Source organism: Daucus carota, chromosome 2 (genome assembly GCF_001625215.2).
Source record: "Daucus carota subsp. sativus chromosome 2, DH1 v3.0, whole genome shotgun sequence".
NCBI classification, from domain to species: domain Eukaryota; kingdom Viridiplantae; phylum Streptophyta; class Magnoliopsida; order Apiales; family Apiaceae; genus Daucus; species Daucus carota.
This window is the reverse complement of record NC_030382.2, coordinates 15,912,300-15,984,388: the sequence shown is the minus strand read 5'-3', so window position 1 is coordinate 15,984,388 and position 72,089 is coordinate 15,912,300. Positions and strand designations below refer to the sequence as shown.

At 37.8% G+C, this 72,089-nt stretch overlaps 2 protein-coding genes, 1 long non-coding RNA gene and 1 other non-coding gene across 5 annotated transcripts; 1 reads left to right on the top strand and 3 right to left on the bottom strand.

Annotated features, from left to right (window-relative positions):
• Positions 1–36,871: 36,871 nt before the first annotated feature.
• LOC108192532 (WD repeat-containing protein PCN-like) lies at positions 36,872–40,772 on the bottom strand. Of its 2 annotated transcripts, none has more exons than XM_064086527.1 (8): positions 40,476–40,772; positions 40,262–40,401; positions 39,569–39,720; positions 39,398–39,461; positions 39,093–39,188; positions 38,782–38,945; positions 37,734–37,887; positions 36,872–37,647 (listed from the first exon to the last, which is right to left on the bottom strand). In XM_064086527.1, exons 1-7 carry the CDS (start codon positions 40,680–40,682, stop codon positions 37,874–37,876), a joined length of 837 nt encoding a protein of 278 aa, XP_063942597.1. In that variant the 5' UTR covers positions 40,683–40,772; the 3' UTR covers positions 36,872–37,647; positions 37,734–37,873. The 2 variants fall into 2 exon arrangements, with proteins under 2 accessions (XP_063942597.1, XP_017228801.2); XM_017373312.2 differs by having other exon boundaries at positions 39,075–39,188; positions 40,476–40,764.
• Positions 40,773–42,156: 1,384 nt separating this feature from the next.
• On the top strand, positions 42,157–45,452 carry LOC135150279 (uncharacterized). Its single transcript, XR_010288628.1, has 2 exons — positions 42,157–42,418; positions 45,148–45,452. It is a non-coding gene; the product is annotated as an uncharacterized LOC135150279 (long non-coding RNA).
• Positions 45,453–56,070: 10,618 nt separating this feature from the next.
• Positions 56,071–56,177, bottom strand: LOC135150915 (small nucleolar RNA R71). Its single transcript, XR_010289376.1, has one exon. It is a non-coding gene; the product is annotated as a small nucleolar RNA R71 (small nucleolar RNA).
• Positions 56,178–66,358: 10,181 nt separating this feature from the next.
• Positions 66,359–69,266, bottom strand: LOC135150384 (uncharacterized). The gene is made up of 2 exons (XM_064086667.1): positions 68,110–69,266; positions 66,359–68,024 (listed from the first exon to the last, which is right to left on the bottom strand). The coding sequence occupies exons 1-2, from the start codon at positions 69,264–69,266 to the stop codon at positions 66,359–66,361; spliced, it is 2,823 nt and encodes a 940-aa protein (XP_063942737.1).
• Between the last annotated feature and the right edge of the window lie 2,823 nt (positions 69,267–72,089).

Below are 72,089 nucleotides of genomic sequence, written 5' to 3'. Positions count from 1 at the left end.
ATCATCCATCAATATCATGTCAAGACTATGTTCTTCTCCCGTATTTGGATGTGTCGACTCCTACTATTGATCGCAACAACTTTTGTTTTATTTTTAATACCTTATAAATAACCTACACTTATCGTTGCAGAAGAACGACACCACCGAGTTACAAATCGAGCAAGATAACTATCACCAGAGAGAGGTAGAATTTTGGTATTGAGATAGAGTAAGTTGTGTTTAGATGATCCAAAAGGCTACAACCTATAGGAGTATTTATAGGTGCAGAGAAAGTTGTGTGCTACTCTTTACATAATTAAATAATCTGAAACAAAATCAGATTAAAACTTTCAAGGTACTATATTCCATAAATAATCTGAAGCAAAATCAGATTCTGAAACTTGCTTTTAATATATCCGAAACTAAAAAGGTAGATCTAATTTTTGATTTCATCCGAAAATTCCAGAAAATTAGAAAAATAGAATGGAACGATGTGAGAGGCGCCACCTACACGCCCCTCGCTTCTCCTTTATATAAAAACAAAATCAGATTAAAACTTTCAAGTTACTATATTCCATAAATAATCTGAAACAAAATCAAATTCTGAAACTTGCTTCTAATATATCCGACACTAAAAAAGGTAGTTCTAATTCCAGAAAATTAGAAAAATAAAATGGAGCGATGTAAGAGGCACCACCTACACGCCCCTCGCTTCTCCTTTATATAAGTATATTGATATATTGATATTTCTTAAACTCTGTGCTCAAATTAAATGTAAAGAATTGGCTCAGCCAGAGAGAGTATATGTCTACTTAAATTACCAAAAACTAATTTAACATCTACTTCTATATATTACAAGAGGACCAGGGGCAAAAAGAGTAAAAATAATACCCATGAAATGACAGATATACCCTCAATTTACACAAAATTTTTGTAATACCATCGGCTATTCATTTTCTTCTTTCTCTGCAGCAGTTTCTCCCTGTATGTATTAGCTCAGCTTTTCTCTCCTATGCGATTTGTTTAACGTTGGATTGCCTCTCCTCGTTTGCGGTTTTTGCCTGATTTGGGTTTTAGAGAATAGGCATTCATTTTTTATTTATATATTAATGGGTTTACGCGACACACCTCTCATAATGGATGGCATAGCGGAGCAGGAGGCCAAGGTCTTCGCTGTGCCTGGAGCATACTAAGCAAACAAAGGAGCACCAGTTATAATGTTACATATTTGATGATGTCACAGGTATCTAACTTGTTTAGTGTGCAGAAGCAAATATCAGAGTTTAGCTGGAAATCAGAGTTTAACGACTGACAGCTGGATCAGAGTTTAAGCAATGATCAGAGTTTGCAGGCGGCTGATTTTCAGGAGCATATCTGACTAAGGAAGATAAAGATCAAGAGAGATTGTGCAGATCAGGACAGCAGAAGGATAGCTACTGATTAGATTATTTTAGGAAGCAGATAATTATAAATCAATCAGTAGATATCATGTAACTGTGTATATAAACACAGCTTAGGGTTTACTCTAGATGAGTTATAAATTGAATATCACTCGTGTAACCTAGCAGCTCTTAGTGATAAGATATAAATCACTAAGAGATTATTTGTAAGCTACTGTGATTTGTGAATAAGAGTTTATTGAGTTATTCTCTTATACTTGTGTTTGTCTTGGATTGTGTTCACTATATTATCTTATATAGTGAGTTTATTCGGCCTAACAAGTGGTATCAGAGCCAGCTCTGTTGATATACCTACAGTGAGATCTTAATCACACAATCATGTCTGAGAAATCACAAAACAGTAGATATGAGTCTCTTAGGGTTCCGGTCCTTAGGGCATCTGAATATTCTGTCTGGAAAGTAAGAATGATCATGTTTCTGGAATCTACAGATCCAGAATATCTGGATAGAATTTATGATGGTCCACACATGCCAACGAAGCTCTCTGTTGCAGTGGGAGATGAACCCCAGAAGATGATTCCTAAAGAGAAGAAGGACTATACTCCAGAGGACATCTCATCTATCAGTAAAGATGCAAAGGTGAAGCATCTGTTGCATAGTGCTCTGGACAATGCTATGTCCAATAGAGTAATTGGATGCAAAACTGCAAAGGAGATATGGGATGCTTTGGAAGTCAGATGTCAAGGAACCAAAGCCATCAAAAAGAACAGAAGGACCATACTTACTCAAGAGTATGAACACTTTGATTCAAAATCAGGTGAATCACTGACTGATCTTTATGATAGGTTTGTCAAGCTGCTGAATGACTTGTCTCTCGTGGACAAAGAATATGATTTGGAAGACTCAAATCTCAAATTTCTGCTTGCTCTTCCTGAAAAGTGGGATTTGAAAGTAACCACTATAAGAGACAATCATGATCTTGAAGAGATGTCTCTGGATGAAATCTTTGGAAGGTTGAAAACTCATGAACTTGAGATGGAGCAAAGGAGCAAACGACATGGTGGGAAACCCAAACCAGTTGCTCTAAAAGTTCAAGAAGATTCAACTGTGAAAAGCAAAGGAAAAGCTCATGTCAAAAAGTCTGATACTGAGTCATCAAACTCTGATGTTGACTCAGACTCTGATATCCCTTCAGACTCTGATGACAGTGATACTGAGATGATGCAGCTGACAGCACTAATGGTAAAAAGCTTCAAGAAGATGGCTTACAAGAACTTCAACAAAGGGAAGAAGTTCTCAACCAAAGACAGAAACTCTGACAAAAAGGTCTTCAAAAAGAATGAAGGCAAAGAAGAAAAATCTGGAAAATCTGATAAGTCTAAGTACACCTGCTTCAATTGTGGAGAAAAAGGCCACTTTGCAACTGAGTGCAAGAAAGCTAAGAAAGAAAAGGAACAGGCCTTTATCACAAAGAAAGGAAGCTGGGCAGACACATCAGAATCAGAAGATGAAGTCAACTATGCCTTGATGGCAAACATGGACAACAGCACTGAGACTGTTGAAACAAAGGTACCTCATTCCACTCTTGCTTTTGATACTGAAGATATAACTGAGTTAAGATTGTTTCTTAAAACTCTGCATGTTAGTTATAGAGATCAGACTTTAGAAAATGAAAGACTAAAATCTGAGAACTTAAATGTCAAGAAAAGGAATGATTATCTTGAAAAGGAACTAGTTCTGATGCTAGAAGTTCAGAAGGAAAGGGATGATGCTATCTTTATTAAAAATGAACTCTTAAAGAAAAATGCTTCTCTTGAATCAGAACTTGTTAAGGAAAGAGAGATAATCAGAACTTGGACTAACTCAGGAAAGACTACTCAGAATATCTTAGAAAGTGGAAACTGGAAGAAAGGGTTAGGTTACTCTGATAAAAATGAAGCTGAGTCATATAAACAAGAAACCATTAAAATTGAAAAAACCTAAGGCAGTTCCAGTAAGATTTGTTGCAGAATCAAAAACTGATACTCCTAAACAGGTTAATATTGGTTTAATGACTCAGAAACAGCTTAAGCATAAACTCAAGGAGGTTAAGAAAGAAAACAGGATTAAGGAACCTAGGAAAAATAGGAATGGAAAGGTTGGAATAAACAAAAGCAACAATTACATGCCTGTTCCAAATGCTCCTAGGAAAACTTGTCATAATTGTGGTAATCCTAATCATCTTGCTTTTTTTTGCAGGAAAAATAAGGACATAAATGCTATGTCTCCAAAATCAGAAGTTAAGACTAGGAATACTAGATTTAGACCAGAGAATCCTTGTTTTCATTGTGGTAGTTTATGGCATTCCATTTACACTTGTAAGGAATACCATAGTTTATATTATGATTATTATGAATTAAAACCTTCTTTGAAGAAAAAGATTGATTCTCCTAGTTCAGCATCTGTTAAAAAGTCTGTTAGCACAAACTCTGATATAAACTCTGATAAATCTTCCGCTGCTAGTGTTAACAAACTTAACAAGAACAAAGGATCCAAGCAAGTCTGGGTCCTTAAAACTAATCATTAGTTGTGTATGTGATTGCAGGGCAACATGAAAAACATCCTAGTTCTGGACAGTGGATGCTCAGGACATATGACAGGAAATAAAGCCCTGCTATCAGACTTTGTGGAGAAGGCTGGCCCAAATGTTTCTTATGGAGATGGCAACATAGGGAAAACTTTGGGATATGGCAATATCAATCTTGGAAATGTCATCATTCAATCTGTAGCTCTTGTCTCAGGACTTAAGCACAATCTGCTCAGCATAAGTCAAATCTGTGACAGAGGATATCATGTCAATTTCTTGGAAGAACACTGTGAGGTCATTAGTAAAAGAACTGGAAAAGTTGTTCTGAAAGGATACAGACATGGCAACATCTATGAAGCTAAGCTATCTTTAAACTCTGAAAGCTCTGCAATCTGTCTACTTGGCAGAGCCAGTATTGAAGAAAGCTGGAACTGGCACAAGAAATTATCTCACCTGAACTTCAATAATATAAATGAACTTGTGAATAAAGATCTTGTGAAAGGACTTCCAAAATCAGTTTTTACTCCAGATGGACTCTGTGATTCCTGTCAGAAAGCAAAACAGAGGAAGTCTTCCTTCAAAAGTAAAACTGAGTCCTCAATTCTTGAGCCATATCATCTGCTGCATGTTGATCTTTTTGGACCAGTAAATATAATGTCCATTGCAAAGAAGAGATATACTCTGGTCATTGTTGATGAATTTACCAGATATACATGGGTATATTTTCTTCACAGTAAGGATGAAACACCATCTTTATTGATTGAGCATGTCAGGCAGTTGAACAAAATCTCTAAAGATGCAGTAAAGATCATAAGAAGTGATAATGGCACTGAGTTCAAGAATTTTAAAATGGAGGAGTTCTGTAAAGCAAATGGCATTAAACAGGAATTTTCAGCACCTGGAACACCTCAACAAAATGGTGTTGTAGAAAGGAAGAACAGAACTCTAATTGAAGCTGCTAGAACCATGTTGGAGGAAGCAAAATTGCCAACCTACTTCTGGGCTGAGGCTGTGCAGTCTGCCTGTTTCACACAGAATGCAACTCTGATTAATAAACATGGGAAAACTCCATTTGAAATGGTTAAAGGCAGAAAACCAAATCTCAAATACTTCCATATCTTTGGATGTAAATGTTTTGTTCTGAAAAATCATCCTGAACAGCTAACCAAATTTGATTTAAAAGCTGATGAAGGAATTTTTGTTGGTTATCCTTTATCAACAAAAGCCTTCAGAGTTTACAATCTGAGAACAAGGGTAATCATGGAATCCATTCATGTATCCTTTGATGATAAGAAAATTACTGGAATGGAAGATTTTGAAGATCATGAGCAACTGAGATTTGAAGATGAAGATACATTCTCTGACTCCATAAACTCTGACTCTGAGACAATATCAGAGCATGTCACTTCTACTCACCAACCTCAAGCACATGTTGAGGGGGAGCACTTTCAAGATGAAAATCTGGATGAAAATGTTGCAGACTCGGCAGAAAACACAAACTCTGATTCTGACTCCTCAAACTCTGATCACTCTGCATCAGAGAATCAGGAGAACACATCTTCAGGGGGAGCATCAGAAACTCAGAATGCTCATGGCGATAGCTTGAATAATGGGGGAGAGGGATCAGAGAACCAAAATAATACTGGCATGGATTATGGGGGAGGATCTAGTTCCAGAAACCAACTGCCACATGAAAGAAAATGGACAAAGTCTCATACACCAGATCTGATTATTGGGGATCCAGATGCTGGAGTACAAACCAGAACTGCAACAGCAAATGAGTGTTTATTTCATTCATTTTTATCTCAGACAGAACCAAAGAAAGTGGAAGAAGCCTTAAAGGATGCAGACTGGGTAACAGCAATGCAGGAGGAGTTAAATGAATTTGAGAGAAATAAAGTCTGGACACTTGTACCAAGACCAAAGAACAGATCAATTGTTGGTACCAAGTGGGTTTTTAGGAACAAAACAGACAGTGATGGTGTGATTACAAGGAATAAAGCCAGACTGGTAGCTAAGGGATATTCTCAACAAGAAGGAATTGACTATGATGAGACCTTTGCCCCAGTTGCCAGATTGGAAGCAATCAGAATTTTCTTGGCTTATGCAGCACACAAGAAATTCAAAGTGTTTCAGATGGATGTAAAGAGTGCTTTTCTTAATGGGGAGCTGGAGGAAGAGGTATATGTTGAACAACCTCCAGGGTTTGTGGACACAAAATTTCCAGATCATGTCTACAGATTGGATAAAGCACTGTATGGACTAAAGCAAGCACCAAGAGCATGGTATGAAACTCTGGCTCAATTTCTTTTGGACAGTGGTTTCAACAGAGGTACAATTGATAAAACTCTATTTTATCTCAACCATGGTAATGATCTGCTATTAGTTCAAGTCTATGTAGATGATATTATTTTTGGGTCTACTAATCCTAAACTCTGTGAGAGATTCTCAAAGCTTATGCAGTCTAGATATCAGATGAGCATGATGGGAGAAATGAGCTATTTTTTGGGACTTCAAGTCAAACAGACTGATGAGGGTATTTTCATAAATCAGTCTAAATATACCAGGAACCTGCTAAAGAAATTTGGCATGCAGGATAGCTCAGCTGCTACCACTCCAATGGCAACTGCCACCAAGTTAGATAAAGATACTGGATCACCAGTAGAAATTACTAACTATAGAGGAATGATAGGCTCACTTCTATATCTGACTGCTAGTAGACCTGATATCATGTTTGCAACCTGTCTCTGTGCAAGATTTCAAGCAGATCCAAGAGAACCACACCTTGTAGCAGTCAAAAGGATTTTCAAATATCTCAAAGGAACAGTTGAGATGGGACTCTGGTATCCCAGAGAATCAGACTTTACACTGATTGGTTACTCTGATGCAGATTTTGCAGGATGCAAAATAGACAGAAAAAGTACAAGTGGGAGCTGTCAATTTCTAGGAGGAAGATTAGTTTCTTGGTTCAGTAAGAAACAAAAATCTATTTCCACATCCACTGCAGAAGCAGAGTATATTGCTGCAGGAAGCTGCTGTGCTCAGATTTTATGGATGAAGAATCAACTACTGGATTATGGGTTAACTCTGACTCAAATTCCTATTTATTGTGATAACCAAAGTGCTATTGCTATGACAGGAAATCCAGTACAGCACTCCATGACCAAGCATATCAGCATAAGGTATCATTTTATCAGAGAACATGTGATGGAAGGAACAGTAGAGCTTCACTTTGTTCCAACAGATCAGCAGTTGGCAGATATCTTCACCAAACCTCTGGCTGAAGCAACATTCACAAGGCTTGTAAACGAATTAGGGATGATCTCTGGTCCTCTCTAAACTCTGATACATTGCATCATACTATATCTGTTAGTATTTGATACTATAAATCTGATCTACAACTGCATCTGTTATTCTCTGCTCTAACCTCTGATGATTATACTCTGATTTGATAAACTCTGATATTTAAACTCTGACCCGACAAACTCTGATGACTTGAATTTTTCATGATGAAAGATACTCCTGTGAAGAATATGTTGCACTTAACTGAATTTAGTCATAAGCCTCTCTAAAGTCTGAATTATGTGATATTACAGCTGTGGAAATCCTTAACACACAACACATGAGTTAATTTTGTTATCTAGACTGTCTTACTTCTTAGATATTAGATATGTACTCAGAAAAGAATCTGCTTTCCTCCTCTTATGAGCTAAGAGTTAATATATTTCATTTATGGATCCTCAAGATATTTCTTCTCAGAAAAGAAAATCAAAAGAAAAGAAAAACAAAAGAAATTATCTCAGGTACTCCTTTGAGATCTTAGAAAATTTGTGAAAGGAAAGATCCAAGTGCACTGCTGGTATTAAGCAAATGCATCGAAAATTAAGTTAATTTTTGGGGACTTTTCACATTCTCTGATTACTGGAGAAATACTCTGAGCAAACAAAAGTCTGATAAAGGTTATGACTCACTTATCATGAGAAGTTCCCTTTCAAAAGACAAATGTTGTTCCAAAGAGAAGAAATGATATACTCTGATCCATTTGTGAGAAACTCGGCTTATGAGATGATTAAAACATTTTCTTATTATCTGATTCTTTCTAATATTATTTGAGAAATTTGACAATCTCTGTGACATTAGAATATTCATGTTAACACACACCTCACTCCACTTCTGTGATTAACAATTTTTCTTGGCTTCGAGTAATTTTTGACTAGAGTTCAATAAATATTTGCAAACTCTGAGGAGCAAGTGTCATTTAGACCTTGAATATTTATCTCTCATCATTACAAAATTCTATGATCACTCTTTGATTTGTCATTTTATAAGTCATTTATTTAAACTCTGGTCGTTGGTCAGCTTCTGATCGAAGTCCGAGTTAAAATAAATATTTTGGTCAAGATAATATTAGATTTAATTATCAAACGGTAGAAAATCCTTTTGTATTCCTGAGTGGAGAAAAACACGGTAATTATTTGTGTTTTATTGGTAAATGGTGCACATTGGTTCAGATTCACACGCCACTCATTATTACCTCTCCACTACCATATTTTTTACCGTTCAGAACTTGCCACGTGCCCCACTACCGCGTTGATATCTCACCCGCATGCGTACATACATATATATACTCAGAGATCGAGTATTTTCTCTTATTTCACACATTATCTCTCTCTCTCTCTCTGATAATATTTTCAAAATCTCTTGTGCGCATTTCATCAAACATCTCATCTACACTTCACGATTTTCTTGATTTTTCTCAGAAAATGTCGACCAAAGTCTTTGAATATGCTGGTGCAAAGTTCGTCACCAACAACTATGCTGCAATCCTGTCAAATGCTGAAGCTCCATCCGAGTTTCATCTCATTCAAGACTATCTTGCTCACAGTGAGTTCATGTATGCACTCACACAACCAGAAGTTATTTCTCCGGCACAAGTTTTGACTCTCTGGCGTTCAGCAAGATATAATGATGGTGGTGAAAACGGATCACCATCTTTGACATGCTCCTATGAGGGTCAGGAGTATATTGTAACTCCTGAAACGGTTCGAAAGGCTCTTCACCTTCCAGAGCATTCCAAGTATCACAGCTCTGTCTCTACACAAACACTGAAGGATATGATGCAATTCTTTGGATACTCTGGTAACACTGATAAGATGGGGGAACTTAAGCGCCCTTGTCTCTGCAAAGAATGGAGTTTCTACTATGACTGTATAACAAGAGCTTTTGGGAATAAATGCAGCAATTTTGATGCTATTCCTCTCTTCAGTCAGCAGATTGGGTATGCTCTTATCCATAATCTCAATTTTGATATAGCACCATCTATTTTGAGATTTATTGGTGATAGGAGATTAGAAGATGAAAATACTGTCTACTTTGCTAGATTTTGTCAGCTTATTTTCTCTTACTGTTTTCCTCTGGTCCCTATTCCTGATACTGACACTGAACTACCCTTTAAAATCACAAAACGAGCTTTCACTGATTTAATTAAAAAGGACAGTAAGAAACCTCAACTGCCTGTTTTTGCTATACCAGTAACTGTTCAGGATAAGCTGAAGCTGGCAATGCCAGATAAATATGATTCATTATTCTCTGATGAGAATTTACCATCCTCCATCCACCAGACACAAGATATACCAACCTCTGGTCCTTCCCAAAAAGGGCCAGTTGTAAAATCTGATCTAAACACAACCTCTGGTCCTTCCCAACAAGGACCAGTTGAAAAATCTTCACCAAAAAGGATACTCAGATCCACCACAACCAAATCCCCAACCAAGCCCTCCCCTCCTCCCAGAAAAAGAAGATTTCTACAGAAAATTTCAGATTCTGAATCAGAAGAAGACATTCCTCCTCCTCCACCAGCAAAGAGACTGAGAAAGAAAATAAAGCCAACCTCTATTACTGATCTGACTGTGGAACCACCACAGTCAGAGGATCCTGAACAACCTTTGATTCCATTCTCTGATCCATCTGCAGAGCCACTTTTGATTGAACCTATTTCTGCAATGCCACTTGATACTGCAGCAGCTGACAAACAAATGTCAGAGTCAACCTCTGATCACAATGTTCAGACAGAAGGAACCAAGTCTGAGACAATTGCAGCTGATACTGATATATCAGAAAAACCCTCTGATGCACCTGGTCAATCAGAGGATGCTCAAATAGAAATGGTCCTCCAGCTGATTCAAGATTCTCTGGTTCAACCTGATGATATTGTTGCAGCTCCTGCTCAGGAGATCCAAATGGCAGAAAACTCTGAGGCAGCTACTGAAGCTCTAGAGTCACATACTCTGAGTATTTTTCTTGCAGACATTGATGATGATGAAGGCACAGAAGTCACATCAACCCCCATAATCTCTGAGCCAGTCAGAGAAACTACACCAGAAAGGGTTGATTCCCCAGTTAAGGCACTGTCACCAGTTAGGGAATCCACTCCTTTTATAGCTCCTGCAGTTCCAAGCTCTCCAATTTCATTTTCTGAACCTGCTAGAAGGATAATTTGCCACTTGACCTATAATCACAGGATGTGCAGGACCACATCACCTTCTGTGGAAGATAGGCTTACCTCTATTGAAGCTACTCAGGCTTCAATGCATTATACTCTGGCAGATTTGAGTGCTTCTGTGGCACAGCTGGTACAGGTTCTCACCTCTGCTGATGTCAAAAAGGGGGAGAAAACATCCAAAGACAAATGCAAACCTGATCAGCAATTAAAAAGGAAAAATCCAGATGATGATGAGGAAGAAAAAGGGGAAATGAACAAACAGCAAAAGCTGAAGCTGCTGCAGAGTAAAGAAACAAAGAAGAACAGTAGAGAAGCAGCAAGCTCTGAGAGACCACCCAGAGAATCTCAAAAACACAAATCTATGGGATTGACTGTTGTAACTCAAGCTCAGAGCATAACCAAAGCAGTCAGAGATTCAGATGCTATATCTAAAGAGATAGATCTTGTGAACTCTGAAGTGGAAAAGAAGAAAGAAAAATTGGTTGCTGAAGCTGAGAAGCTGATTGAAGCTGGAGACCCTGAGTCTTAGAAATTTTGTCAAACTCTGAAGTTCAGAGGCAAAGAAACCACTCTCTTCTATAAATCTCCTTCCCTGCAAGCAATTGATGAAGCCATGGCAAGGAAAATCTTTGAAAAAGAAAATCCAGGAGTAGATATTGAGGCCATCAGACTTGAAGAAGAAAGATTGGCTGCTGAGAAGAAGAAGATCAGCAAAACAAAATCTGATGAGCAAAGACAGATTACTGATTCCTCTCAGAAACAGAAAATTCCAAAGCAAAAGGGAATAGTAATCAGTGAAGTGAATTACACTGACATCAATAGACCAAGAACCAGATCTCAAACTCAAACTCTGCCTGAGTCTGACCCAAAAGACAAAGGTAAGAAACCAGTTGATATAGTTCCTTCAATTCCTACTATGCCAAAGAAATCAGTAATTACATTAGCACAAGAGAATCCTACAAAGAGGATGGTCAAACTGAGCAGGAGTGTGAATGTAATGGCAAATGTATCTGAGCAACCAGAAGAAAAGGAAGTTGGCTTGATCAGAAGAAGAAAAGGTGAATCCAAATCAATTCCTGAGATAACTTTAACCTCTGACAATGCTCAAGTTAAAGCTTCAATAACTGAAGAAAAGATTGAAGATACTAAAGCTTCTTGGTTGAAGTTAAACTCTGAGAAGACTCAAGATGATCAGAAGAAAAAGAGTTTATATGGGAGTCTTGGTACAAATTTATACAAGGAAAGCTCAATGCTCACCAGAGTAAGAACTCATGGTACCAGAGGGAAAGAAGCTTATGACACAACTGGTCTTGGTCATAGAAAAGAAAAGATTCAAACAGGCTCAGCAACTACTTTCAGAGATCCTTATCCTCTAACTGAAAAATTAGGAGAAGCTGTTACACAGAAAGATCTTGACAAAGTTGAGTCAGTACAGATTCTGATGGACACTCATGATGGGCAAGAAGATAAAGAAAAGATTGCTATATTTCTAGAATCTGGCAGAGTGTACAGGATATCAGAAGCTGACTTATTGCTGAAATCTCTGAGAGAACTGGAGCATTTTCACTATATGTTGGAGATCAAGAATGAAGCAACTCAGAGGTGGTCAGATCTGATGAAGAAAACAATTAGTGAAAAGAGAAGATTCTATGGAATAAGGTCTGATGATGAATATATTCCACAAATAGCTCAAGATGATGGTTCTGAAATCAGCATGGAAAAGAATAGCTCTGTGATGGAGACTATTGCAAACACCAGAATCTTGGGTTATAATAATGAAGCAGATAGGCCTAGAGTCATTCAGCTTGGAGAAGCAATGAAGAGAAGCAAGGCTAATGCTTTGAGATCAGCTATATACCAGACAGGAGATGAAGATGAAGAGTTAAAGACTGTCAAAGCTCAAATGATACAAACTCTGAAACAAATTGAAGAAGATCTGATTACCAAGTTTGTTAAGGAGAGCTATGGGTATAGACTGATTGGATAATTAGTTCTGCTATGATCTGTAAGTTGTAATTAGTTCTGCCTACTCTGTAAGTGTTAATTTAGTTATGCAGATTAGTTACTTCATGCATTTGTCCTTGATTGTTTTTGACATCATCAGTAAATATATAGAACTTGTTCATTCTGTCTAATGTACAAGTTGGGGGAGATTGTTACATATTTGATGATGTCACAGGTATCTAACTTGTTTAGTGTGCAGAAGCAAATATCAGAGTTTAGCTGGAAATCAGAGTTTAACGACTGACAGCTGGATCAGAGTTTAAGCAATGATCAGAGTTTGCAGGCGGCTGATTTTCAGGAGCATATCTGACTAAGTAAGGAAGATAAAGATCAAGAGAGATTGTGCAGATCAGGACAGCAGAAGGATAGCAACTGATTAGATTATTTTAGGAAGCAGATAATTATAAATCAATCAGTAGATATCATGTAACTGTGTATATAAACACAGCTTAGGGTTTACTCTAGATGAGTTATAAATTGAATATCACTCGTGTAACCTAGCAGCTCTTAGTGATGAGATATAAATCACTAAGAGATTATTTGTAAGCTACTGTGATTTGTGAATAAGAGTTTATTGAGTTATTCTCTTATACTTGTGTTTGTCTTGGATTGTGTTCACTATATTATCTTATATAGTGAGTTTATTCGGCCTAACATATAAACATCAATTTGATTTTATTTGGTTTTCGGCTTTTGTTGGTGAAGGCGATTGGATTGGTTTTCATCAAGAGTAAGATGAACAGTAAATATTATTCGTCACATCAGACATTTACAGAACATCAGTGAAAATGAAAGTACAGCAAACCAAGGAATGAAACTCAGTGTGTCCTGCAACAACTTGCTAGTAAGAGACAATTACTCGACTATCCTGCAACAATCTGCTAGTAAGAGACAATTACTCGCCTGAACAAATTCTAAGGTCTGCACATATGACTTAGATCTTGAGGTTGATTCAGGGTAGAAACTATAGAATAAAGCGTTTCTGATGTATGGTCAGTTATTTGAAAAAAATATTTAATTTGTTTAAATCTTAGCCGTGCATTAATTTTCCAAGGAACCCAACTCAATATATATATATATATATATATATATATATATATATATAGGGTAGCACTCCATAGCATACCCTATATAGGGTAGCACTCCATAGCATACCCTCTTATATGGAGTTACGTAGCACACCATTATAAATATATACATAATATATATTCTATTATATTTTTTATGAAATATAATTGCAAATTTTGATTATTAAACTGAAAACGAAGTTATACAATTTTTTTATTCCAAAGATCATCTAAAATTATGCAATATCTCAACATGATTCTATAACAGAATAATAATCATCCAGAATTATTCTGTTGTAGAATGAGTTTCGAAAATATACTTTTTTAATCAAATTTTAAGTGTTAAATTACTTAAAATAGATTTATTTTATGATAGTATTTTATATTAGAATCACGTTTTATATGTATTCTATAACAGAATTTAAAATACAATTGATGATTTATAGTGGCGCACTATTTTACTCCATATAAGGAGTCCCTCTCTTGAATGTTGGCCTATATATATATATGGGGGTGTTTGTTTAGAGGAAGTGGAAGCCGCTTCTGGCTTCTTTTTTTGACCCGTTTGTGTAAAGAAGTAGAAGCACTTTTAAAAAGCTGAGAATGTTAGCTTCTCTCTAAGAGATTCTACTTCTTTTCCAAACACTTTATTAACTTATTTACTTCTCACTTCTAATCCACTTCTTTACTTTAAACAAAGAATCACTTTTTTTAAGTTTGCCTAAACGGCCCATATATATATATATATATATATATATATATATATATATATATATATAGAGAGAGAGAGAGAGAGAGAGAGAGAGAGAGTTGGGTTTCTTACAAAAAACACCCACTTACAAAAACACCACCTTTCGCTGGCCCGTGTTTGTGGACACCCGTCTTGTTTTCTTTTGATAAATTTCATAGAGTTAATATCCCGCAAAAAGAATGAGAAATATACGAGTCTGATTGAGACACTGAAAGTTATCAGTTATATGTCGTAAAAAAAGCAGAGGTATGTTTAATCTGTTCCAAAATAAGAATACTTTTTATACATAATTTGAGATATAAAAAAGACATACTTCTATATATTATTTTTAAAAACAAATTCTAAATAAAAATACAAATGTTAATTTTTTATTTAGAAAACACAATTTAAAAAATAATAATCAATTAATCATTAACAAACTATAAAGGAAAAAAATAGTAAAAGAAGATTAAAAGTAAGATTACCTTAAAAATTGTTTCAAAAAAAAGATTACCTTAAAAATATGGAATCTCAAATTCAATACAGTTTGGAATGTACAAAATTTTAATTGTTTATTTTAATGAATAGATTAATATTGTATTATTGATGGTAAGCAAAAACACGAGCTAACAATTGAATCCTACATCACAAGAGCATTAACACAAAAAAAAACAAGTAACAAATCAACTTCACTCACAAACTCAACACCAAAAAAAAAAAAAACTACACAGTAGTCCTGATCCATAATGGGCTCCCAGTTGCTACTTGAATCTTGATCTTTGAACTCCAGAAATTCTCAAAAAAGGACATCTTATATTGCCATGCAAGTTCTTGTTTTCCACACCATGCATTTATACAAATGTACTCTTCTCCACTGCAAACAAAGTTTTTCAGATTTCCGTATTGTTTCAACTCAAAAACGTATGATTTATCTAAATGTAGGCCAAGAATCTTGAATCTTGCTGTGTACCCATCCTAAATCAGAACAGCATTAATACCAAAAAAACAAAGTAACAAATCAACTACATTTACAAACTCTTCCTAAAACATTATGCTACCAGCTGCTACTTGAATCTTGATCTTGAATATTTGCATTATGTAAATGTCTTTGTTATGCTAACCAACCAACTATTTCTTCTTACGATCAATAAAGTCTTTCTGTAGAGGTTTGTTAAAGCTTTGATAAATAGATTATTAGTGAGTACAGCTTAAATAGAATACACCACAAGAGTCCTAACTGAGAGTCTGAGACATATCTCTAAGCTACCTGATAAGCTTGACAACACGGGCATAGGAGTATTTGGTCTGTGCTTAGGTTTTGATTTTGATTGCATCATCATGGCAGTGACAGGAGCTGCTACAGGAGAAGACGCACCTTCATTTTTTAATTGGAGTTCCTTGTTGATCAATTTCTCATGAAGCTCCGCAAATGAGATCATACTTTCACGATTTTGAACTGCGTCAACTACAGCTTGAAAGGTTGAATCCAACCCTCTTAAAACATAATCGATGATATCCTCGGGATCTTGAGGCTTGCCAAGAGATGCAAGAATGTCTAAACAGCCCTTGACTTGTTGCATAAAGTCAGTAATCGACTGATTACCCTTCTTTAAATTTTTCAATTTATCTTTGAGTTGATTGATATGCCCCCTGGATGGTTTGGCATATGTTTCTTCAAGAATCTTCCATGCCTCTTGGGTGGTTTCCGTTTGAGTTATCAGTGGCGCCACATTTGATGCCAAAGTTGAAACAAGCGCGCCATAGAGAAGTTGATCTTGCCGCATCCATGTGGTATATGCAGGATTTGATTTTGTTACTGAGTTGATGGTTATGGTCTTTGTCGGGGCTGAATGAGTGCCGTCGACGAATTTGAACAAATCATAACCAATCAAAATGGACTTAATTTGAGCTTTCCACGTAATGTAATTAGTGGAAGTAAGCTTGATTGCATTTGTAAATTGAACTATTGTAAATGGTCGAGAAGGTTCAGAATCATTTGGTATCTGATTGTTTGTGGAAGTCATTGAAATTGGATTGTCGAGCAGGAAGTAATATTCTTAAAAAAATGGATCAAGCTCTGATACCATGTAGAGGTTTGTTAAAGCTTTGATAAATATATTATTAGTGAGTACAGCTTAAATAGAATACACCACAAGAGTCCTAACTGAGAGTCTGAGACATATCTCTAAGCTACCTGATAAGCTTGACAACTTAGTATACTAATCTCCTAAGTAGATAAGTTAAACAAATCACTTATCACTAACACTTTCTTCAACGACTTAACCTCTTCTTCCAACCTGTGTAGGCTCTATTCGACACTAGACTTGTAAATTTTGTCGAAATATTTTTTTCAGCTACTTCTTGTTGTTTCGCCTCCAGATTCCTTTTATGCTCAAACCCTATCCAAAAGATAGATCCCAAGCTAGAAAGTGATCCTGCCACTGCTAATGCAGTGAATCGACTAGGCTGCAAAAGCAAGAAATACGGTTGTAAGCAAAAAGTCATGAAGAACGATAGTCTAGTTCAAGAACTGATAAAAACCAAGAACCAATTCAAACCTCATAAACGTAGATCGTGGTGATAACGGGGGGCGTTGAATGTCTTCCAGAGAAATGCGGGGGTACGCCCGCAAAGAACCGCGATGTTTTGAACTGGGCAGCCACCGGCCCCCATACTGGGTGAAGGGGGTGCGCCTTACAAACGCCTCTGCTCTGAGTGTTAATTGAAGCGTAATACTCTGGAACATTTTTGTTAACAGAGAAAACTGGTAGGTTAACAAAGATGAGGTTCGCGGCGTGGATCAAGATTCTTGTTGGCGAGAATGTAGGAAGCGGTTGGTTGTTTGTTATGGTGGTGGCTGCAATTGAAAGCAAAGGGTTCTAGATTGCTAACTGGAATAGCTCTCAAGAATGATCGATGCCTACAATCTGCCTACGTACCCCTATTTATAGGGGATCAAGCCGGCACGTAGTTCTTTCTCCTAAAGGACCCATGTGGGCTGGGCCTCCCCTCCTAGAATCTTCCTCCTGAAAGGGGCCCAATACGATGAGGCATAGCTCTAAAGCTTACCCCAAATGCATGGGCACTACCCTCCTCCCCGACAGGGACAACCCGCCAGACTACAGAGATAGGACCCTTCAGGGTGTGTCTTCTCTTTATCCTCTACCTCCCAAGGAGGACAACCCCTTAGACTACAAGGTAGGGCCTTCATCATTTTAACAGTAGGACCTACTTATGCTTAAGGGCGTCCCCCTAAACAAAAAGTACCTCCTTCTACCCTTTTAATTCTCCGCGTACGAAACTATCCTCAGCAAGTGGGCGCGCCTAAAGATAGGGCGCGCCCTATCTTTGGACAGGGTTATCTTGAAGTTGTCTCAGTCTGGTTCCTTGTAGCCCAAATACGTCTCTTTTGGTGGGCCTGACCCATTTAGCGATATCTCATAATTTTGCATACAACAACTACCCCCAGATCTTGGTGATATTGAAAATGTTGGCGAGATCTAATAATCTTTCCTCCTTTGACTTCTTCTTCGTCCAACTGTTCATGACCTAAGTGGGCGCGCCCTGAAATGCGGACTGTTGAAACCCTTATCGTCAACAGCTGTACTCCATTTATCTTTAATTTTTTATTTACTTTAATCCGACCTTTTTATCCGAGTATAAATACGCACGTTCTTTCAGTTTCACTTCATTTCTTCTACAATACGGCAACGCTTACTTTATTTTACTTGGTTATGCTTGTTTGTTTCGACGTTTTTCAGTGCTTGTCATTTTTATAACGGCCTTGGGTTTAGCTACATTTTAGTCGACTCCTTTCTATTCTTGTCACGGCATCTAGATTCGCAATGAAGGGTGCTTGAATGCTTAGTAATTGTTGAATAACTACGTTTCGACTTGGATAGATATTGTTAAGCTAATTATGTTAGTTTCACTTATAAGCCTGTGGTTCTAGCTTTATGTTATAAGAGCAACTCCAGCAGCTTCCCTATCTGGAGTCTTAAACCAAAATATGAGGAATATGGGAAAATAATCCACTCCAACAGTATCTTAGTGATTCCCTAAATCACTAAGATTCACTAGCCATGCCTTATTTTTAGGTAACCTCTCTCCTCTTCTAAATCTTATTTTATAATAAATTTTGAATACAAACATGTTCTCTCTCTTCACCTATTGCAATAATGGTAACTTTTAATAATAAAATTGTATATAAGGAATGAATATAAGGAATATTGTTGGAGGTGAGAATAGCTATTATTATCTTAAGTCACTAGGATCCAATATTTTATATTATATTTAAGGAATGGGCTAAGATGCTGCTGGAGATGCTCTAAGCCTGTGGTTCTAGCTTTATGGCATAATTTCCTCACACTTAAAGCCTCGGGGTTAGCTCCTAGTTCAGTATCATATTATTTCTGTGTAGATGCAAGCCTTGCCAACTTGGTCGATAAGAAACTGTTGGTGGTGTTGTTTGGTGGAGCTTGCTAGTGACACGGTTCTCGCCTTCTCGGTCGTCGTGTTGCCCTGCTAAACATCTTGTCTGCTTGGTTAGGTTTCTCCTCTGCATTCTTTCGATCAACTTAGTTCAAGCCTTGTAAGTTGTCACCTTGTTTAAGTTGTGCAAAGCATAAGGGGTTTATGCCTATACTGGAGAGTGGAGGGCCTTGTTATGATCTTGGCCAATTTGTTTTTGTTCTCGGCTGGTCCTCATTAAAAAGTTCCTGGATACTTGGTAGATGTTGATTTGCTGGGTCTTAGGTAAGGATTGCTTGGGTTGGTTGTTTCATGACTGCAGATTGGTTAATTGCTAATTCTTTATTGAAGAACAATGTGGTCCTACATGAAAATTTGGCACCTCTGCCCAAGTCTCTGACCTTGTTTGATTTGATCAGCTCTTAGTCTTTGTTGCTTAAAATTTGAAGCCAGCATGAATGAGCTTGCATGCCAAGGAGATGCCTTAGCCTACATCAAACTATAAGCTCTATATTAACTCAAATTTTAGCTCTAACAAGGATGCATTATAGAAAATTAGTATGCTAAGGAAATGCCTTGACCTCTGATTAATTGCTAGTTTGCTCAGATCACTTAATTGGAGAGGTTTTGCAAAGGTGCCATCAAAGTTATTTTCTTTCATTGTTTAGATAGCGAGGGACTGATTGCTTCTACATTACTTGCACCCGTGTGGGTTTTGTCATAATTAGTCTTCACCTTGGCTTGCTAAGGTGCCAAGGGTGAATCCCTCACTTGTACTCTCTAAAATCCAAAATTATATACAAACTTAAGAAAAAATTTTGCAAATACATGCAAACAAGGGGTTGAAAGTAAATACAGAATAATTTATAAGAATTATACTTTAACAAATAAACAAAATCATCATTCGAATAGCCCCTCAGAATATCATATTGACTTCAACATCTGAACGCCCACCTTCGCCATTCAAAATTCTCCTTCAAAAACATTATGGAGTTATGTACCATAGATATGTCTGTGCACAGGCGGGGCATCAAATTTTGTAATCACTCGACTCCATGGTTTTTCCATGACAAAGAGAGAACCTTTGGAAAGAAGTCCAGCAAACAATACAGGTTCATCAAAAGGGGTAATTTCAAAATCCTCCTTACCATTGTTTTTGGTTTTCTTTTCAACTTTCTTTTCAAAGTCACAGCCCTTTAACTTTCTTTTCAGTTCTTTTTTCGAAGGTGAACTTGGTAATTTCCTCACAGGAGCATCGAGATCTTTTACAATAACTGGCGTTTCAAAGTTATCTCACACATCGCCCTGCAACAGAGACATTACAAACATCAAAATTTATTTCAATGATAGTATTCATCGACATTACAAACATCAAAATCAATTACAATGATACTATCTATTTGGTAGAAATGTTATGATACAATATTTTCTTGATCACTATTGTAGGGGTGTGGCGTACAGATCATAATTTTTTCTAATAATTAACAGTGGTAGGGCCAATATTTTCACTACAATGAAAATATGCATTAAATAAAAGTAAAATTTTGAACCAATCATGCAATATGACTAAACAAAATGCTCAAAACCAGCCAAGACATATTCACCTTTCAGGTCTTGGTTACTCCTAACAAATACTACAAGTAAAGAAACTAAGATAAAGGTTCAATTAAACTCAAATTATCCACATACATAAAGGCATAAGAACATGCTTTTTTCTTGATTACATCCCACTAAGTTTACACCAGAAACTATAGTCCAATATATATAGGCTATATAAAGGGAACGAGAGAACCCTTTTTTAAAAATAAATTTTAAAATTGAAAAAAGGTGTAAATGATTTTTAATTTTCATGGTGATTCAATAAAGTTAATTACAAACAACAATTTGTTTGAAAATTTTAAAAAAATCATGAAAAAAGTTTAGAATCTGCTTTTGAATCTCATGAATTTTAAGAATTTGTTTTTGAATTTTATAAATATTGACTAAAATTTTAATTTTAAAAATCATGTAATAAATATATAATGTTAATAAATATTTAAAAAATTATAATGTTAGATAAGATAAAAAGTATTTCGGATCTCATTTTAAAGCTAAGGCTCTCTTGTTCACTTTTTACGAGGGTTTTCTCTAGAAACTTACTATGTGTGTGTGTGATGAGGATTTGGTTTTTGTCTTCTTATATTCACACATTTTAATTAGCGCTCCCAGTCAATTTATAGCAGCATAGTTTCTCCAACTCTAGTCAATGTCACAATAAAGATAATCACAAAACAGAATCTACCATTTTACCTTGATTTGACCACTTCCAAACAAATATCTCTACACCGCTCAAATATGCAAATCATACTACAAATTACGAAAGATAACGGCGCAAAATAAAATGCAAAAAACATATAACCACTCGAATTCCATTTCACTCTTATCTCCACACACACAATAAAGACACATGGGTCAACAGCATCAATAATAGCAGGGGGTAAAATGACAAACCTGGGACTATAGACAATTACAGAAGAAGCATTTAGGGATGGCGGAAATGTAAGTCCTATAACCTCTCCACAAAATTTTGGGCAACTTCTGGGAAGAGTAAATTTGTGCCGAGTAGACCATTCACCCAACTGTTTAGCATCCACATCAATTGCATATACCTGATTTGAAGAGGTGGAGATTACGAGGATGTTACTGTTTCGAGGAGTAAAACCACCAGCAGTAACAGAAGCGCCATCTAATCTGGATATGAACCAATGTTGTCTGTTCAAATATATAGATGATAAGCATAAGAAACTGCCTCACAGATGTGATAACTTTCACCAGAGATAATATTTCAAATACTTACAATTCTAGGCTCAGAATAATTTTATAAATTTATCTATAAAAAAATTCATACTTCTAAACAAGTTCAGATTCTAATGTAATGAAAGCCTGACAATTTCTAAACACATGCATCTAGAATGCTATTTTGATTGTCCTGGGTATTTCTTCACAGGTAAAGCAAATATTTGTCTGGCATACTCATAAAGCAGCTTATTGCACTCTTTTAATTACAATTTCTACAGAAATATCAGTACCTTCCTATCTCCAGATTAAAAATGTATACATCTCCAAAACAGTTAACAGCTGCCAACCACTGTCCATCAGGACTAGTGAACATCCTTGTTAAAGGAGGCTCACTGAGAATTTCATCATCGATGTCCTTGCAATGAGGGGTATATGTGCAGATCAGAATTAGGCTTTCCACATTTACAACCTGCATCACAAAGAAATACACGGTATATGTGCTTATTTGTGTATATTCATAAAGGTACATTAGAAATCTAGAGGTTTTCAATTCGGGAAAATAGATTTTTTTGTCACCGAACTTATTATGTTTTTAGAAACTTGCCACTCAACTAGTTTTTTTTTCCTTTTAGTCACTGATGTTAGGTTCGGAATTTTTTTTGCCACTAAACTTAAGTTCGGATTTGATTATTACCATTATATTAATTCTTTGTAGTATTATTAAAATATAGTGATAACCTGTATGTTAGGTCCTATAAATTCACTATATAATCTGATATAGTGATCACAATCTGTAACACAGTAAGACAATGTAAGAGATTGAAAGCAGTAAACTCTTATATTCACAAAGCTTGAATGGTTACAAAAACTCTCTCAGTGATTTATACTTGCAGATTTTGTACTTGCAGAGCTTTTATTAAACTTCTTCAAAGAAGGTTTCAATTGATAATAATCATAATACAAACTATGATATTCTTTGCAAGTATAAATAGAATGCCATAAACTACCACAATGAAAACATGGATCTTGTGGTTTATATCTAATACTACTTTTTCTAACTCCAGACTTTGTAGGTAAAGAGTTAATGTCCTTGTTCTTCCTGCAAAAATTAGCAAGATGATTAGTATTACCACAGTTATGGCATGTCTTCCTAGGTGCATTTGGAACAGACATGTAGTTATTACTCTTGTCTATTCCAATCTTGCCATTTCTGTTTTTCCTAGGCTCCTTGTTTTTGTCATCAGACTTTACTTCTTTAAGCTTGTGTTTAAGCTGTTTCTGAGTCATCAGTCCTATGTTAACCTGTTTGGGCTTATCAGATTTTAAATTTTTGTTAATCTCTGATTTTGGTCTACTCTGTTTAGACTTAGAGGATTCAACAACAAATTTGACAGGTTTAACCTTAGGTTTTTGAGTTTTAACAACCTCTGTTTTTGATGACTCAGCTTCAGAGTTATCAGTGTAACCTAGTCCCTTCTTCCAGTTTCCACTACCTAAGATATCCTGAGTAGTTTTGCCTGAATTAGTCCATGTTTTAATAATTTCCCTTTCCTTAGCAAGTTCTGATTGAAGAGATGCATACCTCTTTAATAATTCATCTTTGACAATGACAGCATCATCTCTTTCTTTCTGAACTTCCAACATCTGAACTAATTCTTTTTCTAGATAATCATTCCTTTTCTTTACACTTAGAGTTTCAGATTTTAATCTTTCATTTTCTAAAGTCTGATCTCTAAAGCTGGTATGCAAAGTTTTAAGAAACAATCTTAACTCAGTTATATCTTCAGTATCAAAGGCAAGAGTAGAATGAGGTACCTTAGCAGGAGATTCAGAGTTGTTGTCAGTGTTTGCCATCAGAGCATAATTGACTTCTTCTTCTGAATCAGATGTATCTGTCCAGTTTCCTTTCTTGGTGATAAAGGCTTTTTCTTTTTCCTTCTTGGCTTTCTTGCATTCAGATGCAAAGTGACCCTTTTCACCACAGTTGAAACAGGTATACTTGTCAGCTTTTCCAGCTTTCCCTTCTTTGCCCTCATTCTTCTTGAAATTCTTCTTATCATAAACTCTGTCAGAGTTTCTGTCTTTCCTTGAAAAACTTTTGCCCTTGTTGAACTTTTTGTAGGCCAATTTCTTGAAGCTTTTCACCATCAATGCTGCTAACTGCATCATTTCATCATCACTGTCATCAGAGTCTGAGACATCAGAGTTTAAGTCATCAGAGTTTGATGACTCAATGTCAGACTTTGTGACATGAGCTTTTCCTTTATTCTTAGCAGCTTCCTCTTGTACTTTCAGAGCAACAGACTTTGATTTGCCCCCATGACGTTTGCTTCTTTGCTCCATCTCAAGTTCATGAGTCTTCAGTCTTCCAAAAACATCATCAAGAGACATTTCTCCAAGATCAAGATTGTCTCTTATTGTGGTAACTTTCAAATCCCACTTTTCAGGAAGAGCCAGAAGAAATTTGAGGTTTGAGTCTTCAAGATCATATTCCTTGTCCACCAGAGATAAGTCATTCAACAGTTTGACAAATCTGTCATACAGATCTGTCAGAGACTCACCAGATTTTGAGTCAAAGTGCTCATACTCCTGTGTAAGGATTGTTTTTCTGTTTTTCTTAATGGCCTGAGTTCCTTGACATCTGGTTTCCAGAGCATCCCAGATTTGTTTAGCAGTTTTGCACCCAATTACCCTGTTAGACATTGCATTGTCAAGAGCACTGTGCAAAAGGTGTTTCACCTTTGAGTCTTTACTAATTGACAGGATGTCCTCAGGGGTATAATCTTTCTTTTCTTTTGGAACCATCTTCTGAGGTTCATCAGCAAGCCCAACAGAGAGCTTGGTGGGCATATGTGGTCCATCAAAGATCCTGTCAAGATATTCTGGATCAACAGAGTCTAAGAATATTATCATTCTCTCTTTCCAGACTGGATATTCAGATGCCTTAAGGACTGGAACTCTAAAGGATGAAGCTTGTGATTTTTCAGACATGATTGTGTTTAAGATCTCACTGTAGTAATCTTAACAGAGCTGGCTCTGATACCACTTGTTAGGTCCTATAAATTCACTATATAATCTGATATAGTGATCACAATCTGTAACACAGTAAGACAATGTAAGAGATTGAAAGCAGTAAACTCTTATATTCACAAAGCTTTAATGGTTACAAAAACTCTCTCAGTGATTTATAATGTATCACTAAGAGCTGCTAGGGTTCTGTAAAATATACTAGATAACTCAACTCTTCTAGAGTAACCCTAATCTGTGTTTATATAGACACAGTTACAAAATCAATCTCTGATTTGATATCCTATAAATCAGCTAATAATTCTATCAATCAAAGATTGCTCCAGTTTTCTGTTTAGTTTCCATAGTCAGCAAATCACTCCTCAGCTTCTATCCTTCCTTGAAGTATATCCGCTTCTGAGCTCTTTCCACGTGTAAACTCTGACGAATCTTGACTATGTAAACTCTGGTCAGACTTTATCAAACTCTGTCAGACTTTATCAAACTCTGTCAGACTTTACTAAACTCTGATCAGCTTCCATATTAAACTCTGATGATTCCTGTTCTAAAACAGACTTTAAGAATATTAGTAATCATCAATTATATCTAACAATCTCCCCCAACTTGTGCATAAATATGTTATGTGTAAGTTAATAGATAATTGATGATGTCAAAACATTTAAGTCAAATGCAACAGAGTTTAACTATAAAACAGAAAACTTTTAAAACTTACAGATACTTTACTCCTTAGCTTCATAGACACCATTTGCTGTCTTTAGATACCCTCTGAGGAGTTCTTTTTCAGCTTCTTCAAGCACTATAATCATTTGTCTCTTGATCTCTCTCAGCTCTGGATCTGAAACTCCAGTTTGATAAATTGCAGCTCTGAGATCATAGATCTTGTTCTTCTTCAAGTCCCTATCCAGCCTGATATTGTAAGCTTTATCAGACTCTTCATTAAATGCAAGAGTTCTGATTCCACCTATCGTTTCAATCTTTGCTGAATTTTTCTTCATCTCCACCAGCTGTCCTTTATGATTAAGGTATTTAGGAATGAAAGGTCCAGCATTTTTATTTCCTGTAATCCCCATCTTTCTTCTGATTTGATCCTTGAGCAGGTTGGAGATGTGTTGACATGACTTGTTCTTCACAAGAAATATGTGTGAGACATATCTCAATTCTTCCCAGTGTTTAGCATAGAGATCTGCTTCAAGTACTCTAAACACTGTTCCATCAGACATGAAGTAGATAAGAATGTTATCTCCTCTGTCATTCTTCACCAACTGGACTGAATCAAGCTTGTCCATTTTGTCTTGCAATACTCCAGTCTTGGGAGCACAGAGAGATGAGGGGTCATCTGGTCTTGATCCTATACTCTGATCAAATTTCTCATATTTGGATCCCAGCCCTCCTTTATCTCTTCCTGCCTTACGATGAGAAATTGGTTGAATTGAGCCCTTTTCAAAGCTTATCTCAGTCATCAGAGTAGGCTTTGCAAATCCAGCCAGTGGAGTAGTTGTTGGTTTAAACACAGCTTGAGCTTTGTCAGAGGTTGTGTCTGTCTTTGCATCCTTATTAACTTGAGCTTTGTCAGAGGTTAATCTTTCTTTTTGAGGTTCTGCAACATGAGCTTTATCAGAGATTGCAGCTTCTAATTTCTTTTCCTTTACAACTTGATCCTTGCTAGAGGTTGTAGACTTCTTCTTTTCCCAGCCTTTCTCCAGACGTTCATCTACTTTGCTTTTGTCCTTGGAAGTATATTCATCTTCAGAGTATACCTTTTTGACTGGTAAACTCTGATCAGCAACAATAGGTTCCTTTATCAATATTCCTTTCTCTTTTGGCTTGGTAGTTGACTTTTCAGGCTTTTGGATCTTTCCAGAGTTTATAGCTTCAAAATGTTCTTTCTTTAACTCAGCTTCCTCTGCAGCAATCAACTCCAAATCCAAATTGGCTTCTGGATTTTCTTGTTCAAAAACCAATCTAGCAAGCTCTTCATCAGTCATTGGTTTGTCTGATCCAGTCACTGGTCTCTGCTTAGATCCAGATGTGAAGTTATGTGTTGGACCAGACTTAGTACTTTGCTTAGATTGTTTCTGACTGTCAGAGTTTGAAACTCTTCCACCAGTCCTTGTTTGAAATCTCTTGTGCTTGGTGAAATCATCAATATCATCATCATCATCCTTCTTCTTTCTCTTCAGAGTTTGAGTAGTAGACTTACATTTGACTTGAGCTACTCTCTCCCCCTTTTTGACATCATCCTCATCAGGAATCAGTATGGATGTGATCAGAGAAAGTGAAGATTGGATGGCTTCAAGCTGTTTGGACATCTTCTCTTGATTTGATTCAATCATGGTCATCCGTTTGTCCAGAGATTCATTAGCAGTTACCAGCTTCTGTACATTCTCTTTCAGAGGTAGCATGGTCCTTTTCTTTTCCAGATCATTTGTCTCCTTGATACTTGCCACCTCTGTTCTGAGACTGTCTATGGATTTAGATGTTTGAGCATGAGCAGGATGAAATGTCTTCAGATAAAGAATTGTGCCTTTGAGGCTTGACATAACATCAGAGTTTGAAATTTTATGCTCTGCCATAGACAAAAATTCTTCAGCTTTAGTTGTCTCCAGAGAATGCTGATGACTAAGCCAGAGTTTATCCCATACTTCATTTGGAGGATCAACTTGAAGATCCCTGGGAAGTGGCTCAGAGTCTGTGGTCAGAGTTTGTAGCCTGGTAGTATACTGGCTAGTAGACTCCCACTTTTGTTGAGTCAAAGGAACTCCATCATTTCCATCATTTTCAGAGGAACTATCATCATCCTCAATATCAGCCTCAGAGTTTGCTTTGTCAGCATCAGGAACAGGATCAGCAACTTTCTCCACACTGTCTTGAGCAGATTTTCCTTTAGCTTCAGACTGTGATTTGATAGTCTCTTCACCAGTCTGAGCAAGAGATTGTAGAGCTTCCATAGCTACCCTGTCAGATTCATCAACTACATCAGACCTGTAGTTGTCTGGAGCTGTATCATGAACTATGGCACCTTCTGGAATTTTCATTGGAGAAGTAGGAATTTGAGTAGAAGGTCCATGATCAGATACTGGAGTATGAGGATCAGCCATATTTGCTCCAGCTTCAGTTGTGGTAGGTTCCTTGCAAACAATTTCTTCATCTACCTCAGATGAAGTAGAAGATGCTGTAGGAGATTGCAAAGGAACAGCTGTGATAGGAAGCACCATCAGAGCTTGAGAATCTTCAGCTACTGTAGTTGATGGTGTTTGTTCTTCCTCAACTGTGAAGTCTGTTATTTCAGTAATTGGAACTTTTGCGCTTGCAGGTTTTTGAGCTCTTCTTTTGAATCGAGCTGGCTTTTGAGGACTGACTGTAACAGGTTCAGAGACTGTTGTAGGAGTAGGTTCAGAGTTTAAAGCATGTGCAGGTTCAAGATCATCATATTCATATGCTGCAACAAGTCTTCTTCTTTTCTTTCCACTCCTTCCTGAGTCCAGGACGCTTCAATTGTCCCAGTTTGTCCAGAGAATCATAGTAGCCCAAGTCAGTCATCATAGTCCTTAGATTGGCATCGCCATTAGTGACATAAGCAGTGTCACGCTCTGAGAGGTTGAATGCTTTCCTGACTGTGGCTGGAGTAACAAAATACTCCTCCCCTTCAAATGTAAACACAATTGATGGTGATCCATTTTCACCACCATTGTCGTACTTACCCGTCCTCCAAAAACTGATGATTTGGCTTCCTGAGAGTCTGGGAGGAGCGGTAAGAGCTGTAGCAATAGCACTCTGGGCAAGAAATTGCTGCATGGGATGATAATCCCTTGGAGCTTCGGCAGTGTCAAGAATTGCTGTATAGTTATTGGGGACAAAGTCCACACCTGCATGGGTGAATGTAGTAGTTGCTATTATAACAGAGTTTGTGAGTAGGGAAGGGTGTTTGAGAAAATGTTTGTGAGAAAATTTGAATTTCAGAGAGAAGAGAGTAAGAGTTTGTGAAGAGAGTGTGTGTAGAGATTGAGTGTATAAGAGAATAATGAGCAATAAAATCTGATGTGATAAACCCTTCAGATTTTGTGTAGCTGTACACGCATGTCTCTTTGTTCACATGGACACCTGTCAGTTTTTAACTGGTGGACGAGAGTTAGTGGCATGGAGAAAAGAAAGTAATCATTATGAGCGCAGTAAAACAGTGCAGTTATAAATGCTGATTACACGTTCTCCTATTAAAATGTTTTTCATGTAAACCCACTAACAATACATCCGTTTGAAATACTCCCTTCATATTCTCTGAATATTTGTACTCCTGAAATGTACAAGATTTAAAAAATCAAGATTAAATCTCTCGAATTTTAAACTCTGAGATTTACATCAAAGAAAATAAAATTTCTAAGTACCTCAGAATAAAGACATGATTTTTAGAAAATTCATCAGAAAATCAGAGTTTGTCATAAAATCTATAGCTCAATAATGTGCTTGTGAAATTATGTGTGTGATTGAACATATGAGATCAGAGACTAGGGAATTTCACAATTTCGTAATTATAAGGTAGGCAGGAATAATTTATTTAAACTCTCAAGACATAGACAATAGGCATACTCTGATGGAGAAATGTAAACTCTGATGGACAATAGGCATAATTTATAATTTTTTTTTTTTTTTTTGTTTTTTTTTTTTTTTTCCAAGGACGCTTTTCAGTGTAAATGAATCACGACCTTTAAATATTATTGTGCAACAGTATTTCTCCAGTAATCAGAGATTGTGACTGGTCACCATAGATTATAAAATCTTGGCACTTACTTAATACCAGTAAGTGTTTGGGTCTTCCCAGTCACTGTCATATAGACATCTAAGATCTCAAAGGAGTACCATGCTTTATTTACAGGGGTGTATATATCATCAGAGTTTATAATCACTGTCTAATTTACTGAGAGAAAATGCAAATTAGTCAGTCTCACTTATAATTAAGATGTGTGAAATAATAGAGTCTCAATGATATCAATATGCATATAGTGTTAAGTAGTAGCACAAAATTGAGATCAAGATTAAGGAACTGAACTGAGATTTATGATTACTAATTCATATCATGCTTCATAATATCTTCACAGGTTTGTTTTCTCAGAGTAATAAAAATGAAATCATTAATCAAGATTCAGAATTTGCAAGCATCAGAGAATATCGTCAGAGAATGACGATCAGAGAATATCATCAGAGTATAGCACACAGAGTATATCATCAGAGAATGTCATCAGATTTTAACAATCAGAGTATATCATGGCAAATTTGTGAGCAATACATATGGTAATTTGAAAGATCTGACCAGTATGTTTACTCAGTTCCTGATATCATTCCTAGCTCATTCACCAGTCTAGTGAAGGTTGCTTCACTTAGTGGTTTGGTGAATATGTCTGCTAGCTGCTGTTCTGTGGGAACAAAGTGAAGTTCAATGGTTCCTTCCTCCACATGCTCCCTTATAAAATGATATCTTATACTGATGTGCTTTGTCAGAGAATGTTGAACTGGATTTCCTGTCATAGCAATAGCACTTTGGTTATCACAATAAATAGGAATTTTAGAAAAGGATAACCCATAGTCCAACAGTTGATTCTTCATCCAAAGAATCTGAGCACAGCAGCTGCCTGCAGCTATATACTCTGACTCTGCTGTTGATGTTGAAATAGACTTCTGCTTCTTGCTGTACCAAGAAACTAGTCTTCCACCTAGAAATTGACAACTCCCACTTGTGCTTTTTCTGTCAATTTTGCAACCTGCAAAATCTGCATCAGAGTATCCAATTAGACTAAAATCTGATTCTCTAGGATACCATAATCCCAATGATGTGGTTCCCTTGAGATATCTGAATATCCTCTTTACTGCAATCAGATGAGGCTCTCTTGGATCTGCCTGAAATCTTGCACATAGACATGTGGCATACATGATGTCTGGTCTGCTTGCAGTCAGATAGAGCAGAGATCCAATCATGCCTCTATAGTTTGTGATATCCACTGATGCACCAGTATCTTTGTCTAGTTTGGTTGCTGTTGCCATAGGAGTAGTTGCAGCTGAACTGTCTTGCATACCAAATTTCTTTAAGAGATTTCTGGTATACTTGGCTTGATTTATAAGAATCCCATCTTCAGTCTGTTTAACTTGTAAACCCAGAAAATAACTGAGTTCCCCCATCATGCTCATTTGATACCTGGACTGCATGAGCTTGGCAAATCTTTGACAGAGTTTAGCATTAGTGGAGCCAAAAATAATGTCATCAACATAGATTTGAACTAAAAGCAGATCATTACCATGATTCAAATAAAATAGAGTTTTATCTATGGTACCTCTGGTAAATCCATTCTCAAGAAGAAATTGAGCCAGAGTTTCATACCATGCTCTTGGAGCCTGCTTTAGTCCATAAAGTGCCTTGTCCAATCTATAGACATAGTCTGGATGCTTTGGATCCACAAAGCCTGGAGGTTGTTCAACATATACCTCTTCATCCAGTTTCCCATTTAGAAAAGCACTTTTGACATCCATCTGAAATACCTTGAATTTCTTGTGAGCAGCATAGGCCAGAAAGATTCTGATTGCCTCCAATCTTGCAACTGGAGCAAATGTTTCATCATAATCAATACCTTCCTGTTGTGAATACCCTTTTGCCACAAGCCTTGCTTTATTCCTTGTAATGACACCCTCACTGTCAGTTTTGTTTCTGAACACCCATTTTGTACCAACTATAGATCTGTCTTTAGGTCTTGGTACTAGGGTCCATACTTTGTTTCTCTCAAATTCATTCAGCTCTTCTTGCATTGCTTGTATCCAGTCAGCATCTTGAAGAGCTTCCTCCACCTTTTTAGGTTCTGTTTGTGACAGAAAGCAATGATGTAAACACTCATTTGCTGTAGCTGTCCTTGTCTGCACACCTGCTTCTGGATTGCCAATTATTAAGTCAGGTGTGTGAGATTTTGTCCACTTCCTAGCATGTGGAAGTTGACCATTTTCATCATTTGATCCTCCCCCTTGATCCATGCTCTCCTGATTCTGTTGATTATTCTCTGTAGCTCCCCCTAAGTTTGTGCTATCAGAGTTTGAATCAGTATTCTCTGATGAGTTTGTGTCAGCATTCTCTGATGAATCTTGGGTAGAGTCTGAAACATTCTGATGCTCCCCCTCAGCAAGTGCTTCATCATCATGAACTTGTAAATTTTTATCAGAGTTTGCTGTATCTTGTTCACAGTCATAGTTTGGCTGTTCATCAGAGTTTATCGAATCAGAGAATATTTCTTCATTTTCAAAATGCAGTTTTTCATGATCATCCATATCTGTTAAGCCCATGATTTTCTTATCATCAAATGACACATGTATGGATTCCATGATCACCTTGGTTCTTAGATTGTAGACTCTGAAGGCCTTTGTTATCAGAGGATAACCTACAAAGATGCCTTCATCAGCTTTTAAATCAAACTTGGTAAGCTGTTCTGGATGAGTCTTCAAGACAAAGCATTTGCACCCAAATATATGAAAATATTTCAGATTTGGTTTCTTTTTCTTCACCATCTCATATGGGGTCTTGCCATGCTTATTAATCAAGGTTGCATTTTGAGTGAAACAAGCTGTTTGAACAGCTTCTGCCCAGAAATAAGTAGGCAATTTAGCCTCATCAAGCATAGTTCTGGCAGCTTCTATACGAGTCCTGTTTTTCCTTTCAACTACACCATTTTGCTGTGGTGTACCAGGTGCAGAGAATTGTTGCACTACACCTCTTTCTTTGCAGAACTCTTCCATTGTTGAATTTCTGAACTCAGTTCCATTATCACTTCTAATGATCTTCACTTTGTCTTCAGATCCATGGTCCAGTTGTGTTACATGATCCATCAGATGCAAGGCTGTTTCATCTTTAGAGTGAAGAAAATATACCCAAGTGTATCTGGTATACTCATCAACAATGACAAGAGCATATTTCTTCCTTGCAATGGATGGTACATTAACTGGTCCAAATAGATCAACATGTAGAAGATGATATGGTTTCTTTATTGAGAATTCAGTCTTACTTTTGAAGGATGTCTTTCTCTGCTTGGCCTTTTGACATGAATCACATAATCCATCAGATGTGAGTAGTGATTCAGGGAGTCCTCTCACAAGCTTTTTCTTTATAAGCTCATTTATAGAGTTGAAATTCAGATGTGAGAGCTTCTTGTGCCACTTCCAACTTTCTTCTGCAGAGATCCTTGTAGACAAGCAGATTGCTTTTCCTTCAGAGTTTGTAGGCAAGTGGATTTCATAAATATTCCCATGTCTGTGAGCAATCACTGCCACTTTGCCTGTTGACTTGCTTACTATCTCACTGTGTTCTTCATAGAAATCAACATGATATCCTCTGTCACAGATTTGGCTGACAGAGAGTAAATTGTGTTTTAGCCCTTGAACAAGAGCTACATTTGATATGATGACATTTCCAAGATTGATGTTGCCATATCCCAGAGTCCTTCCTATGTTGCCATCTCCATAAGAAACACTTGGGCCAGCCTTCTCCACAAACTCTGACAGCAGGGCCTTATTTCCAGTCATGTGTCCTGAACATCCACTGTCTAAGACTAGAATATTCTTCCTGTTGCCCTGCAATCACAAAGGCCACTAATTGTTAGTTTTAAGGACCCAGACTTGCTTGGATCCCTTGGCCTTATTAAGTTTGTTAGCTTTTGCAGCGGTATTATTATCAGAGTTTGAGCTAACAGACTTTGCAACAGAGTTTGTACTAGAAACAGATTTTGTACTTGCAGAGCTTTTATTAAACTTCTTCAAAGAAGGTTTCAATTGATAATAATCATAATACAAACTATGATATTCTTTGCAAGTATAAATAGAATGCCATAAACTACCACAATGAAAACATGGATCTTGTGGTTTATATCTAATACTACTTTTTCTAACTCCAGACTTTGTAGGTAAAGAGTTAATGTCCTTGTTCTTCCTGCAAAAATTAGCAAGATGATTAGTATTACCACAGTTATGGCATGTCTTCCTAGGTGCATTTGGAACAGACATGTAGTTATTACTCTTGTCTATTCCAATCTTGCCATTTCTGTTTTTCCTAGGCTCCTTGTTTTTGTCATCAGACTTTACTTCTTTAAGCTTGTGTTTAAGCTGTTTCTGAGTCATCAGTCCTATGTTAACCTGTTTGGGCTTATCAGATTTTAAATTTTTGTTAATCTCTGATTTTGGTCTACTCTGTTTAGACTTAGAGGATTCAACAACAAATTTGACAGGTTTAACCTTAGGTTTTTGAGTTTTAACAACCTCTGTTTTTGATGACTCAGCTTCAGAGTTATCAGTGTAACCTAGTCCCTTCTTCCAGTTTCCACTACCTAAGATATCCTGAGTAGTTTTGCCTGAATTAGTCCATGTTTTAATAATTTCCCTTTCCTTAGCAAGTTCTGATTGAAGAGATGCATACCTCTTTAATAATTCATCTTTGACAATGACAGCATCATCTCTTTCTTTCTGAACTTCCAACATCTGAACTAATTCTTTTTCTAGATAATCATTCCTTTTCTTTACACTTAGAGTTTCAGATTTTAATCTTTCATTTTCTAAAGTCTGATCTCTAAAGCTGGTATGCAAAGTTTTAAGAAACAATCTTAACTCAGTTATATCTTCAGTATCAAAGGCAAGAGTAGAATGAGGTACCTTAGCAGGAGATTCAGAGTTGTTGTCAGTGTTTGCCATCAGAGCATAATTGACTTCTTCTTCTGAATCAGATGTATCTGTCCAGTTTCCTTTCTTGGTGATAAAGGCTTTTTCTTTTTCCTTCTTGGCTTTCTTGCATTCAGATGCAAAGTGACCCTTTTCACCACAGTTGAAACAGGTATACTTGTCAGCTTTTCCAGCTTTCCCTTCTTTGCCCTCATTCTTCTTGAAATTCTTCTTATCATAAACTCTGTCAGAGTTTCTGTCTTTCCTTGAAAAACTTTTGCCCTTGTTGAACTTTTTGTAGGCCAATTTCTTGAAGCTTTTCACCATCAATGCTGCTAACTGCATCATTTCATCATCACTGTCATCAGAGTCTGAGACATCAGAGTTTAAGTCATCAGAGTTTGATGACTCAATGTCAGACTTTGTGACATGAGCTTTTCCTTTATTCTTAGCAGCTTCCTCTTGTACTTTCAGAGCAACAGACTTTGATTTGCCCCCATGACGTTTGCTTCTTTGCTCCATCTCAAGTTCATGAGTCTTCAGTCTTCCAAAAACATCATCAAGAGACATTTCTCCAAGATCAAGATTGTCTCTTATTGTGGTAACTTTCAAATCCCACTTTTCAGGAAGAGCCAGAAGAAATTTGAGGTTTGAGTCTTCAAGATCATATTCCTTGTCCACCAGAGATAAGTCATTCAACAGTTTGACAAATCTGTCATACAGATCTGTCAGAGACTCACCAGATTTTGAGTCAAAGTGCTCATACTCCTGTGTAAGGATTGTTTTTCTGTTTTTCTTAATGGCCTGAGTTCCTTGACATCTGGTTTCCAGAGCATCCCAGATTTGTTTAGAAGTTTTGCACCCAATTACCCTGTTAGACATTGCATTGTCAAGAGCACTGTGCAAAAGGTGTTTCACCTTTGAGTCTTTACTAATTGACAGGATGTCCTCAGGGGTATAATCTTTCTTTTCTTTTGGAACCATCTTCTGAGGTTCATCAGCAAGCCCAACAGAGAGCTTGGTGGGCATATGTGGTCCATCAAAGATCCTGTCAAGATATTCTGGATCAACAGTCTAAGAATATTATCATTCTCTCTTTCCAGACTGGATATTCAGATGCCTTAAGGACTGGAACTCTAAAGGATGAAGCTTGTGATTTTTCAGACATGATTGTGTTTAAGATCTCACTGTAGTAATCTTAACAGAGCTGGCTCTGATACCACTTGTTAGGTCCTATAAATTCACTATATAATCTGATATAGTGATCACAATCTGTAACACAGTAAGACAATGTAAGAGATTGAAAGCAGTAAACTCTTATATTCACAAAGCTTGAATGGTTACAAAAACTCTCTCAGTGATTTATAATGTATCACTAAGAGCTGCTAGGGTTCTGTAAAATATACTAGATAACTCAACTCTTCTAGAGTAACCCTAATCTGTGTTTATATAGACACAGTTACAAAATCAATCTCTGATTTGATATCCTATAAATCAGCTAATAATTCTATCAATCAAAGATTGCTCCAGTTTTCTGTTTAGTTTCCATAGTCAGCAAATCACTCCTCAGCTTCTATCCTTCCTTGAAGTATATCCGCTTCTGAGCTCTTTCCACGTGTAAACTCTGACGAATATTGACTATGTAAACTCTGGTCAGACTTTATCAAACTCTGTCAGACTTTATCAAACTCTGTCAGACTTTACTAAACTCTGATCAGCTTCCATATTAAACTCTGATGATTCCTGTTCTAAAACAGACTTTAAGAATATTAGTAATCATCAATTATATCTAACACTGTAATATTTTGATGATTTGATATATGTCTATCTTTATATATAGTATTATTATGTACCCAAGATCGTTTATCTTCGGTGATAAGAGTTAAACACGCATTTTACGGTTTCTAAAAGTGTACTCTCATAAATATTTTATTTTTTCTTTCGAATAAAAATTTAGTGTTTGAATTTTTATACGCAAAAAGAAAATCTCATAAATCATCGAAGATTAAGTTTTCCTCTCTATTTATTTATCTTTATCTTGAAAATTATAATAAGATAAAGTTATTAAAAATTATGAGGATAAATTTAAGAGAGATCTTAGGTTGAACTAGGTGATTGAAACTTTAATAGTGAAAGATGATGCACCGTATCACTCGATTAAATTTTATTTTATCATGGAGAGCATAAATTATTTGAAGTCATTGATTCCATAGTGATGATTTAATGAATTTCTAGAATTCTAATTATGATTTTTCCTAATTTTAATATTATATCACCTCATTTTATGTTATTATTGCTATATACAAAGATATAAATATACATCATATTATCAAAAAATTATATACTATCATTATGTATTAATAATGCTACAAAAAATTATCACAATGCTAATAATCATATCCGAACCTAAGTTGGTGACTAAAAACAAATCCAAACCTAACATCAGTGACTAAAAGGAAAAAAAAATTAGTTGAGTGGCAAGTTTCTAAAAACATAATAAGTTCGGTGACAAAAAAATCTATTTTCCCTAATTCAATTCATATATACGGATATATAAATTCAAAGACAATCAAGCAAAAATCATACAACCCAAGACATACAAATCACTGGATTTCTGTATGAGAGGGTAATACTGTACGTGAATTGATACTTGATATAAGAAAAGGATAACAATAACCTAAAAAACATTATAAAAAGAGAGTGATAGTGAGATACAAATTGACATTCAAATAGAACTCTTACATATATCTTTCTGTCATTCCCTGCTATCATCAGCCAAGAAGAATCATATGTGAAACACATGGAATGTGCAAATGGCAGATTCGGAAGTTTCCTTTTTTCAATAGTCCATGCACTTTTTTGAGCTTCGATTTTATTTAGTTTTAAGAGACTAGGTTTCTTTTCATCTGAGTATGAAAAGAACACTCCTGAGTTAGACATGGAGCTACAAATGATTTTCTGAGAAGCCTTACTCTTGACCCTGACTACCATGTCTGTGGTTGCAATGCCGGCACAAGGGTCAGAACTCGTATCAGGATGAGAACCAGTTTTTGACTGGACGCAAAAAACATCTAACCACTTGGAGGCCTGAATCATAAGCAAAGGAGATTGATTGAAAACTGTATTCAGTACCAGTTGCATTGGTGGTCTCTGTGGCCTAAACCCTAAACCCTAAACCCTAAACTCATTTGCAGCATACGCAAAAAGCTTTGTGTCATCACCAGCTGAAATAAGCATGGGAACACCTATATGACCCCACTTGCGGAAACTAAAATCATGGGGCTTCTTTACGCGGTCTTTCTTCCTTTTCCTATATACCTTCTCATTCTTCGGAACACTATCACTCTTTTCCTTCTTTACCTTTTTACGGTCTTTCCTTTTCCTATATACCTTCTCATTCTTCGGAACACTATCACTCTTTTCCTTCTTTACCTTTTCATCAGGAAACGTATCTGCATTAGTCACTGACACATTTAAAAAGTATTCAAATGGATGACCAAAGGTCCAAAACCCAGAACACTTAATACAAAAACGTCACCTTCTCTACTTATGGGAACTGCAACTGTCAAGGCCCTCACATCGTGTGTATGTGCTCTCGAATAACCAACATATACCCACTTCTCAATTACTCTGACAGAAGACTTTTTATCAGTTGATCCAGATACATCTCTTGAGAGCTTATAGAGTATCACCTACAAAGACACAAAGACAAAACCAACTAGACATATAATTGCCATCCGTGAAAAAGACAACAAAGAGAATTTTGTATTCACAACTTGTTATCTCTCTTCAGCATATTAAAAAAGACAACTATGGTTAACACCACATATAAACTACATTCTCCGTGTAGACTATTTTGAGATCGCCTATCGAAAACAACCTTTATAATGAATGTAAAAATGTTAATAATCATAAGAAGTAAATCTTTGTTTAGCAGCGACATAGTGCCTTTGATTCACATAATCGCATTTAGTTACTCCATGGCTAACATATGAATCGTAACCGCGAAAAGGTTAAGAAATTTCACATTGCTATCTCATTTAATTAGTAATGAATATAGCCATCGAGTCTTATTTCTTTAGCTCAGTATAATTATGAAATTTAATGACTCAAATTTAATAAATCTTAATCCACCTTAGAGGGCTGGATATTTTTAAAAAAAAAAGGATTTCTAGGAGTATAACAGATGTCCATAAGAAAACATACGCAATCCCTTTAAAATTAACCTCTACAATTTATCACCCGCGTGTCCAGTCACCCTCTGAAAGATGTCCTCTATTATTACTGTTTGCTTGAGATAAAATGCACATTCAAAGACTCCATTGTGAGTCTTGAACAAACATCGCAAGTCCAATAAAAAGAAAAAAGACTCACATGCTTTACAGATAGACTTCATATTAAATACCAGCTGGGCGCGTTGAAATTCTAAATAGGATAAAGTAAGATATTGAGCTACAGTAAAAGTGTTAATCACTTAATCTATAATATTAGAGCAAAGGGTGGCTAAATGTCAATCTGTCGGAGTACATAATGCTACATAAAGTTTTACTGCATAAAATCTGTGTGCAGAAACCGAAAATCCACACCTGACCATCCGAGCCAGCATGAAAAGACCATATTATGACTTGGACCTGCAGACAGCGCATTCACATCACCCTTGTGACGCGAATGAGCCTGCAAAAGAGTTCCCATTTGACTGTCCCAGAACTGAACTCTACCATTGCTATCAGCACTGACAAGGGTACCACTCCTGAAACCAGACAATAATTATTGGTATCAGGAAACCAAGCAACAAATCACATCATAAACCAATGCCACAAAGAGAGATCATAGATACTCCTATGCAACTATTAGCTAAAAATAAAATGGGCAAGTTTACCTGAGGGAAAGCAATGACCATATGCAGAGTTCAGGTCCACTGCCTAATTCTCCAAGTCCGACAGTTATCCGAAAAACCTCACGAACTGTTTTAAAATCCCAGCATCTGATTAACCTGAAACTTCCATATTATCGTCAACGACTCGAGGCATACAACTTGGTGTCATCCAAATTAAGTAGAACTAGCAATTTGCAACACTAGTCTAGTGTAGAATTTAAAATTAAATGTTGCTCAAAAGATGAGAAGTTTCAGTATATAATAAACTCTACAGCAACATAGTAACAGGGCAGGTACATATGCCCTTTTGTCCAATAATTGCATACCCATCACTGCTTCCTGAGAAAATCTTATCTGCATCCTGACTCCAAGTCACACTCAAGGTGCGCCCTGCAAACCAGATACATAAATAAGAGGTCTTAACATGAGAAGGAAAAAATTGGCGACATGATTTTTGGAATGAAGGGCATTACAGTAGTAGTGACAAGTTATCTTACCACTGACTCTTGGCAATGACTTGTGGTAAATTAACTCATCAGAAACAGTGCAAATTCGCACACAGCCATCATCACACGCCATTGCTACATTTGCATCTTCAACAATAGATCCATCCGTTGTCACAACCGAATCAATGTCATTGTCACTCTCACTACAATCATCATCATCACTAGAATCAGAAATCATTTTAATATACTGAGGATGCTTCTTCTCATTACTATGCGGGTTTTTGTATGGGGCAGACGCCATTTGCCAGATTGACACACCAATAGATAGCACATTCTACGCATTGAAAAAAAATCAAAACTAATTGATTAAAATTCACACTGCAACCTGCAGGAACAAGATGCAACATCAATTGCAACCAAAAAAAAAATCCAGTACTCTTTCAGTTAAGTTGCATATTTGGTTGCAAACCGTAATTTTGCGATTTTTATAAAAAGATCGTAAAATTGCAAAAAAAAAATTGGAAAAAGTAGTACTTTTGTTCATTTCTCTTTATATTACTATAAATTTAAATTAAAGTGCTCCGGATTAATCACTGAAAAGTAACTCTAGTTACTAATTTGAGTCCCCATTTTCCGAACACTTAATAAAACACATGTCAAGTAGCTAGAGTTGTTCTCCAAAAACATAAATACATAAATAAATATGTGCATCCATCCAGCATATACACCAGGCAAATATAATACCTTCTCTGCCTCAACTCGAAAAGGTCCCACTCGGAAACTGAACCGTCAATACTAGAAGAAAACAAGCGTCCAAGAGAGTATCCATTCGAGTGACACCAAACAAGCGATGAAACTCTCGAATTAGGACTTCCGTAAATCGTCTACAAAAACACAAATTAAGCTCAAAAGCACATAAAATTGAGCTAAAAAAGAGTGTAGTAAGAGAATGCGGTACCAGCTGACAGTGCCAGCCTACGGCTCCAGGAGAGACGAGCCAAATCTCAAGCGAGCCGTCTTCATGACCGGCGGCCACTCTAGAATCATCAGGACTTGTAGCTAGGGCAACGATCGGAGATGGCTTGTAATCAATACTACTGCTCTTGTATTGCATCGGTGCCTTGTAATCAGGACTCTTGTATTGCACTCTCGCCTTACTCTTCATCGATAAATTAATCGCCTTACTCTTGTATTGCTGCGCCTGCGTGTGGTGTGTTTCCTTTATAATGAATGAATGAAAACCCTACCCTGAATATGAGTCATCGGTACAAGTACAACCGTTTTACGCGGCTAGTCATATACTGTACTTCCTCGCTTTTCAATAATAATAAAAAAAAATACGCTTTATTTAAATTTATATATTTTATTCAAAAAATTAGGGGAAAAAGGTATATATATATATAGAGTGAGGTTCCAGAGAAAACCCAAGTATGAATGATAAGTGGATTTTATATCCACTTGGAAGCCTTCGTTTCGACTTAAATTGATGATTTGGCCTCAAGAATTTGGTATGTTTGATGTGTTTTTGTGTTGATGTGTGTAAAACACCTAGATGGAAGGAGGATGGACTTTTCTAGGCTTATATGGTGGTTAGAGTTTAGAAAATAGAGTGCGAAAGTGTGCAAAGGAAGCAGAGCAAGATCTCAAGGCCTTGATGTGAAATCTCAAACGCCTTGACTCAAACAGAAGACTCTCAAGGCCTTTATGTGAAGTCTCAAGGCCTTGACTGAAACAGAAGACTCTCAAGGCCTTGATGTAAAATCTCAAGGCCTTAACTCAGACAGAAGATGCTCACGGGCGAACTCAAGGGCTTGACCTGGAATCTCAAGGCCTTGATGTAATAACCCGGAAAGAAGTTATTTTGATATTACATTTCAGAATGAGAGGAATGAAGCTTATATTTCAATTTATTCCAGTCCGATAAGTTAATAAAATGGTATGAGATATATCTATTTTACGGGGCAACGAGATAGTGAAAGATTTTTATTATTTGAATTATTATGTGAATGATTACTATGTGCGAGTAAATTGAAATTTGAGCACATTATGTGCATAAGGATATTACCTGGAAATTTTTTGAGATTTAATTATTAAATGCGGTATATGTTTATGTGCATTTTAGATTTAGATTCAAGTAAGCATTTTTGTGCAGTTTATCAAAATTATTATTTGGTTAATTTGATGACCTTTATGCAACTTATATGTGATAAGTGCGTAATTGACGTGTGCTGGTTGAATAGAATATTTATTTGGTAGTTAAAAATATGATTTTCTTAAATTTTAGAGACACTATATTATGGTAATTGAATTTCTAAAAAATACAGAAATGAACTCAAAAATCATTTTTACTGTTTTGTGATCAAGATAATTATTTTTAAGAATTTACAAAATTGTCCGAATAGTATTTTGACGAGAATTAGATTTTTAACTATTTTCTAAACACAATTAATTTTTAAATTGTGTATAAATTTCAATAGTGCTTTGTAAATCCTGAAAAATTTATTTAATTAGTTTTGTAATATTACGGGATTTATAAAAATATCTCAGTGAAATTTTGAAGATATTTTGTTACGAGTTGTTCCAGTAAGTCATATAAAAGCGGATTGATTGGTTAGTAAAAAGAGGCACATCCCCTTTATTTTACTCCACCGCCTATATATATAGGCAAACATCAGTCTCTCTCCCTCTCGTGAGTCTCTCTCATCGCTCTTAATTTCTACCGACTCTGTCTCTCACTCCAACAACAATTTTGTGCGGTTTTCCCCGATGGTCGCCGCCGTATGGCCGCTGCCGCGTTCATGTTCCACTTTCCGGCCACTGCCGAAATATCGCACAGCCACCACTGTCCACTTTTCCGGCAACCCGAACCATGCCCATCGTTGTGTGTCTTAATCTCAGTGGGTATGATTCAATTCAAATCCTTACAAATCGATTGGCCTAAATATTTGTTTTGATTTTAATATGAGATGCTGTATACATGTGTTATGTAGTTAAGTGGTTAGTTTTGAAACTCAAAATATTGTCCGGGTATTAAAGCTTTTAGTTTGAGATATGTGTTCATGTGTTGGGAGTGGTACTTGAAGAGTTGAGTAGCGGATTAAAGTTTTAAATCTATATGTATTCAAGTTAAATATCTAGACTACTGCAGGTCTGTTTTTGCAGTACAATCTTGGGCTCATAGAGTCGAGTTATATGCTTAATCTTTGTGTGGTTATGTGCTCCTCGAAGTCTAGTTTCTACTCTCGAAAGAATTAGATTAATTTAATAAACGAGCTACAAGATATGTATGTTTTAGCACGAGTTGAGCAGAAAATTCTGGGCAGGTGTGTCTTATTCTGGGTCCTGCTACCTTTGACTTGGTATTTATTCCTGAAATTTTTATTGAAGTTTGATATTGGGCTCTCGAATGTGCTGTTAAAGTTTTATACAAACAGGCCAATTTTTCAATTTATTAAAAATCTTAGCATGGGGCTGGTTTCACAGGACAGATTCATGTTCCTGACTTGCAGGCTCTGTTTTACTTCATTAAACATGGAATTTGCTTCTGAAATTTTTATAGTAGATTGGAGTAGTGTTTAGGAGTGTCTCCTAAAAATTTCATACAAAAACAATAAATTTTCAATTTATTAAAAATCATAAAGTGAGGGATGTTCAAATCATTGGCCTTAGTTTTCTTGCTTTGTTAGTGCATAGTATGAGTTTATATTTGGTTAATTGCATAAAATTGATAAATGGATTCTTGTGGTGGTGGTAGCTTGTTATTTGTATTAGCTTGATTTCATGTTTGAATATAGAGGGTTTCATGAGTTTTTACTTGATACATGTGGAAAGCCACATAAAGATTGATTCTTCGAAAGAATTGAGTTAATTGTTATATATGTGTTAATATGAATTAGAAACTTTAATTGGATCCTATTTTTGAACATATAAACGAGTAGTATGGTCACTTGAGTGTGATTGCATTTGAGATAAATTGGTATTAGTTTTTTTGTTGTGGATTGATGGTATTAGTTTAAAACAGGTGGATTGCTAGATAAACAGAGGAAGTGCTGTCAAATTTCTGGCATGACTATTAAATGATTATATGGTAGTTTATTGATTTCAGATTGGATTGGTTGGTTGTTGGATCGTATAGATAACAGGTGGATAGCTCGATAAATAGAGGAGATGTTGAAAATTTGTTAGCAATTAGGACATATTGTCAATATGTTAGTGGTTTGTATATAATCAGATATGAGATTATATACGAGATGAATTCAATAGTCATATATGTATAAGTATCAATGCATATGATTTATTTGATACGTGCTAATATGACTACTTGTTTAATTGTGTGACAATATGTGTATATATTATCAGTATACAGTGTGTGTATATATCCGATGGGTAGAAATAGAGTTCGATTCTATGATTTAGGTGGCGATTTGGATTATTCTTCGACTGAAGTATTATTATACTATCTTGTAGAACTGAGCTAGACGCGCGTATCGAGGACGTTAATAAGTAGTTGAATTACAAAGCAAGTCAAATCAGGAATGATCTGATAAGACGAAACTATGGCATAGACAATATCTTGTCAAATCTAAGCGAAAGGAATGACTGTACGGTACATAGTAATATCAGATGTCCGAGTTTGGAAATTAAGATAAGGCAAGTATTCATATCCCTCTTCAATATTTAAAGAGCCAGTTTCTTTATTTCTTGATCGGTCAGTCTCTTGTTTAGTTCATTTAATCCCTTGACAATTTAAAAAAGTTATTTATTCGATATTGTTCTTGAATTGATTTCACAACATAAGCCTAATCTTCTGTCCTTTTGCGTATATGACGTTGAAGCATGAAACTTGATTACTAATCAACATTATTGAATTCCCTTTGAACCTTATTTCAAGGTTTTGCCGTTATGTTTAAAGTTTTAACAAGCTGGTATTGAAATGTTTTAAATAATGAAAAGGGTAAGTTTTGAAAATAGAAAGGAATGGTGTGAATTGAGAAGTGGTTTTGGAAAAGAAATGAATATCTTTTGAAAGTATAAGTTTTGAGTAATAATGTTTCTAAATGTGATTGGATGCGTAAGAGGCCGAGTGATGCCGGTCCAGCGTAATTATAAGATGGCGTAAGAGGCTAGTATTACTAGTCCAGCGTAAAAGGCCAAAGAGTTGCCTAATTGGGTTCCCAATTGATGTCCAGAGGGACTTTATGTCCGCTATGGGGACTTTACGTGGCTGATCACCCGTATTGTCCAGAAATGTCGAGTAAAATCAAATCAGATTAATATTTTTATGAAAATGGTGTTCTGATGAAAGAATGTTTGAATATAATGAAATGTATTTGAAAGATTTTGTAAATGATATTTGGAGTTTTGAAAAGAATAATTTCTTATGTTCAATTTAAAGTGACCCTTATTGTTTAAGCAAATTTTAATTTAATTTGATTGCTCATTTGCGATGATTACTATTCATGTTGAGCTGTATATTCCAGGAATCTTGATATATTGTTATTCCTAAATTATTCAAAGATTGATTCCAATGCAATCACCTGATTAATTTCATTTATATATCCTGTGTTTCTCACATATATACTTGCTGAGCATTGTTGCTCACTCTTGCTATTTTCTTCTAACCATTTCAGCTAGGGCTAAGGATGGTTCGCATGTTTAGACTAAGCGTAAGAGTAAGGCTAGGCGAGCATCGCAAGTGATTAAGGTCAACTTGATAATCAGGAAGAAAATCCAGGATGAAGTGTTTGAGACTAGTGGTAATTGGTGTTGTCTAAATTTGATTAAGTTGTAAAAATAGATTGTTAAATTGGTTATTGGCTATCCTTTTTATCGAGGTTTAGCTGATAATATAGTTTAAGTTGTAATGAGATTTGATGGTTTGGGTTCTGATTTCAATACTATAGCCTGTATGCGATCCTGTTTTCAGGGGGTGAAATTGATTTTAATCTAAATCATTTTTAAAATATTCAGGTTTTGAAATACTTGTTTTTATCTTCTTCCAAAAATACAGGTTTTAAATTGTTTTTCTTTAAGTGGCACCAAATCCAGACCCCCGGATTTGAGGGATGTCACACTTGAGGTCTGACGGGATTTGATATTTTGTGGGTTTTCTAATTGGGCTCGAAACACTTTTCTACATCTTTTAATACACTTAAAAGAGCCCGTTCATATATATATAATATGATTACGAGGGTTTTGAGAGGAGCAACAAGTTGGAGAGCACGTGACGGTTACAAAGAGAAGACATAGTCTACATAGTTTTCTTTGTATTCTTCGAAGTAGGCGATACTTTTGGATACTTGTTCGGATTTGTTTTCTAAACCTTGATCTCGTTCTTTTATATTGTTTTAGACATATTCTTATCATGTTTACATTCGAACCCATGATGAAGAGTTGTTCGATTATGAACTAATCGTTGTCATGGGATTCTAACGGATTTATCTATGGATTTCAGTAGTTGATTTGCCTTGATTATTTGTGTGATGAATGTTGATTTCTTCGTATTGGTTGTGCTTATTCTACTTGGATGAGTAGCTAACATCTAAGTTGTGTGTTAATCTTTATTAAAGCGAAAGTGGATATATTGATTTAGAACTTGCCATGCGAACATAGGTTTATGTATTCGATATACATGATTGTGATGTGATTTTAACCATCTTGCATCGCCTATGTAATTTTGATTGATAACTTGTTCGTAAACCATTATGTTTTCAAATCTTATAGACATATAGGGTCTAAGCATAATTGGTGTCTGTTCGACTTCTATCTTAACTGTGGATTCGAAATAGTATGGAATACTGATGTGCTAGAAATAATACCTTTAAATCGCAAGCGCACGATCACCGTTTTAATATTCAAGATTCGTCCACAGAGATTATTAATTAATTACTCGCAAACCCTTAATTTTAATATAGGCGGAAAATAACAATATAATTTGTGAAAGTGGGTTTTCAAAATTCACTTTAAAACTTCCAAATTGAAGGATAAAATAAAATGATTAATTAAGACTTGGCACATTTCATTATTTAATTAATTAACACATGAAAACTAACTAGCACGACTTACAGAAGAATGCTGCAACTTATATAAGAATGAATATTAAAATCATTTTCTTACTCGACGAAATCAAATAACAAAACCACAGACTCAGCATTGAACTAAAACAAACAACCCAGCATTACAACTCGACAAAGCGACTCAAACTCACGGAAAGTCAAAAGACGACTCAGTCAAAACTAGACACTACAAAACTGGAATCAAAGCCGAGTCAAGAACCTCGGAACTCAGCAAACCGAAAAACTAGCCTCGACTCAGACTCGCGAATTAACCTACTGAAAACTAAACTCGAGCTAAAGAAGAACATTCAAAACGGAGCTCGGACCTAAAATACTAACCAACGACTCAGCATTCATCAAATAACAGCATAATAGACTCGCACAACTGGACATACAAACTCAAACCAAAACCCAGTAAAGAACCCAGCTGCTCAGAACTCGACTCAAGCAAAGACACTCGACTCAAAATGCAAAACGAAATCACTTAACATCAGGTGATAAAAAACAGCAGAAACAGAACTCAAATTCGCACGAAAACTAGAATAAACTCGAGCAACCAGCCATGACTCGGAAACAGAAAAACAGAAAACAGGGGCTCGAGATTCAGATTCAGCAGCTCGCAACTATGACCAACAAAACTCAGTACTCAAGCAACAAACTCGAAACTAATTGCAGCAACAGCTCAAAAATACAAAAGAAAACAGCTACTCGGACTCGAAAACCAATGCCCAAGACTCGACTCGCTGCAGGACTCGATATTCTAATCAATACGCACAGTTAAATGAAACAAATCAATCGACTCAGCGAAAACAATGAACTCAGTAGGGGCGACTCAGTGAAGCTCGGGGGCGTAGCATTCAAAGAAAAGTATTCGGCTGTTTTGATAAGAAAACAGGGGAGAGGGGTTGCTTTAAAACAAAACAAAACAGGGGAGCTATATGCTATGTGTTTTTAATTAAAAACAGGGAAAAGACTCGGATTCATGTAAAACAAGAAACAGAGCTATTGATTTGGGGTTTAATATTTGAACCCTAACACAAATTAATTTTGTGCTAGGATTTAATTAACTAGTTCAAGCAACTACAAGATCTATACTAATTAAAAATTATATGGTTTCTTCCTTTCCCAAAAGCTCTTAAGCATAGGGCGGTACTTGGAAAAATCATACCATTAGGAGAAAGCAAATTAAAGAGACACAGTATAAAACAAACTAAAATAAGATTTGCATTAAATTAAAAAGTGTTTACAAATGTAGTATGAAAATGAGAGAACAAAAGAAGATCTAGCACTATACTACCAACTAGGAAAAGACTAGGTTAAAAAGATGGTGATTACAAGTAAAGGGGTGGGGGTATTTATAACTAGAATTGTAGGGTTTAGGGGTAGGGTGGCTAAATCTAATCCATCCATTTGTGATGTGTGTTGGGTAGATCATAGCCCTCTATGTGTCCCCTTACTTGCCAACTCTCTTTGATTTTCTTCTTTTCTTTTCTTTTTCTTCCCTTTTTTTGCATTTTCTCTTCTTTCTTTATTTATCTACAATTTCCTGAAATAAAATAAATAAGCGATTAATACTACGAAAATAAACAAAAGATAGGCACTTAAATATGCAAAAATATGGACTAATCAAACTTCCCCATACCTATCTTTTACTCGTCCTCGAGTAAAAATCAAAAGAAAAGAAAATAAACTAAGAAGACTAGATGCGATTCCTAGGCTCCTTTTCGTAGGCGTGACGGGCGATTTTAGGTTCACCAACCCGTTAAACTTGTAGACGATCTCTACAAGAGGAGTTTTGTCTCCTAAGGGTTTACAGAAGATAAACCCATAAAATCTTCGAGACATTCTAGCAAGTGTCTACTCGACTCTACTCTAATTTTGCCGGTGTTAAGAAAAAGCGTTTTTAAGGAAAATACGACTAAAAGACTCTTTTACTAATAATCAAGATACAGTTGTCTCTAATCTACTTGAATCTACACAAAAATTTACTAGAAATCCAAGGAGTGTAAGTACTTTGAGGCCTTTGATGGATCCTAATAGTCTAATAACATTTTCTCTTTTTCAACCAATTTTGAACTGACCCAATCTCTATCGAAACAAATATCTAGCCAAACTTCACAAACTCTTATTCTTTTTTTTTTTGCATTGACTTTATTTTCCATTTTCTCAGGCAAACAATGTTACCCATGTAGCGAGCTTTGTGTCAGTGACTCCCAAACCAAACGGTCTTAGGGCACTATGTTTTAAAATCCCCCTACGGACTTAATTGCTCGAGTAACAAAGGCCAAAAAACGCGACTAGTCAATCTACTTTTGCCCATTTATCTAAAGATTTTCTCTATAAAGAACAATTGGGTATTGAAGTAGTTTATTCCTTTTCTTTTTCTATTTTTTTTTGCTATTTTTTATTCGCAAATGTTCGATTCGACATTGTTTCAACATGTGGGTTCTCTATCAGGAATCGAATAACATCACTAGACAATCTCTCCATCAAAGGTCTTGTGCAAATGTGTGTGCCATCTTGGAATTACGAGTACAAAAAAGGTCGATACAAGCTAAAACATCTCTATTTTTGGATTTTTCTAATTTTTCTAATTTTTAGGGTTTTTCTTTGTTTTCTTAGAATTACACTAAAGCCTTCCTCATACCAAAATCATGCATTGTCCTCAATGTATGCAAAAAAGAGAATTGAAATGAGAGAGTAAAGAGGAAACACTAACACGACCCACACACTCACACATTTCTTTCCCCATACCTGAATCTCATAAGGGAAGGTTCTAAAAAGGAACAAATCAGCCAATTCCTGAAGGAAAGATGGGAGGAAGCTTCGAGAAAGAGTCAAAATGTGTTCGAAAATTTTTAACCACAAAGACTTTCTCTAGTACGTGACCATCGTTTACCCCTATAGGACAATTATCACTAAAGTTCTCCATAAACCAACTTAATGCTTCTTTATTTTGTTTAAGCAAATTAGAGACAATGAAATTTGGATCATTGGATAAATCACTAGGAAGGATGTAAGAAACGACGTCATCCTTTCCTAAGGCGCTATGCGAATGATGGAACAATGAGTCAAATGTCGGTGATTCACCTACATGAATCTTAAAATCGGGCCTAGAATCAACACTAACCATCTCGGGTGGAGTTTCCCATTTTGAACAAATGTCGTTCAGTTCTCCTAACAACTCCTCCGAGGTCAATTCTTTCAAAGACTCATGATATTCTCTATTGTTCTTGTTGTTGACTTTGAAGTCCTCGTTGAGAAGAGACTCAATCTCACTATCCTCAAAGCTAGACCATGTGACAAGCTTGTTGACCACATTGACTCCTTGGTTGTTCATAAAGCTCATTGGGTTCTTTTCCTACATTGAAAATGTTTAAGTCTATGGTCATGTTTCCAAAAGTGAGCTTCATTGAACCATTCCTACAATTGATTAAGGCATTGGATGTAGCAAGAAAAGGTCGTCCTAAAATGATAGGAATTTGGTTCTTAGGATTCGGGACGGGTTGAGTCTCGAGAACAACGAAGTCAACGGGAAAGATAAAATCACCGATTTTGATCAACACGTCCTCAATAACTCCCTTTGGCATTTTAATAGATCGATCGTCAAGTTGAAGGGTCATATTGGTGGTCTTGAGATCCCCTAAACCTAGGGCTTGGTAGACCGAGAAAGGAAGAAGATTCACACTCGCTCCTAAATCAAGTAACGCCTTATCCACAAAAGTATTGCCTATGACACAAGAAATTGTAGGACAACCGGGGTCCTTATATTTCATGGGAATTTGATTCGAGAGAATCGGGCTTACTTGCGAGGTCAAAAAGGCTTTCTTTGGAACATGAGTGGTTCTCTTATGGGTACACAAATCTTTTAGACACTTGGCATAAGAAGGAACTTGTTGAATGGCATCTAAAAGAGGAATGTTTATCTTGACTTGTTTAAAAACCTCTAGAATTTGTTCCATTTGGGCCGATTGTTTAGGAGGAATGAGTCTTTGCGGGTAAGGAACCCTTGGCTTGTAAACTTCTTCGTTGGGCTTTTAAGAAATGGGCCCAGGACTAGGTTCACTCATAGACTCACGGATTCTAGAGCATTTGGGCTTATCATGATTAGTGCTAGACAAAGAAGGATTTGTTTTGGGAATCGACTCATCATTTTCATTAACGTTCTCACCAACTTTGTTATCCACTTGGTTTCCCGACCTTAGAGAAATAATTGCATTAACATTCTCGTGAGGTTTTGATTGAGAGGAAACTTAGGATTGACCTCGGGTTGACTCGGCAACTTGTTCTTCTCTCGCTCACACAATGCGCTAGCTAATTCACTCAATTGGGCCTCTAACTTAGACACGGCTTGCACGTTAGAATGCAAGATTTGCCTATCTTGGGTTAGGGTTGTCATGAAAGTTTGTTGGGATTGGGTCAAATTAGTTTGCGATTTCACTAAGGCTTCCAAACTCTTTTCCAAAGAATTAAGACGTTTATCCGAATCATTAAAACCAGGAGGATTCAACGGTGTTTGAATTGGGTTAGGAAATGAATTCAGACTTTGGGTTGAGCAAGAGTTTGGGTTGGGCCTTTGAAAATTTGTTTGAGGAGTTTGAAAAGAAGTTGGGTCTTGATTTTGAACAATTTGACCTTGGGTCCATGAGAAATTTGGGTGATTTCTCCAACCCGGATTGTAAGTAGGTGCAAACGCATCATTCCTAGAATTTTGGAACATCGCATTTACTTGTTCAAGTTCGTGCGAAGGTTGGGTTCCGGGATTTGGAAAATTGTAATTGGGGGACATGGACATTTGTGCGGGAGATTTACTAGTTTCTAAAGCTTCAAGTCTCCTAGTTAGGGTGGCTAGTTTGGCATCGGTTGCCACATTATTTCCTATCGAATGCAAGCCCCTAGCGCTAGATGACTGAATTGACTTTTTGGGCTCCCTAGTTGACTCCCACATCATAGTCTTTTCCGCTAAATCCTCGAAAAATTCCCACCCTTGGTCCTCATCTTTTTCCATGAATTTACCTTGGCACATAGAATCTAATAACGCGGTGGTTTGACTATCTAAGGCCTCGTAAACTATCTTGCAAAGTCTCCATTTTTCTATTCCGTGGTGGGGGCATTGTGAGAGAAGATTTTTAAAACGGTCAAAGAAAATCCAAAAAGACTCATTTTCCTTTTGATGGAATTGATTTATTTCATTTGTAATTCGAGTAGTCTTATGGTTTGGAAAATACTTTTTAAGAAACACCACAATGAACCCCTCCCACGTGGAAATAGAATTAACGGGAAGACTATATAACCATTTTTTCGCATTCTCCTTAAGCGCAAAATTAATTATCCTAAGTCTAATCGAATCTTCCGTTAATTGGTGAAGCTTTTGGAGGGAACAAACTTCCTCGAACTCTTGGATAAAAAGTTAAGGATCCTCACCCTCACTCCCGGTAAATTTAGGTAACATGCTAATGTGATGAGCTTTGATTTCAAAATTGTTCCCATTTACGGGAGGAAGGGTGATGCACGAAGGTTGACTTGAACGAGACCGGTAACAACGGTCTTTAAGAGACACAGCCATGTTTGATATCGAATTGCTAGCTTCTATGGGTTCGGAGTCCGAAGAAGACGAAGAAGAAGGAATCTCGACTATCGGTCTTACTAATCTAGACGGTTCGTTCCTAACCAAGTAGTTCGCATAAACGATAAACATGTAGCAAATAAGTGCGAAAAATTAAAACACACAAAAGAAAGGGTGTAAAAGAGAAAGAAAAACCTAGTTCTAGGGTTCCCTGATAAAATGAACTAGACCTTGCTCCTAACTTTAAGGACCACCAAAAACTCGATAAATCCAAAATTATTCGGACCGGTTTGGCTAGTTTGGAGTAGGCATTGCCAAGAGGCCAATCTCTGCGCTTAGACACCAAACCTTAATCGGTCAGGTTAGCTTTCGCTAGTCCTTAGCCACCGAAGAGTCGGAATAATAAAAGATTACCTCGTCTTTTAGGTTCCTTCCTAATTGAGCTCGATATCCTAGGGCTAGAGTCTAATTCAATTTTATTAAAGGCTAGGGAAATGCAAAATGAGAAATTAAGTTGTTGTGGGCCAAGGAAAGAGTGATGAAATCCCTCCCCTTATCTTGTGATTTGGTTTTGCCCTTAAGATTTATTTAAATGATGCTCCACACAACGATATAATAAAAGCTATAAACAACGGATGCTCTACACTACGTGTTCTATTCTAAAGAAAAGGTAGAAATTAACGTACCTTTGGGTCCTCTAGCGATCACAACAAATATAGGTATGAAAATTTAAAAACAAAAAAAATTTAAATCTAAATGATGTGCCCCAAGTGATTAAATGCATGATGCAACATATATGTATTTCTAACTAATATTTTTGGATTTTAAATTTTTTAATTTATTTGTGATTTTCAATTTTCAAATTTGTTTGTGATTTTCTGAATAAATGCGAAGGATAAAAGTGGAGAGGTACGGTTACCAAAGCAAGCTTCCTGAATTCCAAGCGAAATCCGTCCACTTTAATCCAAGATTTCCGAATACTTCTCCTTTAAATAAAAACAAAAAGTGAGAAACAAACTAATCCGAAAGATTAAAAATAAAGGTGCGAAAAATTAATTTTAATCCCCGGTAGCGGTGCCAAAAACTTAATGTGCTAGAAATAATATCTTTAAATCGCAAACGCACGATCACCGTTTTAATATTTAAGATTCGTCCACAGAGATTATTAATTAATTACTCGCAAACCCTTAATTTTAATATAGGCGGAAAAGAACAATATAATTTGTGAAAGTGGGATTTCAAAATTCAATTTAAAACTTCCAAATTGAAGGATAAAATAAAATGATTAATTAAGACTTGGCACATTTCATTATTTAATTAACTAACACATGAAAACTAACTAGCACGACTTACAGAAGAATGCTGCAACTTATATAAGAATGAATATTAAAATCATTTTCTTACTCGACAAAATCAAATAACAAAACCACAGACTCAACATTGAACTAAAACGAACAACCCAGCATTACAACTCGACAAAGCGACTCAAACTCACGGAAAGTAAGAAGACAGGACTCAGTCAAAACTAGACACTACAAAACTGGAATCAAAGCCGAGTCAAGCAACTCGGAACTCAGCAAACCGAAACACTAGCCTCGACTCAGACTCGCGAATCAACCTGTTGAAAACTAAACTCGAGCTAAAGAAGAACATTCAAAACGGAGCTCGGACCTAAAATACTAACTAACGACTCAACATTCATCAAATAACAGCATAACAGACTCGCACAACTGGACATACAAACTCGAACCAAAACCCAGTAAAGAACCCAGCTGCTCAGAACTCGACTCAAGCAAAGACACTCGACTCAAAATGCAAAACGAAATCACTTAACATCAGGTGATAAAAAAAGCAGAAACAGAACTCAAATTCGCACGAAAACTACAATAAACTCGAGCAACCAGCCATGACTCGGAAACAGAAAAACAGAAAACAGGGGCTCAAGATTCAAATTCAGCAGCTCGCAACTATTACCAACAAAACTCAGTACTCAAGCAACAAACCAACAAACTCGAAACTAATTGCAGCAACAGCTCAAAAATACAAAAGAAAACAGCTACTCGGACTCGAAAACCAATGCCCACGACTCGACTCGCTGCAGGACTCGATATTCTAATCAATACGCACAGTTAAATGAAACAAATCAATCGACTCAGCGAAAACAATGAACTCAGTAGGGGCGACTCAGTGAAACTCGGGGGCGTAGCAGTCAAAGAAAAGTATTAGGCTGTTTTGATAAGAAAACAGGGGAGGGGGGTTGCTTAAAACAAAACAAAACAGGGGAGCTATATGCTATGTGTTTTTAATTAAAAACAGGGAAAAGACTCGGATTCATGTAAAACAAGAAACAGAGCTATTGATTTGGGGTTTAAAATTTGAACCCTAACACAAATTAATTTTGTGCTAGGATTTAATTAACTAGTTCAAGCAAGTACAAGATCTATACTAATTAAAAATTATATGGTTTCTTCCTTTCCCAAAAACTCTTAAGCATAGGGTGGTACTTGGAAGAATCATACCATTAGGAGAAAGCAAATTAAAGAGACACAATATAAAACAAACTAAAATAAGATTTGCATTAAATTAAAAAGTGTTTACAAATGTAGTATGAAAATGAGAGAACAAAAGAAGATCTAGCACTATACTACCAACTAGGAAAAGACTAGGTTAAAAAGATGGTGATTACAAGTAAAGGGATGGGGGTATTTATAACTAGAATTGTAGGGTTTAGGGGTAGGGTGGATAATCTAATCCATCTATTTGTGATGTGTGTTGGGTAGATCATAGCCCTCCATGTGTCCCCTTACTTGCCAACTCTATTTGTTTTCTTCTTTTCTTTTCTTTTTCTTCCCTTTTCTTGCATTTTCTCTTCTTTCTTTATTTATCTACAATTTCCTGAAATAAAATAAATAAGCGATTAATACTACGAAAATAAACAAAAGATAGGCACTTAAATATGCAAAAATATGGACTAATCAAATACGTTTATCGAAAAATAGCGCATATTAGTTTCGTGTTATCTGATTAGTTATCAATCATCACATATCGACAAAGGCATAACTCTGAATGAAGTAGATAATGAAGTTAGGATCCCATGTTTTAATTCCCATAAGTTATTCGATTTAAATCACATAGTTTATAATTCGATTTTAATTAGTTAATTTAGATAAAACCAACCAAATTGTTATTCGTCTGAGCATTGAATAATAACCATACATTGTTGCATAAGTGCATATTTCTGAATACACCAGTCTCTGTGGGAACGAACTTGAATTATATTCTATATTACTTGTGACCACGTACACTTGCGTGATTTTGTGCGAATAAGTTTTTGGCGCCGCTGCTGGATACTCGGTGTTTTATTTTATTTTTGTGCTTGTCATCATTGGTCGTTAAAGTTCAGTGACTTGGATTCTTTTCTCACTTTTATTTCGTTTGTGTGTGTTTTAGGTACTTGAGTGACGTGTATGCGAACACGTTCTCAGTCCCGTAAAGAAGCATTGGCAAAAGCAGAAACGATAGTGAGTACTACAATGGGTGATCGACCACCAGTTGCGAATGATACTAAGGCTCTTAAGGCTTTCTCTGAGCCTAAAATCAATGATATTCAGTCGAGCATTGTCAGGCCAACAATTGAGGCCAACACTTTTGAGATCAAACCGAGCACTATTCAGATGCTATAGAACTCAGTGCAGTTTGGGGGTTCTCCGACAGAGGATCCTAATATGCATATTTGGGATTTCATTGAGATCTGCGACACTTTCAAGTTCAATGGTGTTACTGACGAGGCCATCAAATTGAGGATGTTCCCATTTTCTATGAGGGATAAAGCTAAGGGATGGCTGCATTCTCTTCCTACAGGATCTATTACGACATGGAAGGATCTGGTTCAGAAATTTCTTACTAAGTTCTTCCCTATGGCCAAAACAGCTGCAATCAGGAATGGTATCACTCAATTCTCTCAACTGTCTGGTGAAACTTTATGTGAAGCGTGGGAACGCTACAAGGAGATGCTTCGAAAGTGCCCACATCATGGGATGCCTGATTGGATGGTTATTAATTGCTTCTATAATGGCTTGGGACCTCAATCGAGGCCAATGCTCGATGCTGCATCAGGTGGAGCTCTATGGGCTAAGAGCTATAATGAGGCTTATGAGTTGATCGAGATGATGGTTGCGAATGAATATCAGAATCCGACTCAGCGTCTTCATCAGGGCAAAGCAGCAGGAATTTTAGATGTTGATGCTACTACAGCTTTGACTGCTCAGCTTAAGGCTCTTACTATGAAGGTGGATTCTTTGGCAAATCTAGGAAATCAGCAGCCACCTTCAGTTTGTGAGCTTTGTGCTGGTGCACATTCCTCTGATCAGTGTGCTATATCTAGTGGATCCGCTCAGTTTGTGAGTAACTTCCAAAGGTCTCAACAGCCAGCTCCTGCCACTTATCATCCCAATAATCGGAATCATCCGAATTTCAGCTGGAGCAACAATCAGAACTTCATGCCACAACAGCAGCAACAGTTTCAGCAGCAAGGAGCTAGACCTTTCAACCCTTATGGTTTTCAACAACAGTTTGCACCGAAGCAGCAATTCCATCCACCTGGATTCCAACAACAAAATCATAGGGTGGCTGGACAGTCTTCCAACGAAAGATCTGAATGGGAAGAGATAATATTAATGATTAAAAGCCAAGTAGTGTCAATCAAGACTTTGGAGAACCAGATTGGGCAGATTGCTAACACGTTGATAAACAGACCACGAGGAACTCTTCCTAGTGATACCGAGGCCAATCCGGGTAAGAAAGAGATGAAGGAACAGGTACAGGCTGTCACCTTGAGGTCCGAAAAGGTTACGAAGGAAAAAGAATCAGCAACAGAGCAAAACAAGGAAGAGAGTGATCAACAGGTTGAAACACCCGTGCTCTCATCTAAGTTTGATAGTGAAAAAACTGTTGTTGGCGCTGATAAGAATGAAATCAACGAGGAAGCAAGCAAAGAATCAGCCGAGAAGTCTAGTCCCAAAACTGATATTGGGGTCAAGCAAGTGTATCCACCTCCCCCTTTTCCGAAGAGACTTCAAAAGCATAAGCTCGACAAACAATTCGCTAAATTTCTAGAGGTTTTCAAGAAATTACAAATCAACATACCTTTTGCGGAGGCTCTAGAACAAATGCCGAGTTATGCTAAATTCATGAAAGGTATTCTATCTCATAAACTCAAACTTGAGGAATTGGAGACTGTGGCTTTGACCGAGGAGTGTAGTGCTGTGTTGCAGCAGAAATTGCCCCCGAAGCTGAAAGATCCGGGAAGTTTCACAATCCCGTGTACTATTGGGCAATTGTCATTCGACAAGTGTTTATGTGACTTGGGAGCTAGCATCAATCTGATACCCTTGTCTATTTTCATGCAACTTGGTCTTCCGGAGCTGAAACCTACTAATATGTCTTTGCAACTAGCTGATCGTTCGATTACATATCCAAGGGAGATAGTTGAAGATGTGTTGGTAAAGGTTGATAAGCTAATCTTCCCTGCTGATTTTGTCATTCTTGACTTTGAGGAAGATAAGAAGATTCCCATCATCTTGGGAAGACCATTCCTTGCGACAGGGCGGACGTTGATTGATGTACAGAAGGGTGAACTCACAATGAGAGTTCAAGATCAAATGGTCACTTTCAACGTGTTCAATGCCATAGAACTTCCATCAGATGAGGAGGAATGCTTTAAAGTGGATATGCTCGAAGCTGCAGCTCATTCGGAAATTGACAACAGGCTGAAAACTGACATCTTGGAAAGGGTTCTATCTGGTGACTCAGAATTCAGAGATGAGGAGGAAGAAAAACACCTTCAATACCTAAATGCTTCTCCTTGGAGAAGAAGGATGGAACCTCCAATTGAATCTCTTGGGTTATCAGAGTTGAAGGATTCTCATGAACGGCTGAAACCCTCTATTGTCGAAGCTCCTAAACTTGAGCTTAAGCAACTTCCCAAACACCTAAGGTATGCCTTTCTTGGCGAAGCTTCTACACTACCTGTGATTATTGCATCTAACCTTTCAGGTATCGAGGAAGAAAAGCTTTTGAGAATTCTTAGGGAGTTCAAATCAGCCATTGGATGGACTATCGTAGATATCAAGGGAATCAACCCTTCTTATTGTCAAAACAAATTTATGATCGAGGAGAGAAGTAAACCCACTGTTGAGCATCAAAGAAGACTCAATCCAATCATGAAAGAAGTGGTAAAGAAGGAGATTCTTAAGTGGCTTGATGCCGGCATTATTTATCCAATCTCGGATAGTTCTTGGGTGAGCCCTGTTCAGTGTGTGCCTAAGAAAGGAAGCATGACCGTGGTAGCTAATGAGAAGAATGAACTCATTTTGACTCGAACAGTCACAGGTTGGAGAATATGCATGGATTATCAGAAACTCAATAAAGTCACCAGAAAAGATCACTTTCTGTTGCCGTTCATTGATCAGATGCTTGATAGGTTAGCCAGTCACGAGTACTATTGTCTTCTTGATGGGTATTCGGGATATAATCAGATTTGTATTGCACCAGAGGATCAGGAGAAGACGACTTTTACTTGCCCTTTTGGCACATTTGCTTTCCGTCGTCTTTCTTTTGGACTTTGTGGTGCACCAGCAACTTTTCAGAGATGCATGATGGCTATTTTCTCCGAGATGATTGGTACCAATGTTGAGGTTTTCATGGATGACTTTTCGGTATTCAGTTATTCTTATGAGGAATGCTTGAGCAACTTGAAGATGGTACTGAAAAGATGTGTGGAAACTAATCTCGTTCTTAATTGGGAAAAATGCCACTTCATGGTTCAAGAAGGCATCATTCTTGGGCATAAAGTTTCGAACAAGGTTCTTGAGGTAGATAAAGCTAAGGTAGAGACAATTGAAAATCTTCCTCCACCAATCTCAGTAAAGGGGATTCAGAGTTTTCTTGATCACGCGGGGTTCTATCGACGATTCATCAAAGATTTCTCTAAAATCACCAAACCTTTGTGCAACTTGTTAGAGAAGGATGTGCCCTTCAAATTTGATAAAGAGTGTTTGGCTGCATTCGAAACTCTCAAGAAGAAATTAACTACAGCACCTGTTATTACTGCACCCGATTGGAATGAGCCATTCGAGATGATGTGTGATACTAGTGACTATGCAGTGGGAGCTGTGCTTGGTCAGAGAAAGAATAACATCTTTCATGTGATTTACTATGCTAGTAAGACTCTCAATGGTGCTCATCTGAATTACACTACTACGGAGAAGGAGCTGCTGGCTATTGTTTATGGATTCAAGAAATTCAGGTCTTATTTGCTTGGGACGAAGGTGTTGGTTTACACTGATCATGCTGCCATTCGGTATCTGGTGTTGAAGAAAGACTCGAAGCCTCGTTTGATTCGTTGGGTTCTCTTGCTTCAAGAATTCGAGTTGGAGATCAAGGATAGAAAGGGTACTGAAAATCAGGTGGCTGATCATCTCTCTCGGTTGGAAGATCAAGCACGAGCATCCAAAGACACCACGTTAATCAACGAGTCATTTCCCGATGAGCAACTATTTGGGGTCCAAGAAGAAGAGCCGTGGTTTGCAGATATAGTGAACTATCTTGTGAGTAATGTCATTCCTCCCGATTTGTCTTGTGCTCAAAAGAAAAAGTTTCTTCATGAGGCGAAGTGGTATCGTTGGGATGAGCCATTCTTGTTTCGACAAGGTTCAGATCAAATCATCAGAAGGTGCATTCCGTACAGTGAGATTGAAGGAATCTTGCAAGCTTACCACGATTCTACTTATGGAGGACACTATGGAGGACAGAAGACACCTGCTCGTATTCTGCAGGCGGGTTTCCTTTGGCCTATGCTCTTTAAGGACGCTCATCAGTTTGTGTTGAAGTACGATCGTTGTCAAAGCGTTGGTAATATCTCTCGTAGAGACGAAATGCCCCTTAATGTACTTCTTGAGGTTGAAATTTTCGATGTGTGGGGCATAGACTTCATGGGACCCTTTATCTCGTCTTGCAATAATCTCTACATCCTTCTTGATGTGGATGACATGTCTAAATGGGTCGAGGTCAAGGCACTACCAACTAACACAGATGGAGTAGTCATCAGTTTTCTTCAAACGAACATATTCACTCGCTTTGGTACTCCTCGAGTTACAATCAGCGACGAGGGATCACACTTTTGCAATCGCAAGTTCACAGCGCTGATGGAACGGTTTGGTGTGAATCACAGAGTTGCTACTGCCTATCATCCTCAAACGAATGGGCAAGCTAAGGTGTCGAATCGTGAAATCAAGCGAATCTTGGAAAAGGTAGTGAGTCCTTCAAGGAAGGATTGGGCATTGAAGCTTGATGAAGTCGTCTGGGCCTATTGAACAGCTTATAAGACACCCTTAGGGATGTCTCCTTTTCAGTTGGTGTATGGTAAAGCATGTCATTTGCCGGCTGAGTTAGAGCATAAAGCATATTGGGCTCTGAAGAAAATGAACTTTGACATGACAGCTGCTAGTGAAAAGAGAATGCTACAAATCAATGAACTCGACGAGTTTCGGTTACAAGCTTACGAGAACAACAAGCTTTACAAGGAGAAGGTCAAGAGATGGCGTGATAGAAAACTGGTGCACAAGGAATTCGTGCCTGGTCAGCAAGTTCTGCTTTTCAATTCTCGTCTTAGACTATTTCCGGGAAAGTTGAAGTCAAGGTGGTCAGGTCCTTTCATGATTAAGATGGTGTTTCCACATGGTGCAGTAGAGATCTTTGAAACACTACCGGATCAAGCATTTAAAGTGAATGGTCAGAGGTTGAAGCCTTACTTTGGAGGAACGGTGAACCGCGAGACGGTAAGCATCGTTCTTGCTATTGTTTGATTCTCAGGATTTCACGTCAAGATAATGACGTAAAACAAGCGCTTCGTGGGAGGCAACCCACGCTTTTCTAGATTATTACTGGTTTAAAAAAGAAAAAAAAAGAAAAAAATCAGAAATATATATATATATATATATATATATATATATATACACAACATCAGAAGACTTGACTCAGGATCTTGGGAGTGGTTTCCGAGCCACTAGTGTTGAGGTTGATTGGCCTGTGTATGGAGCTGGCATGGGTATCCACCACCTAATTCTCCACTCGATGAGGGTGATCCTCTCGACAGTTAGGTATGCTCTTTATCCTTATTATCGCCATCAATGAGGACATTGAATATTTTAAGTTTGGGGGTGATGATCTAAGGATTAGTGGTAGTAGTATTATAGCATGTTCATATAGGGTGCATGATGCATTTAGCATATCATAGTATTATATTAGTACATATCGCATATCAATTTGCATATTGGTTTTTTTTAGGCATGATGTTTCGTATGTCGAGTAGTCTCATATAGTTGCATTTGCATGAATCATGAAAGTTGTCTTCCAAGTTGATGTCCTATGATGAGTTTATGTGCGTAATTTCTTGGCTAGTAGTCTTGATCATATATGATGCCTTGTTACTTGGAAACTGCTTGTGTGGAAATTGTAATTACACTTATCCTCTAGAGATAAGACTTAGACTAACTTATTTTTTGAGTCCTTGCGTTGAGTCGGGCGTAGAATTTGGACTATTCCCTTTTGTACTTAGAGTTTGTAAATCTTAAGTTTGGGGGAGTTAAGGGATGAGTATGCCTTTATAAAAAAAAGAATAAAAATTTGCAGGTACTCCTTTGAGATCAATGGGTGAAATGCAATGTCATGTGAAAGGGACGATCTATGTACTTGTGCTGGTATTAAGTGCAAATGTATTAGAATAAACAAATTCTTGGTGACTTTTCACAACCCTTGATTATTGGAGAAATACTTGAATAAAAAGAAAGAATAATAAGCGAGCGAAGTCGAATGGCGGTCGTGACTCAATTACCCTGAGAAGCGTCCTAACCTTAGGCTAGCAAGAAAAAAAAAGAGAAAGAAAAAAAAATTAGAAAAATAGGAGAGGCATAGGAATTCGTTAGTGACCCTAAACTGTAGTTGACTCATTGGTGAAGAAGTGTTTAAGCCTTATTCTTATTAACAACTCATTGTGAGGACTCTGTTGAAGTTTGATAGTCTTTGTTTTGTTTCACTAGAGAGCATGCTTAGCACACACGATGCACTCTGCACTTGTAGTGGAAGAGAACATGGCTAATATGTGAAAGAGGTGAATGCTGAGAATGTTGCATATTCTGAAGACTATATGTTAACAAAGTTGATGCTTTCATGATTCGATAGATTTAGACATTTAGTTGCATACATGTATTGCATTAGTAGTGTTGATGTCTGTTTATGCTTGAGGAAAAGCGTCGGTATAAGTTTGGGGGTGTGATAAGTGAATTTTATATCCACTTGGAAGCCTTCGTTTCGACTTAAATTGATGATTTGGCCTCAGGAATTTGGTATGTTTGATGTGTTTTTGTGTTGATGTGTGTAGAGCACCTAGATGGAAGGAGGATGGACTTTTCTAGGCTTATATGGTGGTTAGAGTTTAGAAAATAGAGTGCGAAAGTGTGCAAAAGAAGCAGAGCAGGATCTCAAGGCCTTGATGTGAAATCTCAAGGCCTTGACTCAAACAGAAGACTCTCAAGGCTTTTATGTGAAGTCTCAAGGCCTTGACTGAAACAGAAGACTCTCAAGGCCTTGATGTAAAATCTCAAGGCCTTGACTCGGATAGAAGATGCTTAGGGGCGAACTCAAGGGCTTGACCTGGAATCTCAAGGCCCTGAGGTCTGACATGATTTGATATTTTGTGGGTTTTTTAATTGGGCTGGAAACACTTTTCTACATCTTTTAATACACTTTAAAGAGCCTGTTCATATATATATATATAATAGGATTATGAGGGTTTTGAGAGGAGCAACAAGTTGGAGAGCACGTGACGGCTACAAGGAGAAGACATAGTCTACATAGTTTTCTTTGTATTCTTCGAAGTAGGCGATACTTTTGGATGCTTGTCCGGATTTGTTTTCTAAACCTTGATCTCGTTCTTTTATATTGTTTTAGACATATTCTTATCATGTTTACATTCGAACCCATGATGACGAGTTGTTCGATTATGAACTAATTGTTGTCATGGGATTCTAACGGATTTATCTATCGATTTCAGTAGTTGATTTGACATGATTATTTGTGTGATGAATGTTGATTTCTTCGTATTGGTTGTGCTTATTCTACTTGGATGAGTAGCTAACATCTAAGTTGTGTGTTAATCTTTATTGAAGCGAAAGTGGATATATTGATTTAGAACTTGCCATGCGAACATAGGTTTATGTATTCGATATACATGATTGTGATGTGATTTTAACCATCTTGCATCGCCCTATGTGTTATGGATCAAAAATCGAGGGGTGAGCTTCGTGCTTTTTGACTGATCTCGCGAGTCGGAACTCAGACGGGTCCTCACGAGGTGCCTACGTATCTTCAGCGGGGTGAAGAATCAAGTCAAAAAACGTAGTTCTATTTTGGAGGGGTAGAGCCGTTTATATAGATGTCTCATGGTTAGAGACTGATTAGAAGTAGGATCCCTGGTGTTAGAGTCCTAGTAGAAATAGGTATTTGAGTCAGAGATAGGATAGGACTGATCTTTGATCCTTATCTTGAGCTACTGGAGGTTATCTAGGACTCTAGATAGTTATCCACGAAATTCAGAGTTCTTGTAGGACTCTCGGAGTCCTGGACTCGTCAGTCAGACTCCTAGTAGGACTAGGATTCGAGTTTTGGGCCCTGACCGGGCTGGGGGCTCGTGCCTTGAGTTTGGGCAGCCCATGTTTCTCAAACATGGATGCCCAACGGGCTTTTTATAACCTCAATCTGCTAGCCACAAATTTTGGGTGAGAAACCCAGAATCCGGGCCTTATATTCTGGCCTTTAATCAGACCCGGGCTTAAAATTACCCAATAATTTTTAGGGCCAATTTCAGACCCATATCATTTGCCCCCCAACTTTGGATAAGTTTCGTAGAAACTTTTCTAAAGTTTTAGAGCATTTTAAACCACTACTCGAGCCTATTCTGAGTAAGGTCAACCATCTAGGCCGATTCTGGACTTTCCTCAGTCGATCCGAGGCATTTCGGGTGTACATCAAGTGTTCTGGGGCGCTTTTTGAGCGTTTTCCGGGCGCTTCCAGGGCGCTAGACCTCGCCTAGGTCGATTTAGAGCGCTCAGGGCGTCCAGGTCGACGCTGGCGCGCAACTCGGGCGCTCAGGAGCGCTCGACCTCGCCCAGGTCGATTTAGGGTGGATTGGACGCCCAGGTCGACGCTGGCGCGCAACTCGGGCGCACCTCAGGCGCTCATGGGCGCTCGACCTCGCCCAGGTCGACGCTCGCGCGCACCGTGGGCGCACCTCGGGCGCTTAAGGGCGCTCACGGGCGTTAGGTGTTTTTTGACACACAAGTCAGTTGTCGACCTCACCCAGGTCGATTTAGGGCGTTTTGGGTGCCCAGGTCGACGCTGGTGAGGTCCTCAGGCGCACCTCGGGCGCTCTTGGCGCTCCTGGGGCGCTCATAGGGCGCTCCCAGGTCGCTTATTTGGCGCTCTCGGGCGTTGGGTGTTTTTTAACACCCAAGTCAATTGTCGACCTCACCCAGGTCGATTTAGGGCATCCTTGGTGCCCAGGTCGACGCTGGTGAGGTCCTCAGACGCACCTCGGGCGCTATTGGCGCTCCTGGGGCGCTCATAGGGCGCTCCCAGGGCGCTTCTCGGGCGTTGGGTGTTTTTTGACACCCAAGTCAATTGTCGACCTCACCCAGGTCGATTTAGGGCATCCTTGGTGCCCAGGTCGACGCTGGTGAGGTCCTCAGGCGCACCTCGGGCGCTCTTGGCGCTCCTGGGGCGCTCCCAGGGCGCTTGTTGGGCGCTCTCGGGCGTTGGGTGTTTTTTGACACCCAAGTCAATTGTCGACCTCACCCAGGTCGATTTAGGGCATCCTTGGTGCCCAGGTCGACACTGGTGAGGTCCTCAGGCGCACCTCGGGCTCTCTTGGCGCTCCTGGGGCGCTCATAGGGCGCTCCCAGGGCGCTTCTTGGGCGCTCTCGGGCTTTGCCCGCCTTCCTTCAACCCCATTCGGCAGAGGGAGGATCATCTAGTCAGCCTCGGGCTTCCAAGTCTCAAGCCTTTAAACCGGCCTGGGGTTTTCGAAGGACTGATTCGGTGCTGGGATCGACTGTTCATGCTTCTGATTGGTCCCTTCACTCTATTACTCCTGCCGACTACCAGGATGTGGTGCTACAGTCGGAGATCTTGGGGATTGATGGCTTTGGCTCTCAAGCCCTTGCTAGTGTGAGTGTCCTTACAAACTTATTGTTTAGGTTCTCCGAGTCTTCCTTAACCCGTTTGTCTACTTGTCTCAGGCCAATGCTCAATTCCAGGCTGCCCTCCATCAGGCTAAAGCTTGGAAAAAACAAGCTGAGAGCCACAAGAAGGCTAAGGAATCCTTGGAGGAGGGCATGGAGGCCCTTCGAATCAAGGATGCGGAAAAAGACGAGATTGTGGCTAAGACTCAATCGGAGCTAGTGGAAGCTCGAAGCGAGCTAGTCGAGGCTCGAAAGGGAAAGGATGCTATCATTGACGACTATATGGACTCTGATGAGTTCAAGAAGCTGATGGAGAAGCACAATGAGATCACCTCTGCAGAGGATTACAGTAACGGGTGGAATGATGCTGTTCAGACCATTCATGAGGATCATTCAGACATGTTCCACCCTAAATGGGATTATCTCTGTCCCATGAGGATTGTTCTTGACTCTCCTAGTCCTGTTGAAGAGGAAGTCGAAGATTTGGATGTTATTGAAAAGCATCCGGATGGGGAGTCCGGGTCTGCAGATAGCTCGGAGGCTGATTCCGAGTCTGATGAGTAGGATTTATTAAGGATCCTGCGTGGTCTACTTATTTAGACTTATCTAGCCTTAACTTGTAGTATTAGACTTGTTTAGCCTTAACTCGTAGTATCGGACTTATCAAGCCTTAGCTTGTAATTTTCACTCAATCAATGTTAATCGTAACTTATTTATGGTTGAATTCATGTTCCGGGTTGATCCGTTCACGGTAGGTAAACAAAAACTCAAGGAAAACATTAGAAACATGAGATATGGAGCAATCCATAAGAAATTTTATTGAAACTATAGTAGAAGAGATAAACAACTAAAATCAACTAAGTTATAAACTAACTGGCAGTGGTCTATCAGACCTTATTCAATGGTCATCTACTTACTAAGATAATCAAATATAATAAATCTTCAAGTTGGTGGCATGCCAACTCCTTGGAAACTCAACTCCATCGAGGGTCTGAAGCTTGTACGAGCCGCGACCAATAACATCCTTCACCTGATACGGACCTTCCCAGTTTGGGGCCATCTTTCCCTTAGGACCAACTCCTGAGGCCTCAGCTTTCCTTAGGACTAAATCCCCTTTTCTGAAGAATCGTTCCTTGACTCGGAGATTATAGTAATAGGAAGCTCGTTTTTGGCTCTCAACGACCCTGGCGTTAGCCTCATCTCGGACCTCATCGATCATGTCGAGTGCGAGTCTCATTCCTTCCTCATTGGCTTCGGGCTCATACTGCTGGACCCTGGGGGAGGTATGAGTTATCTCAAGTGGCACCACGGCTTCAGCCCCATAAGCTAACTGGAACGGGGTTGCTCCGGTGGAGACCTTGCAGGTTGTTCGATATGCCCATAGTATAGGGAGAGTCTCTTCAGCCCAAGACCCATGCGCTTTCTCGACTCTTTTCTTTAGCCCATCAAGGATTATCCTATTGGCTACTTCAGCTTGCCCATTGGCTTGAGGATGGGCAACCGAAGTGAATCGTAGCTCAATGATATAGTCGTTACAGTATCCCACAAACTCTGGATTGTTGAACTGGGCTCCATTGTCAGTAACCAAGACTCGGGGTATGCCATACCTGCATTTGATGTTTTCCCAGAAGAATTGAGCAACTTGCTTGGTGGTTATCTTGGCCAGGGGTTTGGCCTCAATCCACTTGGGTAAGTAGTCAATAGCCACTATCAAAAACTTCCTTTGAGCACTGGCGAGTGGAAACGGCCCTAGGATGTCCATCCCCCACATAGCAAAGGGAATCGGGGAGTTAATGGATGTCAGCATCTCTGGGGGCTGGCGCACAACAGGTGCAAATCTCTGACAACGATCGTATCTCTTAACATAATCCTTCGCATCCTTCAGCATATTTGGCCAAAAGAACCCAAGGCGAGTAATTTTGTGAGCCAAGGCTCTCCCGCCTAGGTGCTGGCCACATATTCCTTCATGGACCTCTTTCAGGGCTTCCCGGGCCTCATCCGGCCTTAAACACTTCAAATAAGGTATAACACAAGATTTCTTATAGAGAATCCTTTCAATGAGTGCATACATTAAAGCTCTTACTTGTAGTTTTCGTGCTTCCCCAGCATCAGGTGGTAGATGTCCAGTTTCGAGATACGTTTTGACCTCATCGATCCAAGTGGCCCCCGTGTCAATTGGGGCTACCAGCTTGGCATTGATACTTGGGGTTTTCAAAACCTGATAGTAAACACTTCCCGAGCACACCTCATTCTCTGAGGATGCAAACTGGGATAAGGCATCAGCCTTTGTATTCTCTTCCCTAGGTATATGTTCTACCAAACATTCTTTAAATTGCGTCATCTGGGCTTTCACAATCCTTATGTATTTCAGCATTGTTTCTTCTCGTGCCTCAAATTCTCCATTAACCTGTGACACCACAAGTCTTGAGTCCCCACATACTTTCTGGTTTTTAACCCTCAGGGTTCTCGCCAATCCCAATCCAGCTATAAGGGCCTCATACTCAGCTTCATTGTTGGTAGTTGGAAAGTCTAACTTGATCGCGTACTCGACCGTGAAGCCATCCGGGCTTCGGAGCACCAGCCCTGCCCCACTATTTTTTGTTTTTGAAGCTCCGTCAAAAAATAGTAACCAATACTCTTTAGGTTTCTCCTCTTCTTTGGGTTCCTCTACCATACTCTCCTGCCCCCCCGACTTCCTTGTTGTCAATGGTGCATTCAACGAGGAAGTCAGCTAGAGCTTCAGCCTTGATTGCCACCCGTGGTTTGTATCGAATTTCAAATTCCCCAAGCTCTACTGCCCATTTGATTAATCTCCCACTAGCCTTCGGGCTATGCATTATGTTCCTAAGGGGCTGGTCTGTCAAGACTTCAATTTTGTGAGCCTGGAAGTAAGGCCTCAGCTTTCTTGAAGCTGTAATCATGGATAAGGCAAACTTCTCAATCACAGAATAGTTGAGCTCCGCTCCATGCAAAATCTTACTAACATAGTAGACGGGTTTCTGGATTTTTCGATCCTCACGAACCAAGACCGCACTCAGTGCTTTCTCAGAGACAGCCAAGTAGACATATAATGTTTCTCCATCCACGGGCTTTGATAAGAGTGGTGGCTCTGCCATATACTTCTTCAACTGCTCAAAGGCCTCTTGGCTCTCACTTGTCCATTCAAAATCTTTAACTTTCTTCAAAGCCTTAAAGAAGGGCAAGCACTTATCCCCGGACTTCGAGATGAAACGTCCTAGTGCCGCGATTCTTCCTGTTAGCTTTTGAACATCCTTTATAGACTTAGGCGGCTCCATATCAAGGATGGCCTTTATCTTGTCGGGGTTGGCCTCAATCCCACGTTTTGAGACCATCAGACCCAAAAATTTTCCAGACCCAACTCCAAAGGCACACTTGGCCGGATTCAACATCATCTTATGTGTCCTCAGGACTTCAAAAGCCTCTCTTAGGTGTTCAAGGTGATCAGCTTTGTTCAAGCTCTTCACTAGCATATCATCAACATAGACCTCCATGGTTTTTCCAATTAGATGTTTGAACATCTTATTTGCCAGGCGTTGATATGTGGCTCCTGCATTCTTTAAACCAAACGCCATAACCAAATAACAAAAGATACCAAAATCAGTGATGAATGATACCTTAGGAATGTCGTCCTTATTCATTCGGATCTGGTTGTATCCACTAAAGCCATCCATAAAGCTCAACATCTCGTGCCCAGCTGTAGCATCGATCAGAGTATCTATTCTTGGGAGAGGAAAACAGTCCTTAGGACAAGCATCATTCAAATCTGTGAAGTCTACACACATTCTCCACTTTCCATTAGCTTTCTTGACCATGACTGGGTTGTGTTCGCAAAAATCTACACGCAAGCGCACGTGGTCACAAGTAATATATTAAGTTCGATCCCACAGAGACTGGTGAATTAAGAATACGCACCTATGCAACAATGTATGATCAATTATCACTGCCAAGACAATTAACAAGGATGGTTTTCTTTTATACTAATAACTAAAATTACTAATCAAATTCAGAATAGGAAAACACATGGGATTCTAACTTCATTATCGAATTCATCTAGAATTGAAATCACTGATTAACATGCGACTGTTGATCCTAATCAGACAACACGAAAGTAATACATGCCAACTCTCGTTGCACACATATCATACCAATCAAAATCCGCAATTAAGACAGAAATCTCATGGACACCAACAAAGCTCAGACCCTATATCTCTATAGCGGTAGTGTAAGCAGAGAGGTTTAATAGCAAGTCATCTATCGTGATTACACAGGGTGATAAAAATAGTTCAAGTCTACCACAAATTATGTTTCATTCACATAATCCTATGTTTACATGGCATAGTTCTAAATTCAATCATCCACTCTCGCTTCAGAAAGAATTAACAAACAACTTAGAAGTTAGCTACGCTTCTAAGAAGAATAAGCACGGCTCATGCAAAGAAATCAACATACGTCACAAAATCGAGTAATTAATATTCGTTACTAGACTACATCGATAAATCCATTAGAATCCCATGAAGGCGGTTAGTTCATAATCGAACTAATCGACATCATGGGTTCTAATGAAAACATTATAAAGAAAAGACAAGAATTGAATGGAATAAAAATGCTTGAATTAATAATAATAAGGATCACACGTTACAGATTTGATGTTCACGATCTCGCTCGAAACTGTCACTTCCTCGCAAAGAACGATCCAATACAACTGATAATGTGCTTCGATAAAAATTAAACTATGATATTGTTCTCTAAAAACTACTTCTACGAGGCTAGGGTATTACACACGAGAATTTAAATTACATTGACCAGGTCAACCGGGCCTCGACCGCTGCGAAAATCCATCAGAAAAGCTGTAAAAATCGGCCCGGGGAAGTTCTGCTGGGCGCGGCCGCGCTAAACTAGCGCAGGCGCGCTAGTTGCAGCAGTCTGTAGCGCGGGCGCGCTAACAAGTAGCGCGGGCGCGCTACTGTCTGCCTTGGCAGCTCCGTTTCTTCGTTTCTTGCTCGTTCTCGCGTGCATGTCCTTCCTCGCTTCTAGTACCACTTCCGTAGGTGATCACGGTTGCATTTAGCACATGCAACAAGCCCTTTAAACCCCTAGATAGCTCTAGTGGACGAGTGTGTTCTCGTGAGGGTTTGTAGAAGATATACCCACAAAATCCCAAGTCGCGATTAATCCACAATTCTCTATTCTTGCAAATAATGCACCAACACCAACCTAAAATGATAGAAAATCACTTCATCACCTCAACTCGTGACCTGCACAGAAAAACAATAAAAACACATCAAAAGACACTAAACACTTAAGTACAATCAACCAATTTAAGTGGAAATGAAGGCCTATAAGTGTGTATAAATACCACTTATCACACCCCCAAACTTAAACTGATGCTTGTCCTCAAGCGTCAACGACACTATACAATATTACAATGCAATGCATGAATGCAACTACGTGATGAATGAGTAAACTATAAAGTAATTGCCTTGCCAATTTTAATACCTCAGATTGTGCTAATGTTCTCGAAATTCATCTCTCTCGCTACTAAGTCAATTACTCTTCTATTTACAAGTGTGGAGTGCCCGTGTGTGCAAGCATGCTCTTTTATTGAGACAAGACAAAAACTACTACTCCCACCGAATCCCACTCAAGAATCGTAAAAGTTTAGAACTAACACCCCGTCACTCAAGTCCAACTAAAGCCAAGGTCCCAAAGAATGTCCACCCCCTTCTATTTTATTCACTATATATTTATTTATTTATTTTTTCTTTTTATTGGTGATTAATTGCTTGGTCTAAGGTCAGAGCGCTTCGCAGTGTAAATGCGTTACGAACACCACAAGACTTCACACACCAATTATTCACTTTATTCTAGTGGTTTATTTAACCGTGCAATGGTTGAGATCCCTAAAGATTTATGCACTAGTACCCATGTAGCGAGCGGTGGGTCAACAATCCCAAACCACGAAGGGCTTTAGGTTGTTAGGCACAAAGTCCCCTCAGACTTAATTACTCGAGTACTAATGAGCTCAACCTAGTTAATTCTACCACTTATTTTTCTAGTGAATTTATTTACTACTATTTTTTTTTCTTTTTTTTTTCTTTTTTTTTTCTTTTTTTTTTTAGAAAAGTATATCTACTCCTCAGTTCCCCCAAACTTAAGATTTACAGACCTAAGCTGAAGGGTGTTCAATTCAATCCTAGAATTCATGGAATTTCGTCTAAATCCTATCTCAAGAACATATGTGAATTACAATTTCCAACACAAGCAATTTCCAAGTACTAACCTAGCATTGCAATTGAAACTACTAATCAAGAACTACGCACATAACTCATCATAGGCACTTAGCTTGGCTTAACTTCATAATTCATGCAAATGCTCGTGATACTAACTACGACAATTACTACTAAACATGTAAAATAAAAATAAAAAAAATTGAGAAAAATAGAAAAAAACGTGAGAAATAATAAAAAAAAACGTGAGAAATAATCAAAGCAAAATAAAATAAACGTGAACTACATGAACTAACTAACACATGCAATAAAATATAATATATGCTCTTCCTTAGATTACCACCCCCAAACTTAAAATTTTCAATGTCCCCATTGAAAGTGATAAAAAGGCTAGAGCGCCCACATACC

Bases quoted from the DNA above. Each gene is read 5' to 3' on its own strand.
- LOC108192532 (XM_017373312.2), bottom strand. From the start codon at position 40,682: ATGAAGAGTAAGGCGAGAGTGCAATACAAGAGTCCTGATTACAAGGCA. The intron at 40,402-40,475 runs GTACCGCATTCT...GTGTTTTTGTAG, and splicing joins TAGGCTGGCACTGTCAGCTG to ACGATTTACGGAAGTCCTAA. The intron at 39,721-40,261 runs GTATTATATTTG...TGATGATTGTAG, and splicing joins TTCGAGTTGAGGCAGAGAAG to TGAGAGTGACAATGACATTG.
- LOC135150384 (XM_064086667.1), bottom strand. From the start codon at position 69,266: ATGGTCAAGAAAGCTAATGGAAAGTGGAGAATGTGTGTAGACTTCACA. The intron at 68,025-68,109 runs GTATGGTAGAGG...AACAAAAAATAG, and splicing joins GAAGTCGGGGGGGCAGGAGA to TGGGGCAGGGCTGGTGCTCC.